General features: G+C 45.0%; 2 pseudogenes; both read right to left on the reverse strand.

Annotated features, from left to right (window-relative positions):
• Nucleotides 1-1,145: 1,145 nt before the first annotated feature.
• LOC144694103 (vomeronasal type-2 receptor 1-like) lies at nt 1,146-35,192 on the reverse strand (annotated as a pseudogene).
• A 10,915-nt stretch (nt 35,193-46,107) lies between these two features.
• Nucleotides 46,108-49,760, reverse strand: LOC144694104 (extracellular calcium-sensing receptor-like; annotated as a pseudogene).
• Nucleotides 49,761-72,089: the final 22,329 nt, after the last annotated feature.

The raw sequence follows: 72,089 nt of genomic DNA on the forward strand, positions 1-72,089 counted from the left end.
CAAGGCTTATCCCATTTCTTTCCCAGTTTTTACAGCACGTCAATTCTCTCGCATGTAAAGCTAATGGAGAAATTCAGAAGTAGCATAAAGTGACTTATAATTAACTACTGATTATTAATTACTTGTTCTTCAGTTGTAACTCCATTGAGGTACACTATTTGGTTAATCATCTGTTGCTAGTCAGTGGCTGTTTCGTAATACTGTTTTGGTTTAGTTTGTTGTAAAAGGTTAAAAGCATCAAAATGGCTTCTTACTCAGTGTTAGCACAAAATGGCGTTTAACCTTGTTAGCTTATTATAATGAATATAACTTAAATTAACCTGAAAGTGGTTGGGTTACACTAAAACCTAGTACCCAGACTTACTTACAAATAGGGAAGCGTTTCCTCGGTACTGCGCTGCGACATCAACCTTCTTTGTTGCGTTCGGCTCTTAAAGCGGTTATTCATTCGCAACCTTCTGACTGAACTGACAGTGCTACTCACTCAGCCACTGCTGATAACCGAATGCTACCTCACTCTGATCACTCCAGAATAATGCTGAACAATTCGAAATTTGAGCTAACAAAGAAGAAATCTTAAGTCTCTCTGAGAATGCAAAAAATTAATACTGATCTACAAAAAAAAGCGTTGATGATTTAAAGACATGTCCTGGTTTTCAATGCTATGCAAACCAATGTTCTGCCTTCCTGGATAGAAATTAAATGGAAGCGAAACAAAATTCTTAAAAGAGGCAGAATTGTTTTTTTCAGTACATTACATTCATTTCTAAAAAAGTAAATCTATTTTTCCATCAAGGCCTCGTGAGTATAGCATAGAAGAAGCAATGCTTTGCCTATTCTGCCTCCATCTGCGATTGTCACCCATCCCTCCTCTATCCAGGTTTCCACACTTCTTCCACTGACGCTATCCCAAGCCATTCCGACTTTGAAAGAACGAGCGACGTATATTTAAAAAGTGATAACTGAGTTTAATACATGCAGCCACAACGTTACATTTGTTCAGAGCAAAATTTCCACATTTTACAAGCACTGTGTAGTTTATTCTAATGTTGAGATTCGTAGCAGTAAAATGACGATAACAGCAGTTACTTCAAGTGAAGAGATTCGCTTCACCGCGATTGCATCACAAAGCTCTGGGGGAATAATTAAAGATCATTGGAAGCCATTTTATCCATCATATGCTTCTTTGTATTCCTTTCTTTTCTCAGCAGGATAATATGACATTTGGGGGCAAAAACACAGAAAAGGAGTCCAAAACTGGATGCCAAAATCGCAAACACTTCCACAGCCACGGTGTATTTACCAGGGGAGCTGATATACGCTGGAATGAAAGTTATCCATACAGCACAGAAGATAATCATGCTAAAGGTGATGTGTTTAGCTTCATTGAAATTGTTTGGAAGTTGTCGAGCTAGAAAAGCAACCACAAAACACACACAAGACAGGAATCCTATATAACCGAGGACACAGTAAAAGGCTATTGGCGAGCCTACATCACATTCAAAAACAATTATTTCCTTAAAATATTCGCCGTTCTTTAGAGGGTAAGGAGGTGATAATCTTAGCCAAAGCGTGCATATTAAACATTGCACCAATGTAAGTACACAAACAGATAGACGCTGTTGAACAGGTCCAAACCACCTCATCATGTTATTCTTCGGAAGGAGTGCATTAAATGCCATCACCACAACAACTGTCTTACTTAAAACGCAAGAAATACAAAGAACAAAAATGATACCAAATGTTGTGTGACGCAATATACAAGACCAGATGGAAGGTTCTCCAATGAATGTAATTGAGCACAGAAAACACAGAATTAATGCAAAAAGAAGCAGAAAACTTAACTCCGAGTTGTTAGCTTTAACAATAGGAGTGTCTCTGTGAACATAAAACAAAGCAAATACACCGATCGTTAGGGAAGCTCCGAGCAATGCCAGTGTCAACAAAATAATCCCCATCAGATGGCCAAAAGAAAGAAACTCAATTTCCTTCAATATGCATTCGTCTCGTTGCCAGTTAGACCGGTATTCCCATGGGCATTTAATGCAATCTGGAGAATCTAAAAGGACACAAAATACACAGGAAAGAGAAAGTGGTAAAAATCCACAGTTCTGTGTTTATACTAAATAATGCAGTGATTAAAAAGTTCAGCAGTAATTATCCCTGCTCCTACTTTGTTAGTAACACAACAAATTGAGCAAGATTTGTTTAGTGTTTGCTTTTCAATGAAAACTTCGAAGCTTTTTTTAAAATGCTCCTTCACGCGTTTTCTTTCTTTTCGAAATCAGAGGAAATCAGTTCTCAACAAGCACAAAGCGAGCACATCCGACTCAATCTTGTTGGTTCGTACCTGTGATGTTGCTAATTTCACCATCAGCGCATCTTATGCAGTCAAAGCAGCAAAGGGGTTGTCCTTTCCTTGTTGCTTTCCTGGTCCCATGGGGGCAGGTTTCGGAGCAAACCGCTCTTGGAACCTTATGATAAAGCAGAGGAAGTCCTTCTTTATTCATTCTGTGATGTTTCAAAGTTCACCCCATTATTTAAGGATATGGATCAGTCATGATCCCACTGAGTGGCACAGCAGGCCTGATGGGCTGAACGGCCTACTCTGGCATGGATATTCTGCAATTAATACTGTGCCGGTCAATACAAACTACATCGGCTGCTGCGACTATGTTGTTCCCTTTACCTGGATTTTCAACAGAAAATATCACCGGTGTCAACGAGAAATCAGAAAATTATAAACTTGTTAGTTTAACATCTGTTGCGGAGAAGTTATTGGAGCCTATAATTAATAACAGAGAAACAGGACACTTGGAGAAATTTGAGCTGCTTAGAGACCCCCATTGTGCATTTGTAGAGGGTAGGTCATCTGTAATAAGCCTAATTGAAACTTTTGAAGAATTAAAGTCAAGGACAGGGAAATTAAATAATCGAAAATAACCTCATGGAATTTTAAACTTTATGACTAGGTAATTGGAATAGAAAGGGGAGGACGGTTTTCAATAAGTATAAAAGCCATTGTTAGACCACATCTGGAATGACGTGTTCGGTCCTGACACTGCACTTTAGAAAGGGGATATTGGACTTAGAAAGGGTGCAGCCCAGACCCAGCAGAAGGTTACCAAAGCTGCGTGATTAAATTATGAGGAGAGACTGCATGAACTGAGATTGAATTCCCTGAAATATAGAAGGTTAAGGCGAGTTTGATTGTAGTTTTGGGGTGCTTTAAAGGAATTGTTAGGGAAACTTTTCTGCTCGTAAACTAGTATAAGACATTAATTCAATTCCCACCTCGGCAGCTGAGGAGATTATATCTAATTACTAAACTTATAAGAAAATCCAGTATCAGAATATTGATCATATAATGACCGGGTTTATGCGGTTCACTTATGCCCTCCAGGGACGGAACACTGCCATCCTCGCCCGGTTTGGCCGCTATGTGTCTCCAGACGCACATCAGTGTGGTTGATTCTGAACTGCCCTCTAAAATTGCTAGCAAGCCACTAACTAAGGGCAATTAGAGTTGGACCATAAATGCCGACTGTTCCAGCGACGCCCGCATCCCGAGATCGAGAGAAAAATTGGGAGGCATAAACGTAAAATCAGAGTCAGACCATTCAGGGGAGAAGGTAGGAACCACTTACTCACGGAAAGGGTGGTATCAGTATGAACCTCTGTCTCACAGAACGCAATAGGTGCTAGCTCAGTTAGTACTTTTAACACTGAGGTCGATACGGTTATCCTAGCCAAGGGTGTTAACAGACATGGATCAGTCATGGCCCCACTGAATGGCACAGCAGGCAAGATGGACCGAATGGCCTACTCTTGCACCGACGTTCTGCAATTAAAACTGTGCTGGTGAATACAAATTATATCGGCTGCTGCGACTATATTGTTCCTCTTACCTGGATTTTCAACAGCAAATATCACCAACGTCACGAGGAATAAGGTTGCCCATTCGTGAAGCAATCACAGTGGAAATGTGAACATATGCCTGAAAGATCTTTACTTTTTCATGACATAAATGGAATTGTCAATTTAACTTTCTTGATCTTAGAACTTCAGAGGATAGCAAAGATACACGACTGGAGATGTGGAATGTCAGTTCACAGCCACTGGAGAAACTATCTGTCTGTGGACTTTGGAACGAGATAACAGCTGGTTCAGTTGCGTCAATGCGCAAGGGGCAAGTTCCACAATACTCGCTGACAAGCCTGGCACACATCTACTACCACTTGCTAACATCCCAGTCTTATCAAAAAACTGACTGAAAGTTGTTGAATATCATTCGAGAAGATTGTAAGGAAGAAAACAAAGTGAATATTTTGCCATAACACTCATTGAGGGCTCCTGACATTTGTGGTTTATTTATAGATTAAAGAAAATTTAAAAAATAATAATGTTCCAAGTCGATAGCGATATGATTGCCAAGCATCGCAATAAATTGAAAAACAACAAAATGAAAGAGGAAAACTTGTGCGATTGAGATTTTTTTCACAAGGTGTAACATGCGTATTTATCTGCCAGCATCTTTATACCTGGAGCAATCTGTGCATTGTAGATGACACTTGGTAATCACAATAATGTCTGACCATGATCGTCGATCTGCAGTTACAATTATTAATGACTTTGCCTATATTTTCCAATGAGTTTTGTCAGCCCAATGGTTGCAATTTTGGTGCACATTCTGACCGATGTTGGCTCTGCTGATCGAGTTTTGAAGTCTCTCTTCCAATTCTATCAGCATCTCGTGTACACAAAATTATATTTATTAACTGATCAAGGGCATCGGTAAGTGAAGTGTTCCTTCCTGACAATGCACTTTCATTGATTGTGTAATTCAAGTGTGTTGCCATATCCCAGAATCCTTCGCAGAATGGTATTAGCTAAACTGCATATAAATTTGCAATTGGTTGCCGATTGCCTAATATAGAGTCAGCGTTACTTTCCTATCTTTACTTTCAATGCGCCAAGCATTTAAGCAATTTGTGATCTTTTCTTCCTGTACTTCGATAGTTATGTGCATTCTTCAACCTCCCTGCTCGTCTTCTAAATTTTACGAAATTAAGCAGATGATTATCCCATTTTATGTACGTTTTGACCAGGGGGTTAGGACTTTTGAAAAAAGAAGTGGAACACTCAGCATAAAGAAGACATAAAACAGTGCATAGAGGAACTCGGTGGAAAGCTCCCTCTGAGAGCCAGTGTGATTATTTATGGGGTCAAGAAAATACAAACTGAAGGAGGAATGCATCCTCTTTGAAAGAAAGAGTAGGTCCCATTAGGGACCAAGGGGGCAATCCATGGGTGGAGCCAGAGGACATCGCTAGAGTGTTGAATTAATACTTCACATCCGTCTTCACGCAAGAGAATGAGGATGAAGGTATGGAACTCGGGGAGAGAGGCTGCAAGGTTCTTGAGCAAATTGTTATAGGGAGTGACAAGGTATTCGAGGTGTTGACAGGCTTAAAAGTAGGCAAATCTTCAGGTCCAGATGATTTGTGTCCCAGACTGCTGAGGGAGGCAAGGGAGAAGATCGTAGGGGCTCTGACCCAAATTTTTAATTCCTCTCTAGCCACGGGGGAGGTGCCAGAGGACTGTAGAACAGCTAATGTGGTTTCGCAGTTTAAGAAGGCCTGGAGAGATAAGCCAGGGAACTACAGGCCAGTGAGTCTTACATCAGTGGTATGAAAACTATTGGAGAAAATTTTGAAGGAGAGAATCTATCTCCACTTGGAGAGGCAAGGTTTGATCAGGGATAGTCAGCATGGCTTTGTCAGAGGGAGGTCATGCCTAACAAATTCGATTGAATTTTTTGAGGAGGTGACCAGGTGTGTAGATGAGGGTAGTGCAGCTGATGCAGTTTATATGGATTTCAGCAAAGCCTTTGACAAGGTCCCACATGGGAGACTTATAAAGAAGGCAAATGCACATGGGATACAGGGTAATTTGATAAGGTGGATTCAAAATTGGCTTAGCTGTAGGAGATAGAGATTGATGACAGAAGGCTGCTTTAGTGACTGGAAGCCAGTGTCCAGTGGCGTACCACAGGGATCTGTGCTGGGTCCCCATATTATTCGTCATTTATATAAATGACATAGGTGACTATGTGGGAGGTAAGTTTGCAGATGACACAAAAGATTGACCGAGTGGTTAACAGTGAGGTTAAGTGTCTTGGGCTACAAGAAGATATAGACAGGATGGTCAAATAGGCAGATAACTGGCAGATGGAATTTAACCCTAAAAAGTGTGAGGTGATGCACTTTGGAAGGAGTAATTTGACAAGGAAGTATTCAATGAACGGCATGGCACTAGGAAGTTCTGAGGAACAAAGGCACCTTGGCATATGTGTCCGTAAATCTCTGAAGGTGGAGGGGCATGTTAGTGGGGTGGTGAAAAAGGCATATGGGACACTTGCCTTTATCAATCGAGGCATAGATTACAAAAGTAGGGAGGTCATGGTGGAGTTGTATAGAACCTTGATGAGGCCACAGCTGGAGTACTATGTGCAGTTCTGGTCGCCACATAATAGGAAGGATGTGATTGCACTGGAGGGGGTGCAGAGGAGATTCACCAGGATGTTGCCTGGGATGAAACATTTAAGTTATGAAGAGTGGTTGGATAGACTTGTGTCGTTTTTGTTGGAGCAGAGAAGACTGAGGGGTGACCTGATCGAGGTGCACAAGATTATGAGGGGCATAGACAGGGTGGATAGGGAACAGCTGTTCCCCTTAGTTGAGGGGTCAGTCACGAGGAGAAACAAGTTCAAGGTGAGGGGCAGGAGGTTTAGGGGGGATGTGAGGAAAAACCTTTTTACCCAGAGGGTGGTGAAGGTCTGGAATGCGCTGCCTGGGAGGGTGGTGGAGGTGGGTTGCCTCACATCCTTTAAAAAGTACCTGGATGAGCACTTGGCACGTCATTACATTCAAGGCTATGGGCCAAGTGCTGGAAAATGGGTTTAGGTAGGTCGGTCAGGTGTTTCTCATGTGTCGGTGCAGACTCGATGGGCCGAAGGGCCTCTTCTGCAGCGTGTGATTCTGTGATTCTGTGAAAACAACTCAGTTTGTCCTGGCCCCATTTCTAGGAAACCCTCCTGGTGATTTCTTCGCACAAAGGTTGTTTGGGAGGCTGAACCACACTTTTAGCTTTCCCGACTCATTCAACTTTCCAAATAGATGTTGATTAGGAGGTTCTTGACTGTTGTGCCATCTCCGAGCTCCTATTTGTTTCCAACCAGCACAGTAGATGCCATTCTTGCTGACCATTTGACTGACTAACAACAGAAAAGTGCTATCAGTTCAAAGAGGAATCACCATTGATATCGTTCTGGGGGGGAATCCAGAATCAACAATATAAATCACAAACCTTAAATTTAGAAACAGAGGTGGACAATAACCTGGACACCTGAGGCCAGGATTTCACTCGAATAATGTAATAAAGTTATTGATGAGGAAATTTAACAATATGACCGACAGCCCCACCTTGATGCATTCGCTGAAACATTATCCTTTTATAGCTTCCTTCAGATTTGATGCAAATTTCACTCTCTAAACAACAATAGTCTGCTAAAATAGTCTAAGCAAACATGCATATTCAAGATAAAAGCAAGAAACTGCGGATACTGGAAATCCAAAGCAAAAACAAAAATACCTGGAAAAACTCAGCGGGTCTGACAGCATCTGCGGAGAAGAACAGTTAACATTTCGAGTCCGTATGACTCTTCAACACAACTAAGGAAAAATAGAAAAGGGGTGAAATATAAGCTGGTTTAAGGGGGGGTGGGACAGGTAGAGCTGGGTAGAGGGCCAGTGATAGGTGGAGATAACCAAAAGATGTCATAGACAAAAGGACAAAGAGGTGTTGAAGGTGAGAAGTTGATATTATCTAAGGAATGTGATAATAAGGGTACAGATAGCCCTAATGGGGGTGGGGTGGGGGGAAGGGATCGAAATAGGCTAAAAGGCAGAGAGAAAAAAATGGATGGAAATATATTTAAAAGTAATGGAAATAGGTGGGAAAAGAAAAATCTATATAAATTATTGAAAAAAAGGGGATCGGAAAGCGGGTGGGGATGGAGGAGAGAGTTCATGATCTAAAATTCTTGAACTCAATATTCAGTCCGGAAGGCTGTAAAGTGCCTAGTCGGAAGATGAGGTGCTGTTCCTCCAGTTTGCGTTGAGCTTCACTGGAACATTGCAGCAGGCCAAGGATGGACATGTGGGTATGAGAGCAGGGTGGAGTGTTGAAATGGCAAGTGACAGGGAGGTCTGAGTAATGCTTGCGGACAGACCTAAGGTGTTCCACAAAGCGGTCACCCAGTCTGTGTTTGGTCTCTCCAGTGTAGAGGAGACCGCATTGGGAGCAGCGAATACATGCTCAAGCATGCGCAGAATTTCAAGACTATTAAATTCAGAAAGGTACGCGGTTGCTATCTTCGATCTTACCTACGCCACTAGGAGCATTGGTGTGTCTTTAGTGTCCCTACCGTAATTTGACCTCCACTCCATACAATTGCTTCTTCCTTTATCACAAATTCTTGGCCTAGAGGAGCTGATCCGTCATAGACCCCGACACCGACAATATCCACGCCGCCAGCCGCAGTCGGCTGCCAGTTTACGATATCATATGTGGCCACTGGATCTCCATTTTCATCAAAGTGGATATTTTCACCGATCTTGGTAGTGAAATTGACCGTTTTCATGTAATGTAGAAGCTTTAAAATGGGATCGAGAATGGAGAAGTTAACAACACTTTGTTTAGAAGAAACTTGAAACATTTCATATCGCCTTTAATTCCGATAAGAATAGAAACCAGTTTATAAATATTCCTATTTTAAATTACCCAACTGTTTAAAATATTGACCGCTTACCTGCCACGGTTGAAAACTTGAGATATTTGCACAATCTTCCTGGGGAAATGGTCCTTTGCCATTTTGACACGACAGCATGTTATGAAGAGCGTGGGCTATTGCGTACGTAGCTTTATATACATTGTAAGTAACCCTGTACTGCGAAACATCAATAAATTCATTGTGCGCTGTCTGCAAAATCTCTCTTCCGGTGCATTCTTTCAACAGGGGAGATGGCTTTTTATCTGTTGTGTTCTCTGTGCTCATCAGTGTACAGCTGAAGGTTGATTCCCAGAACTCCCTCACTAAGGGATTGCCTGGATACAGAGAAGGATTGACGCCCATGAGAAATTCTCTCAGTCCTGGTATATCTACCTGGCGAATTGCAACTCCGATTGTGCCAGAGGCAAAACGCCTGCTTTCTGCCTGAGGTAGGAACTGCGTGGATACCCAAGCCTCGCTTCCTATCCATTGTACACCCGTCACGTTCTGTCGTATAATCTCACTGAATAAAATCTTCATTTCCTCAGGCGCGACGAAGGCCACGACGACTTTGGTGGAAGATTTCTTTATAGCATCTACAATTCTAAGTAACTTGTCCCTGTGGTATGTTCTGTGAATAGACTCGGAGAAAGCAATGCAAACACCTAATTGTTGGACAGCTTCGGTGAAAGCTTGCATCCCAAAGTTACCATAATCGTCACTGTTTTTAATCGTCCCGATCCATGTCCAGCCAAAGCGCTTTACGAGATGAGCTAACGCTCTTGCCTGGAAATAGTCGCTCGGTATCGTTCTGAAAAATGATGGATATTTCCTCCTGTTACTCAGGCAAGCACAGGTGGAAAAGTAGCTGACCTGTGGAGAATTAAAATGGAAGCATGTGAAATGTTCCTATATCGACTATGATCATTCCCGCTTTCTGCAATATCGAGTGCCCAGCATCCATTCTCCGTCTACTTCCAAAAAATCCTGGAAGCATTCAGATCCGGCTACAGCTGTGAGAAGCGCTGGAGTTAGAGAAATCCCTCATGCAGGGTTAAAACTGAAATGATTCCCTCTTCTCCACTGAAAGGCATCGCTGAGTGCGCCCAGCTTTTTCCGCTTTAGATGTCCAGCGTTTGGAGAAAGTTCAAAGGGGATTTACTAGAATGATGTCAGGGATTTGGGGCTTCAGTTATGTGGATAATGCAGATAGCTGGGACATTATTTCCCCAGAGTCGGAGAATTAAGTTGATAGATACACGAATGGGAACATTGAAGGGAACGTGTAGGGGAGCTGGGTTAATGGATTAGCTCCTCCAATAAGCCTTGCACATGCAATAGGGAATGAACAACCTCCTTCTGTGCCGAATGATACTGTGATTCAAGAATCTTCAATATTTTATACATTCTTAATTACATCTGATAATGCAATTTTGGCAGTGTCAATTTAACTAATACAAGGAACACAACCACTTACATTTAAGGTAATGAGTTTTCTATTGAGTTCTTAGCGACTTTAATTAGTAAGATTCCTCGTGTGAGCCGACAATGAACGAGAACCAGATCACGCTAAACTGACGCCTATAGGCTAGAGGGAATTAAAGGGAAAAATAAAGCCCCTGCAAATCTGATGAGTCTTACACAAGGGGCGGGGAAGGGGGTGGGTGGGGGGAGCTAGTGGACGGAGCACCCGGAATCTGATACTGAGAAATGGAGCAAGTTACCTCCGAAGAGAAAGTAATATCTGATCATTTATCGCTTTATGTGAATTTAGAGTAATCTTCATGCCCCCCAATTTATTTTTAAGATGCATTCAGATATGAAAAGAATAACATTGCTGACTCGAATCGTTTAAAATATCTTTAAATGTAAGAAATAGTTTCTTAACATGGGAGTACACAATTTACCGCACAGAGATGGGCCATTCGGCCTAACAGACCTACGCAGCTTCAGTGCTCCATATGACCCTCCTTCCAGGCTACATAGGATTACATAGGTCATACCCCGCACAGAAACAGGCTATTCGGCCCAACCAGTCCATGTCGGCGTTCATACTTCACTCGAGCCTTCTCTCAACTATCCTCATCTAAATCAAGCTTCACAACCGTCTATTCCATTCTTCCCCATATGTTTCTCTATTCCATTCTTCCCCATATGTTTCTCTAGATTCCTCATAAATACGTCTAAACTATTTGCTATAACCACTCCCTTTGGTAGCAAGTTCCCTATTCTCACCACTCTTTGTTAAAGAAGTTTCTTCTGAATTACCTATTGGATTTTTTGGTGACTGTCTTATATCAGTGGGGCCTAGTTATGCCCTTCCCCTCAAGGGGAAACATGTATTCATGCTATCTAAACCCTTCATAGTTTTAAGTACCTCCATTAGATCACTCCTCAGCCTTATTTTCACCTCACCCTATCAATATGTAATACATTCCTTTTTGCCCATGTACTTATCCAGCTTCTCCGGAACTCATCTCTGCTATTCACCTCAAATGTTCCATGTGGTAGTGAATACTATCTACTCACCACTACTTGAGGAAAGAACATTTTACCAGAATTCCTTATTGCAATCATTAGTGAGATCTTAATTTTATGATCACTAGTTTTGAATACAAACACGAGTGGAAACACCTTTGCTACGTCTACCCTACCAGAGCACTTCATAATCTTAAAGGCCTCTATCAGAACAACTGTTAGCCTTCTCTTTTCTAGCCCCAGTTTTTCTTGATAACATTATAAAGCAATAGTAAATTGCATCATTATTGTTAGCGATTAAAATATATTTGTCTGTTTTCATTGCATTTAATCATAACTTAGACACAAAGCTAATTTACTATCAATATTACTGTACCTCATTGCAGTTATTATCAATATTAGTTAGCACTTAAATGTATTTATATCAAGAAATAATATCCATGAACTGTTCATGGAATGATGACCATTAGAGTCTAATAATCCAACAATAAATGGAAATAGTCCATTACTTTGACAGTAACCGTGGTTTCTGTACCTTTAGCTAGGATCATTGATTAATTAATATCTTACCATAGGAATCCTGAATGGGCCGATTAAGGTGGCCATTGCTACAGACTGTGAGGACCCAGAGTCACCGACAATGGCAGAGACAGTAGATGATTTTTTGCAAGCTAAATTGGAAGACGTGTCTTCACCTCTGTTTAGAAAGTCAAAGGTTGATTTCAAAGTTAAAGATGGCATTGTACAAGTATCATAAATCCGGTAACCCAGTGTAACATTAGGGAGCAGCCTTGGGTTCTTGTTGATTTCTTCAATGGCGAAAATCATTGTCAGCACAAAGCGAAAAACTCTGTACCAAAAGCTGTAGAAAAATACATTTAGGTGTGGATAAAATAAATCAAGATTTTTTTTTCAATTTCACATATATATTATAATTAATTTATTTTGAAATAGAGCAGTAACTCTCCAGAATCATCTTAAAGATTGCTCTTAAAGATCACAGGCAATCAAAAAGCCAGCAAGTGAAGAGGCAACTCAGGAGAGCATATCTCACAGTGCTGTGTTAACTCAACGTTAATACAATTACATGGCTCTTCCTTGATGCTTTTCCCTGCCTCATTGATGCTCTGTAACTACAAGCTGAAAAAAAATCTTTTTATTCAGAGCTTCCATCTCACTGAGGAGGCTTTAGGCCAATCCACATCCAACAACCTGCTCTGAAAACTCTGCTCATATTTTGACAAACCGCACTGCAGCAGTTGAGACAATCCACAACATTCCAAAACAATCAACAACATTCTAAATGATGAACCCATAACATTCTAAAACAAATGTTAATTCACCATATCTCTGAAAGGTAGCCCATCCTCTAAAAAGAAATTGAGGATCCAGATGCGGATCCGCATTTTCGTCAAAAACTAATCAACTCTTTCTCGGGCCATACCCAATCTGTGTAGCAGGTTTCGTTGAAATCCGTCCATTAGTTTTTGAGATATATTGTTTACAGACAAACAGACTAACAATCAGGAGTGAAACATTACCTCCGCCCACCTTCACTGGTTCTGGGATAATAAAGGAAACCGTTACTTAGACAGAAGCATTTTAAAAAGACAATGCTCAAGTACAAGTTTCCCCATATATTTTTGGTGATGAACTGCTTTCCACTTACGTTTAAATTGAATTTCCTTGTTGAATCTTATTTTAAGCATGGCTTTACTTCATCAATGCGATGAAATAAGTAAAATAGTGATGGCGCAATTCACTGCCAAAATTATATGATTCACGTGTTCTTCTTGGAGTTTGCTTCCCCATCCCAACTAATAGCGCGTTTCCGGAAACTCCAAGTATGAGCTTTCGTCCCTGAACTTTGTCTGTTCCACCATTCTTTTTGTATATATCTGTAGCCTCCTGGGCTCATTATCTCCCGGAATGTCAATTGCAATGGGCAGGTCTCTCGCAACACAAATGCTCCAGGAGCTAGGCATTCTTTATTATGTCAAATGTATACTTTCTCTCCAGGGACTCTTGATAAAATGAAGTACTGCTCCCATTTCTCGGTGGTGGTGTTATATGTTTTATGACCGCCCACTACTCCATCCCACAGCGACCTCATCCCACTCCGCGCCAGACAAAGGCTTTAGAATATAAATATAGCAGATTATTCGCTAATTATTAACTAATCTTTTGGATACGCAACTTCTGGAACTAAAACAAAAGCAAAATACTGCGGGTGTTGGAAAGCTGAAATAAAATCAGGAAAAGTTGGACACAGTCAGCGAGTGAGACAGCATCAGTGGAAGAGAGAAACAGTTAACTTTTCCAGTTGATGGACTTACATTATATACAGCTGTAATGAAATGTGATCGGTTTTGAAAAGATAACTGTGCGGATTTGACTAACCTCGCTATGCCTCTCGTCTCTAGCTCTCAATCCTTCTTACTGCCTCGCACTCTCTCCTTTTCTCGCTCTCTCTTGCGGTTCTTCTCGTTTATTTTTCTGTTCTATAAATATTACTATGGCACTGGAGAATCGCTTTCTCTTTTCTCCTAAATTCAAAAGTCCTCATTGGGTTTTCTTTACGGACAGGACGACTCCGGCAATTCGACCATTTTCTTGCATTGCCGGAGAGGTAAGACTGTCATGTGTCTCCCAAACAAAATATGCAATTGTCTCAGCGTGTTATGGGCGCGGTCAAGTTTCTGACCTGCTGTACGTGACACCATTGCTGTTGACAAACACAGCCAGAAAACCACTGTTTTTTCCTGAGACAGTAATTCTAATCGATGTCACAAAATCTTCAAAAAGCATCTGCTACAATCGAAAATTAAGGAGCGATATCAAGCGCAGCCTATCTCTCAATGTGAAATATGGCCTCAGCACAAGCACCAAATTCCCCCAGTATGCGGCAGTAACATCGCGGCCTCCAATAGAGCAACTTGAGGGAGGCCTGTTAACGAAACAATAAAACATTTGGAAGCAGTTCATGGGTTTAATGAAATATAGGCATTCCCACAATTTCTAAAATTCACAAGTCTGGGGATAATTTGCCATTTGTTATAACTAAATCGCCTAAATAATCATGTTCACCAATTCACAAGAAGTGCTTTAATGAGGCCAATATACTGTCATTCTATAGGTTCAGATTTTAACTCCGTGCAAGTGCTTTGATTTTAAATGAGTGAAAACCCAGCTATGTTTCAGTTCAACCTCTATAACAAAAACAGAATTACCTGGAAAAACTCATCAGGTCTGGCAGCATCGGTGGAGAAGAAAAGAGTCGACGTTTCGAGTCCTCACGAACCTTCAACAGAACTTCTGGGTCGTGAGGACTCGAAAGGTCGACTCTTTTCTTCTCCACCGATGCTGCCAGACCTGCTGAGTTTTTCCAGGTAATTCTGTTTTTGTTTTGGATTTCCAGCATCCGCAGTAGTTTTTTTGTTTTTACCTCTATAACAGTTGGTCTAGAGAATTACCATTAGCCCATGTTGTATTTGATAGTGCCCATTAATTTCCCGAGCGATGTGCAATATAAATCTCAAAACTAAAAACGCACAGCACCAGCATCAATCATTATTTCGCCGAATAACACGCGCCTTTCACAGTTTAATGACAGAGAGAACGTTGAAAAAACACGGTGTAGTAGTTCAAAAATTACACAAAGAGCTCCTTCATTCTGAACAGACATTTGCAAAATTTGTAATGTAGCGCACAATACAAGCTCTCACTGACTTTTTGCATCTTGCCGGCTCAGGTTTACTTTGAAAGGAAAGATCCAGGCGTTCAACATTGGTGTGCACACTGAACACTCCGCCAATAGCTATGTCACCTTCCTTAGACAGGCCAACCAAATCATCAGTCCCCCACTGTTTGCACGTTGGTTCATTCTTCATCAGCACAGAGGCGAGAAGGGATAACGGCAAGAAGAACGGTAAAATGTAATACATCATTAGCATTCAAGGTAACTCTATTTCAAAGGCAGGCTTGCTGTGTTTATATATTGTCCCATGTATTGACAATCTTCCAACTGCTATAAATAGATTTCTGTCACAACGCTCAAACAAACTCCCAAAAGAAAACAGATAATAACTTCAATTTGCCTGGGGCACAGAAGCAGAGTGTAAAGGAACAAATTACAATGATACCATTTCTCTCGCCATGAACTGACAAGTAAAACTTTTGTCGGTGTTTTTCAATTATAACTTCCCACACTGAACGTGTGTAATATTTGTGTACTGGCCGAGACCTGCAAAATCCTTGCTGTCAAATGAGTAACCTTATTGCAACGGTACTTCTTTAAATTCGGAGTTTCTAGTTAATTTTCACCAAAACTTTAACAGAATACGTAAAGCTGTCCACTTGTAAAAACAAGCCTTGTAATAAAAATATAAATGTCAAGAGTCTAGACTTGTGACTTGTTTATAATTATAGAAAATGAAAGTCTTATTGGGGATTGTTTTCTTCTGATTTGAAAAAGCAGGTTTACATCTGATGGGCTCAAACTTATTCGAGGAATAAACATCCTATTTATTTGAAATATGCCTGTTATAGTTTCAGCATCTGGCATCGAACCTCCTGACAACCAAACTTGCTCATGACAAGCCTTGTTTAAGATGAGGAGAAACTTGTTCACTCAGAGGGTGGTGAACCTGTGAAATTCTCTACCACAGAAGGTTGTGGAGGCCAAGACACTGAATATATTTAAGAAGGAAATAGATAGATTCCTAGATTCTAAAGGCGTCAGGAGGTATGGGGAGAGAGTAGGAGTACGGCGTTGTGATAGAGGAACAGCTATGATCATATTGAATGGCAGAGCAGGCTCGAAGCGCCGATTGACCTACTCCTGCTTCTATTTTCTATGTTTCTAAGATTCAAGTTTTGAAGCAATATTATAACTGCTCATTCCATGAGTCTAGATTTGGTGGTAGCATCTGATTTGGAGCCTGGCTGTGTAGAAATTGTGGAGGGTATAGACTGCTATCACCTTCTTTCTCTATAGAATCTATAGGTTAAGGGAGCGAATGTTTGTGGAAGGGGTGCCAATCAAATGGGCTGCTTTGTCCTGGATGGTGTCATGCTTCTTGAGTGCTGTGGGAGCTGCACTCATCCAGGCAAGTGGGGAGTACTCCATCACACTCCTGACTTGTGCCATGTAGATGGTGGACAGCCTTAGGGGAGTCAGGAGGTGAGTTACTCATTGCACCATTCCTAGCCTCTGACTTGCTCTTGTAGCCACAGTATTTATATAGCTAGTCCAGTTCAGTTTCTAGTCATTGGTAACCTCCAGGGTGTTGATAGTAGGGGATGCAGAGATGGTAATCTATTGAATGTCAATGAGTGATGGTTAGATTCTCTCCTTTTGGAGATGGTCATTGCCTGGCACTTGTGTAGCACAAATGTCACTGGCCACTTGTCAGCCAAACCTGGGTATTGCCCAGGCCTTGCTGCATTTGGACATGAACTGCTTCAATATCTGAGGAGTTGCGAATGGTGCTGAACATTGTGCAATCATCAGCGAACATCCCCACTTCTGACCTTATGATGGAAGGAATGTCATTGATGAAGCAGCTGAAGATGGTTAGGCCAAGGACTCTATCCTGAGGAACTCCTGCAATGATGTTCTGTGACTGAGATGTTGACCTCCAACAACCACAACCATCTTCCTTTGTGCTAGGTATGACTCCAACCAGCGGAGAGTTTTCCCTCCGATTCCCATTGACTCCAGTTTTACCAGATCTCCCTGGTGCCACATTCTGTCAAATACTGCCTTGTTGTCAAGGCCAGTCATTCTCACCTCACCTCACCTCTTGAATTTAGCGCTTTTGCCCACTTTTGAGCTGAGGCTATAATGAGGTCAGGTGTTGAGCGACCCAGCTGGAACTCAAAGTGAGCATCAGTGAATAGGTTATTGCTAAGCAAGTGCCGCTTGATAGCACTGTTGATGACCCCTTCTATTACTTTATTGATGATGGAGAGTAGACTGATGAGGTGGTAATCGGCCAGGTTGGATTTGTCCTGTTTTTTGTGTGCAGGACGTGCCTGAATAATTTTCCACATTGCCGGTTAGATGTCAATGTTGTAGCTGTACTGGAATAGTCTGGCTAGGGGTGCAGCAAGTTCTGGAGCGCAAGCCTTCAGTACTATTGCCGGAATATTGCCAGAGCCCATAGTCTTTGCAGTATCCAGTGCCTTCAGCCAATTCTTGACATCACGTGGAGTGAATCGAATTGGCTGAAAACTGTTATTTGTGATGCTGGGGGCCTCCGGAGGAGACCAAGGTGGATCATCGACGAGGCACTTCTGGCTGAAGATTGTTGCAAATGCTTCAACCTTATCTTTTGCATTAATGTGCTCCCTGAAGCTCGTGACCATCCAGGAGGAAGCAACCCGCTTGATTGACAACCTATCCACTACCTTAAGCATTTAACCCCTCCACCAGCGATGCACAGTGGCAGCAGTGTTTACTATATACAAGATGCACTGCAGAACTCAACAAGTCCCCTTTGACAGCATCTGCCAAACCCACAACTTTTACCACCTAGACGGGTAAGAGCGTCAGGTGTATAGAAACACCACCAGTTGCAAGTTTCCCTCCAGACCACTCACCATCCTGACTTGGAAATATAACACTGTTCCTTCACAGTTGCTGAATTAAAATCCTGGAACTCCCTTCCTAATAGCACCGTGGGTGATTGACCTCCAACAACCACAACCATCTTCCACATACACCACATGAGCTGCAGAGGTTCAAGATGTTGGCTCACCACCACCTCTCAAGGGCAATTTGGGATGGGCAATAAATGCTGGCCTAACCAGCGATGCCCACATCCGATGAAAAAACGAATTTTAACAAAAGATGCAAGGGATCTGTCCACTTATGTTCTTATTATTTTCTCCAGTAATATTAGTTTATTAGGTTTTTAATCTTCTAATCTTCACCCTTCGTTCTCCAGCACTTCTGTTGTTTTTGTGTCATCTACCATGAAGACATTTATTAAGCATTTACTTAATGTCTCTGCTATTTCCTTATTCCCCATTATCTCTCTCTGCATGTAAGGTATGCAAATTCACTTTCCCCAAACTCTTCCTTTTGTGGTACCTAAAAAAGCGTTCTGAAACTGTTCTTCTTTCTCTAGCTAACTCTCACATCTTATTGTCCCTTTTTTATCAAATACTTCATCATAATTTTTTAATCCTTCGTGGAATGTGACTTGTGCTGGCAAGGCTGGCATTTATTACCAATCCATAATTGCCCTTGAGAAGGTGGCAGTGAGCCGTTGTCTTGAATCACTGTAGTCCATCTGGTGTAGGTACAGCCACAATGCTGCTCAGGAGGGAGTTCCAGGATTTTGGCCCATTAACAGTAAAGGATATAGCTCCAAGTCAGGGTGGGGTGTAACCTGCAGGCAAAATTGCAGGTTGTGGTGTTTCCATCCGTCTGTTGCCTTTGTCTTTCTAGGTAGCAGCGTCATGGTTTAGGAAGATGCTATTGAAGGAGTTTTGTTAAGTTGCTGCAGTGCATTTTGTAGAAGGTGCACAATGCTGACACTCTGCTTGTGGTGGAGGGAATACATGTTTAGGGTGGTGTATGGGTTGCTAAGCCAGTGAGTTGTTTTGGTTTGGATGGTGTCGAACTTCTTGAGCGTTTCTGGAGCTTCATTCGTTCATGCATGTGGAGAATATTCCATCACATTTTTGACTTATGTCTTGTAAATATTGGGCAGGATTTGTCGAGCCAGGACATAAGTTATTCGCTGCACAATTCCCAGCCTCTCATCTGCTCTTGTAGCCATACAATTTATATGCCTTGTCCAATTATGTTTCTGGTCAATGGTAGCCCCCGGGATATTGATGCTGGGGGAGTCAGTGATGGTAACATCATTGAGTGTCAAGGGGAGATGGCTATATTCTCTCTCCTTGTTGGAGATGGTCATTGCCTGGCAGTTGTGTGGCACTAATGTTGCTAGCAAATTATCAGCCCAGGCCTGAATGTTGTCCAGGTCTTGTTGTATTTATACACAGAGCCCTTCAGTATCTGAGGGATTCCACATGGTGTTGAACACGGTGCAGCCATCGTCATGCATGCCTACTTTAACCCTTTGTGCTGAAGGGAATGTCATTATCGAAGCAGCTAAAGATGGTTGAGCCCAGGACATTATACTGAGGAACTCCTGCAGTGATGTCCTGGGGCTAAGATGGCTGGTGGTGGTGTTGAATGAGGGGCCAGTACTGTCATGAAACCATAAAGAAATGAGGAATTCCACTTAGTTAGACGGTACTTTTCTATTCCCCCATTAATTAGATGACTCCCTCACCGGCAGCCTATTAATTGGCTGCTGATGGGGAAGGTAGGGGGAAGTCCCGCCGCCAACCCGTGAGTATCAGCGCCAAGCATTTCCTCCCGACGTTAGAAACTCGACACAAACGGTAAAATCCTACTCTGCATTATTAGTCTGTAGGACAAGAGGAGATAACATCAGAGGGATATTGGTGATGGGATATATCATTTAAAATGTGTTGCTTATTTCACAATCGGGTGTCAACATTGCTTGTAATGTCACAATGCAATTATGGCAATTGTTATTAATTTTAATATTTTAACTTTAGTCATTATTCATGTAATTCCATGGTCAATTTTATGAAGTGAAAGGTAATATCCTTTACATCATATTTTAGGGGCACACAAATGTTATCCCCGTGAAAGAAGTTTTGAATAATTCAAGGCAGTTCGAAAAGATTTCATAATACTGAGCAGAAGGAATGAAATATACATTATGCTCATATTCTCAATATTATAGATATTTCTAATAGTTATTATTTAAGTTGGTTTATAGAAACATCCCATGTTTTTAGTGCTGGTGATTAATAAGGGGGCAGCACTGTCACGAAACTGTGAAGAAATTAGGAACGCCATTTAATTAGATGGTACTTTTCTATTCCCCGTTCTGGACCCGATAATGATCCGATATATGTCAGTATCTTAGTATGATAACTCTGCATCAGCTAAAGCACCTGCTGAGGAGTCCAGGTGGTTCATGCCGCTCCCGACTAGCCATTGCTCCCCAGAGCTCATGGAAGAAGTGATAGCATGCAGGCCAGAGTACATCACCTGCACTCATAGGGTATGCTGGAAGTGGCTCTGCACGAAGGGCACCATTCCATCAATGGAGGATGCCGTGCACACATTCACCAGGTATATGGCTGTGCCTATGACGTGGATGGACTTGTCCAACATCTGCCGATGGGTGCTCCAAGGCTCAGAGATCTCTGATGCGTGTTATCACTCGGCCTTATGCCATCAGCTAATGGGAACATATTTTCTTTGTCTACCTTAAACAAACCTGTCATAATCTTGTACACCTCTATCACACCTCCCCTCAATCTCACTTTCTCCAAGAAAAACAAACCCGCAGTCTCCAGTCTAACATTGAAACTAAAACCCTTCATCTCTGGAATCATGCTCTGAACTCTCACAAGGATTCTCACATACCTCCTACAGTGTGGTATCTAAAGCTGGATGCAATACTCTAGTTGAGGCCAAACCAGAGGTTTATAAATGTTCAGCATGTTCGACTTTCCTGCTTTTGTACTCAGTAGCACTCTTTATGGAGTCCAAGATATGATATGCTTTGCTAACCACTCTATCAATATCTACTGACACCTTCAAAGATCTAAGCAAATGCACTCAAGGATGGTCTTCCCTGCACAACCTTTAGAACCGTGTCATTAAGGGGAGAATTTTACATTTCCCTACCGATGGGCTTGCAAGTGGAGAGGGGGGGCATAACATTCCTCGGTTGGCCCTCTCCAGGGCTCCCGCCCACTCCAACTTCTCTGCAATTTTACAGTGGGGCAGGCAAGACCTAGGGGGCGATAGTTTATTGGGGGTAGGTGGGATGCAGATTTCAGGTTGCCATCAGATCAGCCAGTATCTTATTAAGTGACAGAGCAGGCTCAACAAGCTGAATGGCCAACTGCTACTCTTTGTTCATAAGTTTGTATCTGCCCCTGCCCCAGTCGCCCTTAAGTGGCCAGTTAATGATCACTCAAACGCCATTTTAGGAAAATTTACCTGAGGGAAATCAACTTTACAAAAAAAAACTCATAGCCTAGGTGCTTTCTGTGTATCACAAAAAAGGAAGTTTGTTCTGGGAAAAAATAAATTGAACACTAGCAAAATCTATCATCCAAACAATACTGCTATTTGAATTTGGGATAGTTTTAAAATAAAAAAAAACCAGTATAATCTAGTGGGTTACTTCTGAAAAAATAAAATGTTGCTTAAAAGAAAGAACCAACAGGCAAAATATGATCATGCCTGGAATCAGTAAGAATGTTTAATTTTTGTTTTAAAAATATTATGAAAACATTTTATTGGACTGTAAAGTTTCTCCGGGGCTCATGAATGAGATAAAATGGTAACAATTGCATGTGTAAAACAGCATGAGGTAGTGATTGAGGGTAGGAGTAGGGGAAAAAGCACACTACCAAATGGGAATGAGAATCATTCACCTTGGGTATAGTTCAGTGTAATATATCAATATTAAACTTAAAAGAATTTTGGGTTGAGACAATTGAAGGCTAGGGAGAAATAATTCTTCATAATGATTAGCCACAAGATGGATACAGGTGAAGGGAAAGCTGGAAAGTCGTTTAAGTCCATCATAATCTGTTGCTTTAATTATATGTATGTATATGCTAATAGCCAAGAAATTTACAGCACTCCTGCAAAAGGATAAGGAATTAGTGAAATGAGCTTATATTTTAGAATTAGCTAAGGAATTTCCTTAACCGAGGTGATGTGCAGGTGGGGATTACCAATCCAAGTCAATCATAATCAGCTAATTCTAGTAGCATTCGTATATAATTTATGATACGTAATCAAAAAATTTGGGAAATTAACTTGTACTTTACTAATAGCTAGGTTAGCTAAAAGATAGTTGTGAGGAGTCAGTAAGGGAGAACAGTAAGAAAAAGGGATCTTTAAGAAATGGCAATTTTTAGAAATTTGTAGAACCCTATAGAAATAGAACTAGTGAATTAGTTGACACAGCAATACTTGTTTCTCTCTGGAAAAAAACATAAACAATTCTAAGGTGTCAGGGACCAAGATACGGTAGAGATAAAGTTCACAAAGATTGCGCTCCCTGCATTTTTGTCACTAGACTCTACAAGCATTCTTGACCGATAGCAGAGAACCTTCTGGTAGCCTCCATACCCCTATACCAGGTAAATGGCATCCAACATGAGGTAAATAAAAAGATGACCTCAAAAAAAGTGATAGACAGGGAGAGTGTTGACTACACTGACATCTTGGGTACCTGCCCTGTATTCATTGATCAGAAGAGTTTCAACGGATGATTGGCATGGGGTAATCTACCAGCTCCGAGAAATAAAATATATGAATGAATGCTCGGAGATGGGAAGCAGTCCTGATCAGGTGGCAGTCCTCATCAGGCTGCTGCCTTCTTCAGCTGGAAGGTGGAGGAAGACTGGGGGAAGAATTCCCTAACTCTTCAACTGGAAAGCAGGAAGCTGCTATCACAAGCTACTGAAACCAATACATTCTGTGCTAACTCTTCATCTTCTGGAATCAGTGAAATGCTCTCAACTGCCATGTGTTGCATATTTTCCTGTCTATTTGCTAAGGCGTCATATCTAAACTGATGTTTCTTTTTAACTACCTTAAAATTACTTACTCGTCGACCTATCTTAGGTATTTTTTTATTCTTTCGTAGGATGTGGGCATCGCTGGCTAGACCAATATTTATTGCCCATTCCGGCTTGTCCTTGGGAAGGTGATTTTTTTTTTCCTTTAAATATCCATTTAATTTTCCAAATAGAGTCTTGATTTTACTTTCACAGTGTAATGATGGCATTTATATCACAGAACATGTGTATGGATTGGTTGTGCTGCACATGCTGCTCTCACCTTACATATTTGCTGATGATATTCAGGTGAATTTCAATGAATTGAGTGACTGTCAGATTGACATGATGTCTGGTCTGAGTTTCCTGTCTGCAAACCCTCTCCCTGGGTGTCTGGCCGGGGAAGTGGGACACCAAGTGGTATGCTTATGGCAGTGGCACTAGGAAGAGAAGCCCATGGTGAGCCTTCTTCTTGACCTTCTGTAGTCCAGGTGGTGTAGGCATACTCATAGTCCTGGTGGTGTTGGGAGGGAATTCCCAGGATTTTGACCCAGCAACAATAAACGAACGTATACAGTTCCACGTCAGAATGGTGTGTGGCTTGGAGGGGAACTTCCAGGTGGTGGTGTTCCCCTGCATCTGCTGTCATTGGTATTCTAAGTGGTAGAGGTCATGGGTTTGAAAGATGCTGTCGAAGGAGTCTTGGTCAGTTGCTGCAGTACATATTGTAGCTGGAACACACTGCTGCCACTGTGCCTCAGTAGTGGAAGGAGTCAATATTGAAGGCGGTGCATAGGGTGCCAATCAAGCGGGCTGCTTTGGCCTGCATAGTGTTGAGTTTCTTGAATGTTGGAGCTGCATTCATCCAGGCCAGTGGAGAGTATTCCATCACACTCCTGGCTTGTACCTTGTAGATAGTGGACAGGCTTTTGGGAGTCAGGAGGTGAGGTACTTCCCGTAAATTTCCCAGCATCTGACTTGCTCTTGTAGCCACAGTATTTATATGGCTGGTCCAGTTCCGTTTCTGTTCAATGGTGACTGGGGGAGGGGAGGTAGTGGGAGGGGGTAGATCTGTGGCTCCTGAACCCAAAATCTTATACAATCTTATTGCATTTGCCCTGGTTTTCACTAAAAGAATTCATTTGACATTCACACACCCTCTATTTAATTTCATTATATTCTCTATCTCTCTTGTCGTCCAGAATTCCTGGCTTTGGTTCCACTGCCTTTCACCATTGTTGGAATATATCCAGCCTGTGCGTGAAGCATCTCTCCCTTGAAGATCGCTCAGTTTCATTACATTTTATCATGTCAGTCTTTAGTTCCATTTTATCCTGGCTGGATCCCTTCTCATCCCATTGAAGTTAGTCCCCTTCCATTTTCAAAGTTCTACTATAGATTGGTCCTTGCTATTCTCCATTACTGGACTAACATCATGATATTATGATAACCCTTACACAAATGTTGCTGCACTTGCACCTTGTCCACTTGGTCCACCATATTCCTGAGCACCAGCTGAAGTAATGTCTCCTTGCTAGTTGGGCCATGAACATACTAGTCAACGACGTTTGCCTGAACACGTTTCAGAATTCCTCCCACTCCTTTACCCTTTATTCTAAGAGTATCCCAACTGATATCTGGGTAACCAAATTCCCCAGTATCACCCCTCTCTAGCTTTTGCATATCTCTGAGATAGCCCTACAGATTTGTTCCTCTTTCTCTCTCTCACTTACACACATACACACACACACACAAAACTATTTGGCAGTCTATAGAATACCCAGTAGCATGATCATGCTCTTTTTACTTCTCAGCTCTAACCAGATGGATTCTGTCATTGTCCCCTCAAGGACATCCTCACTTTCCAATAATGCAATGGCTTCCCTAATCAGTACTGTCACCCTACCCTTGTTTATTTATTACCAGCCTTTCCTAAACAGTTGGAATCCTATAACGTTAAGCACCCAGTTATCATCATTTATAATGCATGTTTCCATTATTGCCACTACATTATATTCCCACACGTGCTTGCAGCTCACCAACCTTATTTACCACACTTTGTACATTTACATAAATACATTCTAAACATTTCTTTTTACTGATCCTAGTCCTTCTTAGTCCACTCTTAACGTATGTGGTCAGACTTCAATCCCTACTAATATCCAACACTCTTGTTTTACGCACCTTATTCTTCTTTTCTACTTATATGTGTTGGTGCCCAACCCCCTGCCAATTTTGTTCCACCCTTTCTTAACCTCATTGGTGCACATCCCCATGAGAATGTCCTCAGTCCTGTTGAGGTGCAATTCATTGCTTTTCAATAGGTTCTTCCTGCCTCTGAACTGGTCTAAATTCTCCTGGAATCTGAAGCTCCCCTCCTATACCATACTCAAGCCATGCATTGATGCTGCCTATCTTCATATTTGTACTCTCGCTGGTGTGAGGCACTGGGATTGTTACCTTTTACATCCTCCCTAGCTCCTGAAAATCTGACCATTGCACCTCAATACTTGTGCTCTTTATTTTGGGGGCATTGACGTGTACCATAACATTTGGCCCACTCGCCTCCCCTCTGCAGAATGCTCTGCATCCTCTCTGTGATGTCTATGTATTTGATTACATTCCTGGCTTGTCCGTTTTAGATGATTTTGAGAGTCACTAGGTGAGTTACTCACCACAGAATCCCCATACTCTGATCTAAATTGTAGCTATTGTATTCATATGGCTGGTGCAGTTAATTTTCTGGTCAATGGTAATATGCAGGATGTTGATGGTGGGGGAAATTCAGTGATGATAATACCATTGAACGTCAAGGAGAGATGGTTAGGTTCTAGTCTTGCTGGAGATGGCCACTGCCTGGCACTCCTGTGGTACGAACGTCACTTGTCACTAATCAGCCCAAGCCTGATTGTCATACATGTCTTGTTACATACAGATATGGATTGCTTCAGGGTTTGAGGAGTTGTGTACGGCACAAGCATCATGTGATCATCAGCGAGCAACTCCACTTCTGACCTTATTTAAAGGGAAGATCATTGATGAAGCAAGTGAAGATGCTTAGGCTTAGGACACTAAACTGCAGAACACCTGCAGCGATGCCCTGGGACTGAGATGATTGGCCTTCAACAACCACAACCATCTTCATTTGTGGTAGGTATGATTCCAATCATTGAAGCGTTTTCCCCCCCAATTCCCAATGACTTTGCTTTTGCCTGGGCTCCTTCATGCCAGTCTCGGTCAAATGCTGCCTTAATGTCAAGGACAGCATATCTCACCTCCCCTCTGGAATTCAGATCTTTCATCCATATTTGGACCAAGCCTGTAAAGAGGTCTGGAGCCAATTGGCAATGGTGGAATACAAACTGAGCAGGTTATTGGTGACTAGATGTCACTTGATTGAACTGTAATTGACAATTTCCATTACTTTGTTGATGATTGCGAGTAGACTGATGGGGGATGGTAATTGACTGGATTGGATGGTCCTGTTTTTTCCTGGACTGGACCATCGCTTTGTCTCGTATCATGCTGCTTTCCTGTCCAACTAAAATTAGGTCCTGGATAAAATTGAGTTAAAGGGCGACTACCAGCAGAAGGGAGAATGGGACAGCAAGCAGGGGCAGCTATGTTCCCATGGGGATGAAGAATATGTAGGTAACGTCATCAACTTGAATGTGAACAATATCACCAAATCTCTTCAGTAAAGAGCCACGTTCCTTTGTGTAACAACAACTGCACTAAAAACTACCCCAACAGTCAAAATAAGTGATGCCAGAGATCAATAACTTTAAAATGGGATACTTGGTGTGTGGCATCTCTTTAGTTGAACAATAAAGTGATGGATATAAGCCTATAATTCAATTATTGAAATTCTATAGCTTTTAATCAAGTAAAAGTGGATAAGGAGGAGGTCTGGATGAATAGTAGGTGTGGAAGACTTTTGGGAGAATTCAGGGAATTCAAGAGAAAATCAGAGAGTGCTTTGAAAAGATAAATGTATATGTGATGAAAATAATAAATGTTGAACATGTTGAAGCTTGCAATAGGCTTTTGTTTTGATAGGTTAAAACTGTGCCACCAATAGTGGAGGGGCTAGAGAGGGTCAGTCATACAAAGTGAGGAGGGAGGAGGCCCTGAGCTATATAGGATACTTCAGAGCTATGCAGGGAAAGGGCCTAGACAATTTTAAATTAGAATGAAGATTTTGCAATCAGTGTATTAGGAACTCAATGCATTAGGACACCCATATTCATAATTTTGTTACTGCTAGACTTGAATATTCTAACGCAGTCCTGGCTGGCCTCCCAAATTCTGAACTCTGTAGACTTGAGATCATCTAAAGCTCTGCTGTCTGCCTCCATACTCACCCCAGGTCCCATGCACCTATCAACCTTGTACTCACTGGCCTATATTACCTCCCAGTCAAGCAACAACTCCTTATCTCTGTAATCAACACGTGTCCCACAGCCCTCCCAGCTGTCTGCACCCATGTACCTTCATTCAAAAGTTGGTGCCTTTAAGTTATTACATGTTCACGGCTGTAAAAAACAAAAAATTAACACTGAAGAGTCATATGGACTTGAAACGTTAACTCTGTTTCTCTCTCCACAGATGCTGCCAGACTTGCTGAGTTTTCCAAGCATTTTCTGTTTTTATTTCCAATTTCCAGCATCCACAGTATTTGGCTTTTATATTAAAAAAATTAAACAGGGCTGCACACTTAAACAACTCACCCACTCAGCCCAAAAGAAAATTAGAGGGAACGTTGATCTGCCCTCAGCTAATTCTGACCTCCTGGGCATCCCCGATTTTAATTGTTGCACCACTACTGGCTGTGTCTTCAGCTGCCTAGGTCTTACACTCTGAAATTCCTTCCCTAGCCTTTCCACCTCGCTTACCCTATTTCCTCATTCTATAGGTTGCTTTACTCCAACACTTTGGTGAAGCTTTTGACATTTGCCCTAATATTGGCCCATGAAGCTCCCTATCTAACGTTGCTTTATAATGCTCTTATCAAGCACCTTGGGAGGTTTTATTACATTAAAGTTGCCAAGTAAATATAAATTGTTGGTGTTGTGATGAATTTATATAAGACACTGGTTAGACCTCAGCTGGAGTATTGTGTACAGTTCTGGGCGCCACACTGTAGGAAGAATGTAAATGTATTGGAGAGAGTGCAGAAGAGGTTTATGAGAATGGTTCCAGGGGTGAGACACTTCAGATATGAGGAAAGATTGGAGCAGTTGGGATTGCTCTCCTTGGAGAGGGCAAGGCTGAGAGGAGACTTGATAGAAGTTTTCAAAATCATGAGGGGTCTGGACAGAGTAGATAGGGAGAAATTGCTCCAGCTCATAACCGGACCAAGAACCAGAGGGCACAGTTTTAAAGTGTTTTGCAAAAGAAGCAAATGCAAAGGTGAGAAAAAACATTTTCACACAGCGAGTAGATTTTGGAATGCACTGCTTGGAAGTGTGGTGGAGGCAGCTTCAATTGAGGCATTGAAGAGGGTATTGGATCACAGAATCACACAGTGCAGAAGAGGCTCTTCGGCCCATCGGGTCTGCACCGACACGTGAGAACCACCTGACCTACCTACCTAATCCCATTTACCAGCACTCAGCCCGTAGCTTTGAATGTTATGACGTGCCAAGTGCTCATCCAGGTACTTTTTAAAGGATGTGCGGCAACCCGCCTCCACCACCCTCCCAAGCATTGCATTCCAGACCATCACCACCCTCTGGGTAAAAAAGTTTTTCCTAACATTCCCCCCTAAACCTCTTGCTCTAAATTGAAACAACGTGCAGCGTTACGAGGAAAAGGCGGGGGACTAGCACTAAGTTAAAATTCTCAGGGAGCCGGTGCAGACACGATAGGCTGACTGGCCTCCTTCTACACCGTAACAATTCTGTGATTCAATGACTGTAGAAACTGGGAAGAGAATGGCGCTCATCAAAACTGGGGTGGTAAATGAGAACACACAACTATGTAGCACGAGAGGTGGAATTTAGGGCCTGCGGCCTCCTGTGCAGAGAAAAACTTGGGATGCCACAGGAAATGTTTTTTTTCTCTCATTTTGTTAATTATTTTGTCTGTACCACGTTTGCTGTTATCATATATTCACAATCGTCAAGGCACTTCCTTACTGTCAGTCTATTTATTTGATTCACAGTATCGCACCTCAAACAAAGTGTCACAGAATCCTCATTTTCGCTTATGACATTGATAATCTATTTCCAGTTTAACCCATCAAACATTTCTTTGTGTTCATTTCTTGTCTCAGAAGGATAATATAACATTTAGGCGCAAATATGCAGACCATCAAACCAAAACTAGATGACAGAATGGCAAATATTTCTAGCGCAACAGTATATTTCCCAGGAGAACTTATATACGCTGGAATGAAAGTTATCCAAACGGCACAAAAGATCAGCATGCTAAAAGTTATGTGTTTAGTTGAAATTATCAGGGAGTTTTCGAGCTAGAAAAGCAGCCACGAAGCACAGGAATCCGATGTAACCCAATGCACAGTAAAAGGCTATTGCAGACCCTACATTGCATTCAAAGACTATTATCTCATTAAAATAGTCACCGTTTTTCTCAGGGTACGGTGGCGATAGAGTTAGCCAGGCAGCACATATTAAACTTTGTACAAGTATAAGAATTAGAACAGTTACACGCTGCTGCGTGGGGTCCAAACCACTTCATGAGATTGTTGTTAGGAAGGGTTGCATTAAATGCCATCACCATAACGATTGTTTTGCCCAGAACGCAAGAAATACAAAGAACAAAAGTAATACTAAATGCTATATGACGTAATATACAGGACCAGGCTGAAGGTTCTCCAATAAATGTAACTGAACACATAAAACAGAGTGTTAACGCGAAAAGCAGCAAAAAGCTTAACTCTGAGTTGTTCGCTTTAACAATGGGTGTGTGTCTGTGAAGCTAGAACGTAACAAAGTCACTTATGCTAACGCAGGCTCCAAACAATGCGAGCGTGACCAAAATAATTCCCAGGATTTCTTCGAAGGAAAGAAATTGAATTTCCTTTAGTATACATTGGTCTCGTTGAAGGTTAGACCGGTATTCCAACGGACAGCTCATGCATTCTGTTGAATCTAAAAAAAATTGAAATCGAAAGTAAGATGTTTCAAAGCAATGTATATTCATAAACGAATTATAGATTTAAATTGTTTGTGAAAGGCGCTTTCCTACTTGTTCTTACCAGTCACGTTACTTATTTCACCATCTGCACACCATATGCAGTCAAAACAGCAAATGGGTTGACCTTTTCTTGCTACCTTCCTTGTCCCAATAGGACAGGGATCGGAGCAAACGGCTTTCGGAACCTTGTGATAGAGAAGGAAAATGCAATAGTGTGGTCATCTTGCGTTTCGCTTTTATTCCTTTAATATTCGCTGCCTTAAAGGGCGATTATGTCGACACTCTTTGGGGGAGGTGAGTGTGATCAGGGAATCCTGAATGCATATTTTCCCCCCATGTTCCTCCCTTTTCCTTTCCGAGTGATGTTGATTCATTCTTAGGCGCCACCTCCTGGCTCTTCCTTCTCTTATTTCTTCTGGTAGTTATTCCCCGAATGTGACCCCGTATAGCAACTGGCGGCAACCCATTTCACTTCAAGATCCAAGTACCAAACGAGACCACTGGCTAGCGTGAGTCACTGAAAGAGGACCAGTTGCTCGAACCTTGCTTGATTTTTCTCCCCAAAGCTCAACCCCCTTGTACTCTGGGTTAATTGATATTATTGACTCTCAGAATCATGCAGTGCAAAAGGAAAAATGGTATAGAAAGTATAAAGAAGGGCAATATAGATTACTTCTTGCAAGCTTAAAATCAACGCAGGAACAGGGAGACCTGGGGCAAAGGTGAGCAAAACTTTGGCGTTTTCTATGCTACGAACAAAAGAAATAGGAGCAGGAGTAGGCCATTCGGCCCCTCAAGCCTGCCCCGCCATTCAATGAATAAGATCATGGCTGATCTGCCCTAGGCCTCAACTCCCTTTTCGTGCCAGGCCATTAGAAAACCGCATCGGTTCTTTGGCTTGGCTTGGCTTTCTACACAGAGGCAGGGTACAGACGCGAGGAAGTTATAAATCACAGCTTAAGCCTCAGATGGTGAATTGTTTCTTATCTTTAAGGAGGATATGAAGCCCTTGGAAATGACGCAGAAAGATTTACAGGAAAGATGCGATTTCAGTTACAGGCAGAGACTAGAGAAGACAAGATTGTTCTACTTAGAGCAAAGGAGGTCAAAGGGCGATTAAATAGAGCTGTTCAAAGGCATGAAGTGTTTGCTAGACTAAATAAGGAGACACTCTTTTCTGTGACAGAAAGGCGCAGAGTAAAGGTGATTTACAAAAGAGCAAGAAAGAGGAGTATTTCACGCAGTGAGTTGTTATGGTCTGCAATTCACTGCCTGAAATGGTGACGAAGCAGACTCAAAAATAAGTTTCAATGGGGAATTGAATAAATACTTGAAGGGAAACAACCACAGGAGTGAGTGGAAAGCAGTGATAATAATGGGATAATGGGATAGATCTTTCAAAGCGCGGAAACAGACAGCATTTTATAAAGAAGCTCATTGGGCCCTCTTGCACTTTTCCGCTCGGAGAAAGAGTTATCTAATCAATAACACTGTCCTACTTGTCGTCGTAGCCCTGCATATTTTATCTCCTCAAATATTTATTCAATTCCATTTTGAAACTTATTACTGAATCTGCTCCCAAAACCTTTCAGGCTGCATTCCAAACCATAACTCGCTACCTTAAAGAACTATCCTCACCTCCGTTCCGATTCATTTGTTAATTATCTTAAATCTGTGCCCTCTAAATACCAACCCTCCTGACAGTGGAGAGATTTTCTCCCTATTCACTGCATCAACACATCCCAATTTCGGCAGAGCCGGTTCCGTTGGATTATCGCAAAACATGGAGAGAGCACTATTACCCGTCCATATTTTAATGTTGAACTAGGTCTTGGCTATTGTGTCTCATGCACTACTCGATTACCTGATATGTGTGTTTGAAATTAACATCAGGCATGATCTTGCCGGTTTCTCGCGATAACTGGTTTTATCAACAATTACTAGAAATACAGGGTATAGCGGAAAGGCTAAAACTGGACCAATATCGGCAAATGCCAACGTTATTTTCTGGAGCAAAGGTATTTTTGGCAATTATTAACTACGTGTGAAACTTTGTTCAGTTTACGAGTTTTTGGACTTTTAAAAGTTCGACTTCTTCCTAAACCTGAAAAGAAACCCGGATAAGCAACCGTGTCACAATCCCATATACTGTCCTGAATGGAGGAGTATCCTTACCGTGACCTGAGAGCCACTCCATATTATTTCACCTTCGCTTATGACAAATTCTTGCCCTGGCAATGCAGATCCATCATAGTGCCCAACAGTTACAATCTTCGGGCCACCGAATGCGTTTGGCTGCCAATTGACAATGTCATAGGTTGGGACAGGGTCGCCATTTTCATCAAAATATACCGTTTCGCCAATCTTAGTTGTGAATTTTACTGTTTTCAGGTAATGCAGTAGCTTTAAAAAGGAAATAGAACGGTTAGAACGTTTTATCCCGAAAATTCTTTCAAATAGGCAATGTGGAAAATTACGCTCATGTTAGTATCAAAGTCAGATTTCACTTTCAGAAAGGTATTTTTTATCAAAAGTGGTCTCTCCTCATAGGTCAAAAGCGTGAACTATTCTTTACCTGCCAGGGTTGGAAGTTTGAAATATCTGCACAGCTGTTATTATAAAATGGTCCTTTACCAGGTTCGCAAGAGAGCATATTATGGAGCGCATGGGCTATAGCATAAGTGGCTTTATATACATTGTAAGTAACTCTGTACTGGGTCACATCTGTAAATATATTATGTGCGGTTTTCAAATCCTCTTCTGCAGTGCACACCTGGATCACCGATTCAGGTTTAGTTCCAGCTGTTTTCCATGTTCTCTAGCGTACAGTTAGTTGAATGTTCTTTCCCAAAAGTCCTTCACCAAAAGGTTCCCTGGGTATACAGCGGGGTGAACTTGCATGAGGAATTCTTTCAGCCCTGGTAAATTGACTTTACGAATTGCAATTCCAATTGCGCCAGAGAGGAATTGTTTTCCTTTTTTTCTGGTGGGAGAGGTGACGTTGTAATCCAGGCTTCGCTTCCCCGACCCTCTGCACTCCGGTGATATTTTGCCGCGCTATTTCTCGGAGCAAAATGGCCATATCCGATTGGGACAGAAAGGCCACAATGACGGCTGTGGCAGATGTCTTTATGGTATTTATAGTTTTGAGCAACTTTCCTTTAGAGTATGTTTTATGGAAGGATTCGGAGAAAGCGATGCAAACGCCCAGCCGTCGCACGATTTCCGTGAAAGCTTGCATTCCGAAATTACCATAACCATCGTCACTTTTAATCGTCCCAATCCACGTCCATCCAAAATGATTTACGAGTTGGGCTAACGCTCTCACCTGAAAAGTAATCACTCGGTATTATTCTGAAAAACGACGGATATTCGAGTTTACCGCTGAGGCACACGCAGGTAGAGACGTAGCTAACCTACAGGAAAGGAAAAATAGATTATATAGAAAATAGAAAATAAAAAATAGAAAAAGCAGATTATTCTTCATCAAAATGGAAAGTAACCCCCGAATTTATACAGTACTTTTTAGGGCCCCAGGGCGTCACAAAGCAATTTACAGCCAGCCCAAGTATTTTTGAAGTGTAGCCACGATTGGAATATAGGAAAGGCCGCAGTCAAATCGCGCGCAGCAATTTCCCCCAGTTAGCGATGAACTAAATGACCAGTCCATCCGTTTAAAGTGCCGCTTGAGGGATGAACGTTGGTCAGATACCTGGGAATTCCCCTGTTCTTCTTACCACTTTTATAATGGGATATGTGTGTCCACATCAGAGGGGCCTCGGTTTAAAGACTTATCCGAAGAACAGGGGTAGCCACAACCTCCCGGCTCAGAGGCGCGAGTGTTAACCACTGTGCTGGAGGTGACGCGCTAATAATTCATGTTATATTGGACTGTTAATTCCGCTGGAGAGTCAAAATGTTGCAGTATTCTAAGACGATGGGAGTTTACAACGGTAGGCAATTGGTTTCCATCAAAATCCTCAGAATCCCTCAAGTGTATTCTGTTTTTGTGCCATTTGCCGACATTCTTTGGTATAGGTCATTCATGATTCTTGGCAGCTCTCCTCCTCCCGTCTCCTTCAGAATAAATTAATAGTCTCTGAAGTTTGTGGGGAACTGTGGCACACGGTAATAAAGATACCCCACTCATCCTATATTACCTTATTACTTTAACTGGCAAATCAGAGCAATAAAGGTTTTACTGATGAGCTGGAACTTTCTCTCAAGGTGAGTAAGTTAATTATAAGTCATTATAACCATTGGTGAGCTCAAATGGAATTGTTCGATAATTAGCATTAAATTCCAAAGGAAATCGAACAAGTGAAAGGATCTTCGTGGTTATATATGAGGAAAAACAATTTTGGGCTGTTTAACATCGATAAAGGAAATCTGAAACGTATCTCATAGTATTAGACATCCCAAGCCTTAACGTCGAAATTGCAGTTATCAAAAAAACAGAATAATGTTATAAATCAGTGGTCCTAAATAGGTTAATTTTGCAAATTTGAACTCCAGAATTGTAAAATAATGAAGATTCAGCAATAACCATAAGAATGATCTTATCAGTTTTATAACTTGAAGTATAGATTTGAAATCCTGTTAGTCTACAAATGTATTTATTAAAATTGAGAAGCTATGAAATACACTTCGTATTTTTGACAAGAGTCATAATTATTAGTTTCATTTTCTGTATTTGTGAGCGAAGCGTTGCACCTCGTAAATTTGTTTTAAAAATAATGTTGATTTCTTGTTTTGCAAATTAATATTCTATTGCTAGTTCTTAATTTTGATGATATAGTCCGTTATATATTTTACCATTGGGATTCTGAAAGTACTGATTAAGTTCGCGATGGCTAAAGACTGAGAGGATCCTGAATCTCCAACAATGGCCGAAACGTCAGGTTTTGCTTTTGCAGGTAACACTGGATGCTGCTTTTCCCAGTCTGTTTAAAAAGTCAAAGGCTGCTTTTATAGATATTGGAGGATTACCACAGGAATCGTATATTCGGTAACCCAGGGTCACATTTGGAAGCAGCTGAGGGTCTTGGTTTATTTCCTCTATAGCAAAAATCATCGCCATTACAAAGCGGAAGAGCCTGTATCGAAAACTGCGAAGAGGGCAACGTAGTTTTAGTTTCTGAAACAAACACATTCATTATTGAAAATACATGCCCGTAAATGCACCATAAATATCTGTAATATATTATGACCAAAATATACTCTATATACAAACTTTCAAAATTGACACCATAGCATGCTGATTTAGAGAAAAATGAAAAAGGCGATTTGTGTTGGACAGTATTTTAAGCAACATCGGTCAAAGCATCCTTCAGACATCCTCCCATTTGCGAACCCAAGTCATTATCTTGTCCAGTGGTTTTGCTGAATTTGAACAGAAATAAGTGAAAGCAACGCCAAAATAAATGGATAAAAGCAAAATACTGCGGATGCTGCAAATCTGAAACAAAAGCAGAAAATGCTGGAAAATCTCAGCAGGTCTAACAGGATATGTGGAGAAAAGCTCTGAAGAAGCGTCATAAGGACTCAAAACGTTAACTCTTTTTTCTCCACAGATGCTGTTAGACCTGCTGAGTTTTTCCAGCATTTTTTGTTTTTGTTCCAAACTAAATACAGCCCAACTGAATGGAAAATTCGACGCTGGGCCTTTCAAGTTCAGCTTCAAACGCTTTAAAAGTCTCGGATTCTCCGTGACGTTGAACAGTACATTGGCCCATATGGTCGAAAACAATTTAGTTCTCCGCCAATGCCGCTCACAATTTGCATTTTTGTCTTTAACCAACGGCAAGAAAAACACGAGTAAAATCTAAACACATCACGATTCGTGCTGCTGCTCTTACCTGACTTTTAATACAATTAAAATAGCCTGTAGAATTTATGACGGTTGGGTTTAATAAATTACAGGCGGTTTATTGTTAAGATGCGTAATCGTAAAATAATCGTGGAGAATTTGATTTTTCGGAAGTATTTTAAACATCGCAAGTAAACGCGTAAAGGTACTTACAGTTTTTGGCTTGGAATTGACTTAAGGTATTACAGAGGTATTAAGGTATTAAATCGGAGTTGCCTCATCACTGGAAGAACTCATTTTAAATTTCCATCTAGGTAGATTTTGCTTCACCTTATGTACCGCGACAGCGTTAATCTGGTCAGTTGAAACTGCCTTCAAGCAGCAGGCTACCGCTTCTGAAGAATGTTTATGTCGCAAAGTGTCTACTAATAAATCAGCAATAACCTGAAATGCATGCAAAGTACCTACAACTCCATAAACAAATAATTTGTACATTTTCATTAACAGAACAATTGGCGTGATTAAGTGGTGTCGCTTATCAGATAGCGCACCAAGAGCTCAACACTCCCACTTAGCTTGAAATACTCTTGCATTTAATCGCTTTTGACTGAATTTCAAAGGAAAGATCCTGAGACTCAACGTTAGCGTGTACGCTGAAAATTCCACCGAGGAGAATGTCGCCGTCCTTCGATAAACCGAGCAAATCATCCGTCCCCCATCGTTGACATGTTGAATTATTCATCAAATGCACGGGACCAAGAAGCAACAATAAAAGCCAACCTAGAGAAAGGCGAAACATTGTTAGCTGCGGTATCTCACAGTATCACGAATCGGCTTTACATGTGGCCGAATTCACTGGAAACTGCGCAAACGTAGCCCCAGCCTGTAGTTCCAATAAGTCCCCAAAGAAAGCCACTGACCACTTTGCGTTATCAGATGAGGAAATGGGAAATTATACACACAGACGCGCGCACACAAATTCAGCTGGGGTTGCTCTGTAAGTAATCAGTGGTAATTGCTAAAATACAATAAGGAAACTAATTCAACCGTGTTGAGTACGAGATGGAAATTCAAGTACTGACAGTCGATGTATTCTTCAGGAAAACTCGATCAAGGTTGAGCTGCTACACTAACGGTGGAAAATAAATTATACCAGAAATACCCGTTTTCTACCGCGTGAATTATACACAAGTTTAATTTGCAAACCAGGCCTTCAATTTCCTCTGTATTTGCGCCCAGAGACAGGCGTGGTCGAGAAGCAAATCCATTATTGGACGGAATTTCGGGAATGCGTTATGAGCGCAGCAACACGCCCAAATCAGGATCTCTAACAGCCTTGTTGCTCCTTCCACACAAACGCAACCCCGTCCATAAAACGGTCGTGGCCTCAAGTTACAAATCCTGATATATGAGTTTCACTTGCTTTACCTCTGTAACATCATCCTTCATTCTCTCTAGACTTGACTATTCCAATGCGATCCTAAATGGCTTCAGACATTGTTCCCTTAATAAACTTGATGTCATCCAAAAACTCTGCTGCCTGTGTCCTTACAGCAACATGTGTTCACCATTACCTCTGTGCTTACTGATCTACACAGGCTCTGTATTAAGCTCAGTCTCAATTTTAAAATTCTCATCCTTGTGTTCAAGTCATACCATGGCCTCACCTCTCTATTTTCCTGTATCCTCCTCCAGCACCTCTACCTTCCAAGAAATCTGTGCTCTTCTGATCCTGACATCTTGAGCATCGCTCATTTTAATTGCATCACCATTGGTGGCCACGCCTTCAGCTACCTGAAATGTTTGCAAATGCCCTCCTTAAATGCCTCTTTCGTTTGACTTCATTTAAATTGCTTCCTAACATCTACCTTGTTGAGCAAGCTTTTTGGCATCTGCTCTAATATCACCTTAAGTGGCTCAGCATCAAGTTTTCCTTATAATTCTCCACTGAAACACCTTGAGATGTTTTATTACATAAGGAGTTATGTAAATAGAGGTTGCTGTTATTGCTGTTGGATGAATCAGTAACAAGATGGAAGACAGGTTTTTTAATGTTCTTTCTTGGGATGTGAGCTTCTCTAGCAAAGCCAGAATTTATTGTACATCCTTAATTGCCCTTGAGGAGGTTGAGGTGGGCAATCTTCTTTAACCATCGCAGCCTGTGTTGTGTAGATACACCCACAGTGAAGGAACTGCAAAGTAGTTCCAGATCAGAGATAGTGAGTGATTTGGAGGCAGGGATTGTAGGTGGCAATGTTCCCATGCATCTGCTGCCCTTGTTCTTCTAGGTGGCAGAGTTGGTGGGTTAGGGAGATGCTGTTGAAGGGCCCTTGTTGAAATGCTGTGGTGCATCGTGCTGCACATTGTTGCTATTGTTGATGCATGGTAGAGGGAGTACATTTTTAATATGGTCAATTGAGTGCCAGTCAAGTGGGCTGCTTTGTCAGGGTTGGTGTCGAGTGTCTTGAGTGTTGTTAGAGCTGCACTCATCCAGGCAAGTGGAGAGTATTCCATCCCACTCACCCGACTTGCGACTTGTAGATGGTAGACAGGCTTTGGGGAGTTGGAAGGTGTGTTAATTGACACAGGTCTCCCAGCCCTTGACCTTCCATGTAGCCACACCATTTATATGGCTGGTCCAGCTAAGTTTCTGGTCAATGGTAACCCACGGGGGATTCAGTGATAGTACTACAATGGAATGTCAAGCGGAGATTGCTATATTTGCACCTGTTGGAGATGATCGTTGTCCGTCATTGGTGTAGTGCAAAAATTACTTGCCACTTTCATCCCAAGCCCATGCCTTCCCGTATTTATTTCTTATTCTGTCATGGGATGTGAGTGCCACTGGTTGCCCATCCCTGTTTGCCCTTGAACTGACGGCAGTTAAAGGTCAATCTCGCAAGTAGGCCAAACCAGGTAAGGATGGCAGATTTCCTTCTCTAAAGAGCATTAGTGAACCAAATGGGTTTTTACAATCACTATTACTAAGGCTTGTGTGTTAGTCCAGATTTTTATTCATTCAATTTAAATTCCACCAGTTGCCATAGTGGGATTTGAACCCATGCCCCCAGAGTAACTAAGGTGATATTTCTGGATTGTTAATCCAATGACATTACCGCTACACAACCATTTCCCCGAAGGGCTAGATAAGATTTGCTTCAATAGCTGAGGAATTGTGAAAAATGTACTGAACATTGTGCAATCATCACTAATTATCCCCGCATTATCTGGCATTATGTGGAGGGAAGGTGATTGATGTAACAAGCCCGGATGATTGGGCTTAGGGTGCCTGCAGCAATGTTGTGGGACTGAGAATTGTGGCCTACAACATATTCCTTTGGCTTGAGATCACTCTAGCTATGGAGAGTTTGCCTCTGATTCTCATTGACTTCATTTTTTTCCAAGGCCCTTGATGCCAAATTCAGTCAAGTGCTGCCTTGATATCAAGGGCAGCCACTCTCACCTCATCCCTAGAATTGGTCCATGTTTGGACAGGGTAGTAATCGAGTCTGAAACCGAATAGCCCTGATGAAATCCAACTGGCATCAGTAAGCTGATTGTTGCTGAATAAGTACCACTTGATAGCACTTCTGCAACACTGTCCACCACTTTGCCGATGATTGAGAGCAACTGACGAAATGGTTATTGGCCTGACTGGACTTTTTTTTGTGGACAGGACATACAAAGACAATGTTCCACAATGCGAGTAGGTGTTGTAGCTGTACTGAAACAATTTTGCTAAGGGCGCACTGCAGCACAAGACTTAAGTACTGAAGTAGGATGATGCTATTGTGTATCCAATGCCTTCAACTCTGTCTTGATGTCACCTTTGGCTGAAGATGGCTGCAAATGATTCAGCCTTGTCTTTTACAGTGCTGTGCTGGGCTCCTCCATTATTTAGGTCGGGAATGCTTTTGGAACTGCAATGGGTAATCTTGGCTAGGAACATTTGTCATGAAATTACTTTGGCTTGAAGCTGCATCGCCAAATTCTGGGTTTATGTAAAGGAATTGGTTTGAAATTCCTGACATCAATTTCTTAGTAACTGATTTATTTAAATAGATTAATGACTCTACTAAAATATTATTGGTAGCCTTTCAGATGGGCGTGCTAGCTAGTCTTGGCAATTGCAATGTGAGTTATGATGAAACAAAAAAATTTACTTTAAGTTTAAATCTGAGTCGCACGAACATACGAATCGTGGTTTGGGAACCGGAGTTCCCTTTGGGGCTCGGAACCTCCGCGCATGCGCTGGCCGAGGAAGGGCCGTACATGCGCACTTCGTCCATTTTAATGTCTTCAGGCCCGGAACCGGCGCTGCACACATGCGCAGAAGAAAAAGAAGAAGAAAAATGAAATGGCGCGAAACGGCAGGTCAAATGACACGAAGAGGAGCGTCATTGCTGAGCAGGTGTCCCAGGGGAGCAGGACAAGGGGAGAAGGTCCCTAACAAAGAAGAAGATCCCAAACAAGGAAGTGAGGCAAAAACAGGCCCCAGAAGAAGACCCAATGTAAGGCACAAGGACGGAGATCAGAAATAGATCCTGTTAAACCAAGTTGAGACAAAGGAGCAGAGCAGTAGCCTCCGAATTAAAGAGAGAGAACTGTGGGGAGCAGACTTTAAGCAAAGTAGACTCGAGAGAAGCCCTGAAGATCCGAGAGGCCTGTCAAAGGTTGGTGAGTCGGTGCTGCAGGCGTAAGGGCAAAGGTACCCTTTGGAGCAGTGGAGTTCTGCTTGGCATAGCCAAAAGTTGGAAATTGTGCTTGGAAGGTGAAGCTTGAGTGTACATAGAGATCCAGGAGAGAAGAATCTAAAAGGCGAGATTGAAACCCTGGAGTTGAATCTTGGTTGAAGTTGTCCAAGTGAAAGTAACGTTTGAAGAAAGTTCCAAAGTGAGTTCTTCAAATGTGGAGATTGGAAACCCTCATGAGAAGGACAGAGTTTCAGTGAGACCAGTTGGCTCAGAGTGTAACAAGCATTTGGGTGGGTTGTTGAGAAATCGGTAGAATCTGCTTTGGTTGCATCTGTCATTTACTTTGGAGTGTGGTGTGTCTGACCACAGTTCCCTTGCTAATTCACATGTACTGCATGCTTACCTTGAATATCACAGTATAAGATAGATATGGTATATTGTTTTATCTTTCTGAATTTGTATGTGTCTGTAAACAGATGGCTGGAGTGAAAAAATAGTGATTATTTGAATCATTTTCTTGTGTTTGTATTGAGATCTTTCCAACCTTCTGTCTGGTGTAGTGTAGTTAATTTTTCTTCTTTAATAAGCATTTTATTTTTTGTGTTAAAAGTTCATCAGCAGACTCTGTGAATTTGTTCAATAACTTACCTCCATGGTTTCTAAAATAAAAAATAAAAATTAGGATCTATCAAGCCAGGCTTCACTCTGGGTTCTGATTTCTTCTGGGATCATAACAGAGTTGTTTTAGCAGAAGCTTTAGTCGGTCAAACAAATGGAGGATAAATTAACCTAATGTGAACCCCTGTTCAAACAAGTTTAATATAAATTGGCACACTGCTTTCCAAGGCCTCTCACTATAATGTAATCATCTTGCTCAAATGCATTAGCATTTCATTTTTGAAGTTGTACTTCATTTTCAAATAAATTATCCAAAGATTTCGGTCTCTGTGCATAACTTACAATAGGTCCCCTTTTCTCTTCCTTGTTCCAATGAGAAGGATTTTTTTTTTCCAAATATTTCCTCATAATTGTAAGGTTTCTGCCCCTACATATCTTGAGTATATATTTGCTGTCCCCTTTCCCATTACTCTAATATTTTTCCCATAATGAAGTGTCAAAACTGCAAACAATGTTCCAATTTTGGCATATCTAATCTGTTATACAAATCCATAGGAACAGGAATGTGGCATTCAGCTTATCAAGCCTATTCCACCATTCTACTAGATCATGCCTGACGCGTACTCTATTTAGCTGACGTTTGCCTGCACGAAATTTACCAGACATTATCCATATCCCTTGATATCTAAACCTACAAATACCTATCCAACTCTGTCAAAATTTCCAACTAGCCCAGCAACCACAGTCTTTTTGCAGAAAGTTACAAATTTCCACTACCGTCTATTTTACAAAGTGCTTCCTGATTTTTCTCTTAAAGCATCTGGTAAGGTTTTGACCCCGGAGTTACAGATCATCCAAAAGGGGTGGAGCTCATAAGTGATTTTAAAGTAGCTTATTAAGAAGTTTGAGTATGATTCATAAACTAAATACACAGGATAAACATAACACCCATGACAGATGAGAACAGTTTACCAGTCACAGAGGACAAACAGATGGATGGACGCAATGTGAGTGTTGCTCTCTATAGCTGGTAGTGGCAGCTTTCTGCTCCCTAGCCAAAGTGTTAGGAAACTCTTCCTCAGTCGTCCTCCATCAGAAGAAGGCTAAACACTGCCCTCCCAAGCACTTGTTTATAGGTATATGAGAGATTTAAAACATTATAGTATTCTTGCAGCAGTTAATAAAGTACAATTGAGAATTATGCTAGCCCTTATTCCCTTTTGGGTAAAAAGCATGGTCTGCTCCTCGTAGTTTCTACTTGTGTACGTAAATAGATCTCTCTGGTGTCCCTTCTGACCTTTCTACACTGTGAATGACCCAAACCCTCTAGGGTATGCTTCAAATGCCAGTACTGCAAAGAGATCTATCATAGGCAAAGCAAGTGCTGTATTAAAACCTAAGCCTTCCTTACCTGTTTTTTTTAGCATTATATTAAGCTTTTACTGTATTTGTTTTCTGTTTTCAGGTTGATGGTCGATAGATAAAACCTAGATTTTAAAATATTGTCCCTAATTCTAACTAATGGGAAATAAATCTAAAGCAACCTTAAAATTAAATTGTAATCAAAGTTTGATACTGATAAATAATGAAAGTAAATTATAATTGATTACATTTCCAACAACTTACAAAGGTTTATGCATTGTCACAGACATGGAAAGGTACAAGGCGAGAGGCGGCTCCAAGTCTCAATGTTCATTCTTCCCTTTCCTGGTAATAATACGGCCACTTCACACTGCACCCTCCGAAAGTCAGCAGGTCGTCCAAAGCTGAGATTTTTTTTTTGAGGAACAGCAGCCTTGGAGAGAAGCCTAGAAACAATAAACTGCTGCAATGCTTAATCCCCCAATATACCCTTGTGAACCCAGGTCAAGAGAATGCAGACTAATATCTGAAATCTGTCGACATAATTTGATCGTTTATGTCCTTGTATCATTCTTGTGAAGCTGCACTACAAATCCTTCAAAAGCAGCTTATCTTTCCGAAGATTCAATGCCTAATACTGAATGCGGTACCCCAGGCGGTGTATGATTGAGGATCTTTATGCCTAAAGCAACAATTCATCTTTTTTTGTACTCCTTCCCCTTGAGTTAAAAGCATTGTATTCAAGACAAATTCAATTAGCCTCTCTGTTTATTATTTGTACTTTTGTATTGTGTTATCGATCAAGTATTTGCCTTCATACTCATTATCCCTCAGTGTAAAGACCAAGCCTCCTCTGAAAAGGCAGCCAAAAGGGAAACGTTTACAAACGAGGCAATTGTGTGGGGAAGGGGCGAGTGCAGAGAAGCAGATTAATTCTGGGGGGTACACGGGAAGCATTATCGCTCCTCTGGTCCACAAAAATCTTTTTATTCAAACGTTCTTGCGGGCGTTTCGTAAACAGCTTTCGCTAACCGTTATGCGAATATAACATCAGGTTCTCACAATTGGTTTAGATCCCGATTTAAACGCTGAAGAAACAACGCAGCCTGTTTTGTGTGTGTGTGAGAGAGAGAGAGTAACCCACTAATTTAAAAAGTCGAAAATCGAATGCAAATGCTGGGATCACCAATAGGATTTTTAAAAATTTGCTAAATGACCTGATTTTCAGCTCTCAATCTGTTAACAACTGCTCAAAGAACAACACGGATTGAATACAATTTAGGGAACATTTCAGTCCATTTGCCAGGCATTAACAAGATGATGATGATGGCGCCTGACATGAGGTCGGCAGCCTTATTGCTACATTAACAGCGGCGTTGGGGCCACATACAGCTGGATGTCCACAGCAACCACCTGCTTCAGGCAATATGTCTCTTTATATAAACATCCTGGTAGTAAAAAGGACCTTGTTTTCCGCTTTAAGTTATCACCAGACGGAGCCTGCGACACACTATGCCCGGCTAGCTGCTAGGCGTATGAACCGTACAAATTCAGCAAGGTTAAGTGTCAAATATGTGTCGAAGCCTCACCGGAGTATTTCTTAAATGCTGAGAGATTGGGAAGTGTTCAAATCCAAAGGACAGCTCGGTGTCCTTGCTCATAAATCACTGAAAACGAACATACAGGTTCAACAAGCAATTAAGGCAAATGGTATGTTAGCCTTTATTGCAAGCGGATGTGAGTACCGGAGTAAGGAAGTCTTGTTGCAGTAGTATAGAACCTTGGTGAGACCGCACATGGAGTATTGTGTACAGATATACTTGCCATTGAGAGAGTGCAACAAAGACACACCAGACTGATTCCTGGGATGGCAGGATTGTTTTACAAGGAGAGATTGAGGAAACTGGGTCTGTATTCTCTAGAGTTTGGAAGAATGAGAGATGATCTTTCATTCAAGTGTACATAATTCTTACAGGGCCCCACAAGGGAGATGCAGGAAGGATGTTTCCGCTGGCTCGGGGGTCTAGATCCAGGGAACACAGTCTCAGAATGAGAGGTTGGCCATTTAGAGCTGAGATGAGGAGGTATTTTTTTCACTCAGAATGTGGTGAGTCTTTGGAATTCTTTACCCCAGAGGACGTTCAATCATTGAGTATATTGAAGAAAGAGACTGATAGGTTTCGGAATGTTAAAGATATCAAGAGTTATGGGGATAGTGCGGGAGATTGGAGTTGCATGATCTAATTGAATGGCGGAGCAGGCTCCAAGGTCTGAATAGCCTATTCCTGTTCCTATGTCTCTATATTTGTTTTGACCCTGGAGGGCTGTTGCCGCACGGGAACCCCCTCCGACACGAACACGGCCCCTCCCCACCCCGCCAGGTAGCAGTCCACCCAGCCTGATTTTGAACCCTCAAATCAACCAGCTTCACCGGGCGCCTGTTTGGCATCCTAAAGCTTGGCTGCCCGTCCTCATGTGGCCTTGGCCTCAAATTCGCGGAGGCCTCAGTGCCATCTGAACAGGCGGTCACCAACTGCCGTTAACGCTTGGAGCGAAGCATCGAACTTCAACGGGGACGTAAAACGGCCAATAGATTTTCAACCAATCGGTTCTTAAGGGCAATTAGGGATGAGCAACAATTGTTGGCCTTGCCTACGACGTTTACATCCCAGGAACGAATATAAAAAATATCCCAAGATAAAAGCAAAATACTGCGGATGCTGGAAATCTGAAACAAAAACAAAAATGCAATTTTTGTTTTTGTTTTATAAAAAATATCCTCCCCAGACGTTCTTACTGTCCCTGTGCCAGGGACGATTTTAAAGGCTGTATAGTCTCCATTGCTTTATGAAATATGCTCAGGCCCCAAAAATCATAGCAGGCTATTCTCCATAAGGTAAAAGAATGTAAAGCAGGGTATAGGAATCCACTGTGTTCATGATCCTGGTTCAGGCTTATTTTTCCCAGCGCGGTTTTGCACTGGTATTATTACGCTCGTTCCCTGTCTTTTTCTAATATTTATGTAGATTCGTTTAACATTGCGGCATTGTCTCTAATTTAGTAACCATCACCTCAGAGTGAACTAATACCTCAATATAAAGTATTCCCATTACAGGAACCGTTGTGCACTCTGATTAGGTTAAATACTTTAGGAATTGGTTTGCAATTTAGTTTCTACCAGAATCTTATTTTCGGGCTGGACCACAGCAAGTCCATCAGCCTGGAGTTCAAACAGTCTGTATACAAGGCTTCGTTCAGCCACACAAACTAATCCGTAATTGATCCATTTTAATGAAAATTTTAATGAAACTCAGGAACAATGCAAATTTGGTAAAATTACGAAAGCTTATTCAGTTTTGTTAACATTTTAACGCGAAACGCGTTAAAATGTTAACAAAACTGAATAAGCTTTCGTAATTTTACCAAATTTGCATTGTTCCTGAGTGACAAACGTCTTGCATTATGAGTGTAAGCAATAGATAAGAACACGGGAATTCTAATTTGCATCAGGAAGATAACGAAAAATGGTCAAACAAAACTGGACATTTATAAATTCTCAAAGTTTTTTTGGAAGGCATTTTACCCATTACATGTTTCCTAGTATTCTTTTCTCGTTTCAGCAAGATAATATAACATTTAGGAGCGAAAATGCAGACCAGCAAGGCGAAGCTGGATGCCAAAATAGCAAACACTTCTACAGCTACCGTGTACTTCCCAGGAGAGTTTACATACGCTGCAAAGAAAGTTATCCAAACGGCGCAGAAGATCAGCATGCTAAAAGTTATGTCTTTGACTTCATTGAAATGATCAGGAAGTTGTCGAGCTAGGAAGGCTGCCACAAAGCACACACACACACACGACAGAAATCCAATGTAAAAAACAAAAAGCTAAAAGCTACTGCGGATGCTGGAAATCCAAAACAAAACAAAAACAGAATTACCTGGAAAAACTCAGCAAGTCTGGCAGCATCGGCGGAGAAGAAATCAGTCAACGTTTCGAGCCTCCATGGCCCTTCGGCAGAACTGAAGCATAGTTTCAACAAGGGAGAAATATAAATTGGTTTAAGGTGGGGGGGGGCGGGGAAGAGACACATTGAGGGTGTGGTGTGAGCAGATAATAATCAAAAGATGTCACAGACAAAAGGGTCAAAGAGGTGTTGAAGGTGGTGGTCTTTGTCTGAGAAAAGTGCTAATTAAGAATGGAAAACAGGATATTCAAAGTACAGCTCTAGTGGGGGTGGGGTGGAAAGACTAAAGGTTTTAGTTTTAGATTTAAAAATAATGGAAATAGGTGGGGAAAGAAGAATCTATATAAATTATTGAAAAAAAAGCGGGTGGGGGGGGAAAGAAACGGGGTGGGGATGGGGGGAGGGGGATTTTAAGATCTAAAGTTGTTGAATTCAATATTCAGCCCAGAAGGCTGTAAAGTGCCTAGTCGGAAGATGAGGTGCTGTTCCTCCAGTTTGCGTTGGGCTTCACTGGAACAATGCAGCAAGCCAAGGACAGACATGTTGGCAAGAGAACAGGGTGGAGTGTTAAAATGGCAAGCGACAGGGAGGTTTGGGTCTTTCTTGCGGACAGACCGCAGGTGTTCCGCAAAACGGTCGCCCAGTTTGCGTTTGGTCTCTCCAATGTAGAGGAGACCGCATTGGGAGCAACGAATGCAGTAGACTAAGTTAGGGGAAATGCAAGTGAAATGCTGCTTCACTTGAAAGGAGTGTTTGGGCCCTTGGACGGTGAGGAGAGAGGAAGTGAAGGGGCAGGTGTTGCATCTTCTGCGTGGGCATGGGGAGGTGCCATAAGTGGGGGTTGAGGAGTAGGGGGTGATGGAGGAGTGGACCAGGGTGTCCCGGAGGGAACGATCCCTACGGAATGCCGTCAAGGGGGGTGAAGGGAAGATGTGTTTGGTGGTGGCATCATGCTGGAGTTGGCGGAAATGGCGGAGGATGATCCTTTGAATGCGGAGGCTGGTGGGGTGATAAGTGAGGACAAGGGGGACCCTATCATGTTTCTGGGAAGGAGGAGAAGGCGTGAGGGAGGATGCGCGGGATATGGGCCGGACACGGTTGAGGGCCCTGTCAACGACCGTGGATGGAAAACCTCGGTTAAGGAAGAAGGAGGACATGTCAGAGGAGCTGTTTTTGAAGGTAGCGTCATCAGAACAGATGCGACGGAGGCGAAGGAACTGAGAGAATGGGATGGAGTCTTTACAGGAAGCGGGGTGTGAGGAGCTGTAGTCGAGGTAGCTGTGGGAGTCGGTAGGCTTGTAATGGATATTGGTGGACAGTCTATCATCAGAAATTGAGACAGAGAGGTCAAGGAAGGGAAGAGAAGTGTCAGAGATGGACCATGTGAAGATGATGGAGGGGTGGAGATTGGAAGCAAAATTAATAAATTTTTCCAGGTCCCGACGAGAGCATGAAGCAGCACCGAAGTAATCATCGATGTACCGGAGAAAGAGTTGTGGGAGGGGGCCGGAGTAGGACTGGAACAAGGAATGTTCCACATACCCCATAAAGAGACAGGCATAGCTGGGGCCCATGCGGGTACCCATAGCCACACCTTTTATTTGGAGGAAGTGAGAGGAGTTAAAGGAGAAATTGTTCAGTGTGAGAACAAGTTCAGCCAGACGGAGGAGAGTAGTGGTGGATGGGGATTGTTGGGGCCTCTGTTCAAGGAAGAAGCTAAGGGCCCTCAGACCATCCTGGTGGGGGATGGAGGTGTAGAGGGATTGGACATCCATGGTGAAGAGGAAGCGGTTGGGGCCAGGGAACTGGAAATTGTTGATGTGACGTAAGGTGTCAGAGGAATCACGGATGTAGGTGGGAAGGGACTGGACAAGGGGAGAGAGAAGGGAGTCAAGATAACGAGAAATGAGTTCCGTGGGGCAGGAACAGGCTGACACGATCCAATGTAACCCAGGACACAATAGAAGGCGACTGAAGACCCGACATTGCATTCAAAGACTATTATCTCATTAAAATAATCACCGTTTCTCAGAGGATAAGGTGGCGATGTGGTGAGCCAGATCATGCAAATTAAGCATTGCAACAGAGTTAGAGTTAAAGCAGTCAGCCGCTGCTGTGCTGGTCCAAACCACTTCATTATGTTGTTGCTGGGAACGGTTGCCTTAAATGCCAGGACAACGATAATCGTTTTACTCAATACGCAAGACACGCAAAGAACAAATGTAATGTAAATACCAAATGCTGTGTGTCGTAACATGCAGGACCAGACTGAGGGTTCGCCAATAAACGTAATGGAACAGAGGAAACAGAGCATTGATGCAAAAATAAGAAGGAAGCTTAACTCTGAGTTGTTAGCTTTAACAATTGGAGTATCTCTGAGTATAAAATGTAACAAATACGATTAACGTGATGCAGCATCCAAGTAATGCCAGTGTCACCAGAATATTCCCCATAGTCTCATGAAAGGATAAAAATTCAATCTCCTTTACTGTGCACCGGTCTCGCTGTTGATTGGACTTGTAATCTGTTGGACGTGGAATGCATTCGGTTGCATCTGAAAAGAAATGCATCGACATTGTAAAGAAAAGTATTTAGAAATCAAATGCACGCTAAATTCTTATCAACAAATGAAGAAGTCTGAGACCTAATTTACCTGTAGTGTTACTAATTTCTCCCTGCGAACATTGTACGCAATCAAAGCAGCATTTGGGTTGCCCTATCCTTGCAGCTTTCCTTGTTCCAGAAGTGCAACTTTCAGAGCAAATTGCTTTCGGAACCTTCGAATCAAAAGCAAAAATTCACCACTTCAGTGATATTGGAGCTTGCAATTGGCAATGTTTTTAAGGGTCTCAATGATCTATTTTGCAAAACCTGCTGGTATTTTATTTTTAGGAAACATGGGCAGAGGCGTGGGACGTTTCAAGTTGTTCAAGGACTTTAGAGAGAAAAGGGTGACGGCGTGGCAATTCACAAGAACAGAGGGTAGATCACAAGAACGAGGGGGGTGGGGTAGTTCCCAAGAACAGGGGGTAGTTCACAAGAACAGGGGGTAGATCACAAGAACCGTTGGTTCACAAGAACCCGATCAAGGCTGGGATTGTTTATTTCTGGGGGGGAAAGTAATGATTGCAGTTTCCATAGAGAAACATAAAGTACCCAAGAAGATGGACCATTTCCGAACTCATCCACCATGGCGGAAAGCAAGGTCAGCGACTTCGAGGTAATCGGTAAGGGAGCTAAAGATGCGTCTTGTGGAAGAGATAAAGGGGTGAATCTGGTGTAGAACATGTGTTCCTTCGAAATAAAAACAGAATTACCTGGAAAAACTCAGCAAGTCTGGCAGCATCGATGGAGAAGAAATCAGTCAACGTTTCGAGCCCTCATGGCCCTTCAGCAGAACTGAAGCATAGTTTCAACAAGGGAGAAATATAAATTGGTTTAAGGTGGGTGGGGGGGAAGAGACACATTGAGGGTGTGGTGTGAGCAGATAATCAAAAGATGTCACAGACAAAAGGGTCAAAGAGGTGTTGAAGGTGGTGGTCTTTGTCTGAGAAAAGTGCTAATTAAGAATGCAAGACAGGATATTCAAAGTACAGCTCTAGTGGGGGTGGGGTGGAAAGACTAAAGGTTTTAGTTTTAGATTTAAAAATAATGGAATAGGTGGGGAAAGAAGAATCTATATAAATTATTGAAAAAAAAGGCGGGTGGGGGGGGGAAAAGAAACGGGGTGGGGATGGGGGGAGGGGGAGTTTAAGATCTAAAGTTGTTGAATTCAATATTCAGCCCAGAAGGCTGTAAAGTGCCTAGTCGGAAGATGAGGTGCTGTTCCTCCAGTTTGCGTTGGGTTTCACTGGAACAATGCAGCAAGCCAAGGACAGACATGTGGGCAAGAGAACAGGGTGGAGTGTTAAAATGGCAAGCGACAGGGAGGTTTGGGTCTTTCTTGCGGACAGACCGCAGGTGTTCCGCAAAACGGTCGCCCAGTTTGCGTTTGGTCTCTCCAATGTAGAGGAGACCGCATTGGGAGCAACGAATGCAGTAGACTAAGTTAGGGGAAATGCAAGTGAAATGCTGCTTCACTTGAAAGGAGTGTTTGGGCCCTTGGACGGTGAGGAGAGAGGAAGTGAAGGGGCAGGTGTTGCATCTTCTGCGTGGGCATGGGGAGGTGCCATAAGTGGGGGTTGAGGAGTAGGGGGTGATGGAGGAGTGGACCAGGGTGTCCCGGAGGGAACGATCCCTACGGAATGCCGTCAAGGGGGGTGAAGGGAAGATGTGTTTGGTGGTGGCATCATGCTGGAGTTGGCGGAAATGGCGGAGGATGATCCTTTGAATGCGGAGGCTGGTGGGGTGATAAGTGAGGACAAGGGGGACCCTATCATGTTTCTGGGAAGGAGGAGAAGGCGTGAGGGAGGATGCGCGGGATATGGGCCGGACACGGTTGAGGGCCCTGTCAACGACCGTGGATGGAAAACCTCGGTTAAGGAAGAAGGAGGACATGTCAGAGGAGCTGTTTTTGAAGGTAGCGTCATCAGAACAGATGCGACGGAGGCGAAGGAACTGAGAGAATGGGATGGAGTCTTTACAGGAAGCGGGGTGTGAGGAGCTGTAGTCGAGGTAGCTGTGGGAGTCGGTAGGCTTGTAATGGATATTGGTGGACAGTCTTCGCCTCCGTCGCATCTGTTCTGATGACGCTACCTTCAAAAACAGTTCCTCTGACATGTCCTCCTTCTTCCTTAACCGAGGTTTTCCACCCATGGTGGTTTACAGGGCCCTCAACCGTGTCCGGCCCATCTCCCGCCCATCCGCCCTCATGCCTTCTCCTCCCTCCCAGAAACATGATAGGGTCCCCCTTGTCCTCACTTATCACCCCACCAGCCTCAGCATTCAAAGGATCATCCTCCGCCATTTCCACCAACTCCAGCATGATGCCACCACCAAACACATTTTCCCTTCACTCCCCCTGGCAGCATTCCGTAGGGATCGTTCCCTCCAGGACACCCTGGTCCACTCCTCCATCACCCCCTACTCCTCAACCCCCACTTATGGCACCTCCCCATGCCCACGCAGAAGATGCAACACCTGCCCCTTCACTTCCTCTCTCCTCACCGTCCAAGGGCCCAAACACTCCTTTCAAGTGAAGCAGCATTTCACTTGCATTTCCCCTAACTTAGTCTACTGCATTCGTTGCTCCCAATGCGGTCTCCTCTACATTGGAGAGACCAAACGCAAACAGGGCGACCGCTTTGCAGAACACCTGCGGTCTGTCCGCAAGAAAGACCCAAACCTCCCTGTCGCTTGCCATTTTAACACTCCACCCTGTTCTCTTGCCCACATGTCTGTCCTTGGCTTGCTGCATTGTTCCAGTGAAGCCCAGCGCAAACTGGAGGAACAGCAGCTCATCTTCTGACTAGGCACTTTACAGCCTTCCGGGCTGAATATTGAATTCAACAACTTTAGATCTTAAACTCCCTCCCCCCATCCCCACCCCGTTTCTTCCCCCTCCCTTTTGTTTTTTTCAATAATTTATATAGATTTTTCTTTTCCCACCTATTTCCATTATTTTTAAATCTACAACTAATACCTTGTCAGTCTTTCCACCCCACCCCCACTAGAGCTGTACCTTGAGTATCCTGCCATCCATTCTTAATTAGCACTTTTCTTAGATAATATCACCACCTTCAACACCTCTTTGATCCTTTTGTCTGTGACATCTTTTGATTATCTGCTCCTATCACTGCTTGCTTGTCCCTACAACCACCCCACCCTCAACTTCTCTCCCCCCGCCCCCCACCTTAAACCAGCTTATATTTCACCCCTCTCCTAACTACACTCAGTTCTGTTGAAGGGTCATGTGGACTCGAAACGTCGACTCTTTTCTTCTCCACCGATGCTGCCAAACCTGCTGAGTTTTTCCAGGTAATTCTGTTATTATTTAACAAATGTTGTCCAATCGCAGAATCATATCTAGTATTGGACATTGTGTTTTGAGTTTTGCAAGCATGGGTACGGTCTGTACCTTGCCTGTTACGACCAATCAGGGTCAAGCTGCCTGTCAGTCACCATCACTGGTGCATTCTCCATGACGATGTCTCTACCAGAGTCCAACCAATCGGCACTCTCTTCACATACAGTATAAATTGTCGTTTCCTCTTATATTGGTAATCTTGCAAAGTGTTCTGATGAATGCAAGATGAAAAACTTTGACATGTCTCTTCTTTCAGCAATACTGAAGTTATCTACTACCAAACGACTACAATTTGCTTTGTCTCCGCTTTGCTTTTCTTACTTTAGGAAGGCCAAGGACATGTTGAAGATACACAAAGGGATTTGATAAGATAATACTAAGGATGAGAGACTTTAATTGAGGAGAGATTTTTCAAAAGATGATTTTCTTTATTCATTAGAACAATAAAAGCTAAAGACTATGTAGAATAATGAGAGGTTTTAAAGTAAATCTGGAAAACCTAAATGCAGATGGTTATTAGGTATTGGAGTGCTCTACTAGAATAATGATGGGAGCAGTATCCATAATAGCTATTAAACATGGAGTGGATCAGTATTTGGAAGGGGAAAAGTATAAGGCAGACAATCAGACAAAATAACTCTGTCAAAGAGAGTTGCAATGAGCCAAAGGCCTCTTTCTGTGATGTATAGTTATATAATTCAGTTCTGTGGATTCAATTGAATAGTTCTGTTAATTTCCTAGATGTTTGTTCATTTTTTAAAATTAAAATTTCTAGCCGAGGATGTCAATAAGCATAAATTTCTTTTACGATCAAAATTTTTTCAGTTTACTCCAATTTTTAGATTTGCTTTGGTTTTGTTTTGATCGACTTCTTATTGTCAGCTCGTTGAAAGTGCATGACATTCAGTGCTGCCAACGTTGATTGTGAGTTGATGTCCCTGGGACCAGAGATTTCAACTTAGTTGTGATTTGATGCTCCCAAAACTATAGATAGATCAGGAATTAATGCTGCAAAGCCATAGCTAGATTGGGCCTTTAGGTTACTAAAACCACAGATAAAATTGGGACTGGATGCTACTGAAACTGTAGACTGTGATGTAACTTTTTAGTCTGTGGGTTGGTAGCATCACAATTTTATCCTACTCAAGACTATCAAGTTCTAGCAATACAGTAAGGTACAAATTGTGATTTTTTTTTCCTGCTAAAATCAATGGGCTATAGATTGTAATTTATTGCAGAAAATGGCTTGTCACTCATTTTTACTACCTCAAGGCTCTCTTCTGCAAAAGTGCATTACCTGGAAAGCAAACAGGCAGAGCAACTAAAGATTTTCCATTGTATAGCTATTGGAAGGACTAACATCCTAGACATTTCCCCTTAGCCCTTCAAATTTTCTCCCTTCAGGTAATTATCCAATTCCGTTTTGAAAGCCACGAATAAATCTCCACCACACTCTCAGCCAGTGTGTTCACTCCATAAAAATGTTTTCCTCAGCTTGCAATTGTTTTGTTTTGTCATTTACCTTAAATCGGTGCCCCTGGTTCACGATCCTTCTGCCAATGAGAATTTCTCCTGATCTGCTCTGTCTGGGCTCATGATTTTGAAAACCTCTACCAAATCTCCTCTCAACCTTATCTTCTCCAAGAATAACAACGTCAGCTTCTCCAATTTATCCAAGTATCTAAAGTCCCTCATCCCTGCAACCATTCTCATAAATTTTTTCTGCACCCTAATGCCTTCACAGCCTTCCAAAAGTGTGATGCCTAGAATTGAATGCTCTTCTTCTCCTTCTGCTTAGGCAGGTCCTTGGGATGACTTGCTTCCATTGCAGTTCAAAGGGTCCCCCAAGATGTCTGATAAGTCCAATGCATGATATGATGACTCTGCTACATGCTGAGCTGGCTCATTGGAGTTAAGTAGGAAATTGAAAAGCAGGACTTCAAAAGGTAATAATCCCCAGATTACTCCCAGTGCCACGCAGTAGTGAGTATAGGAACAGAAGGATAGAACAGATGAATGTGTGGCTGGAGAGATGGTGCAGGACAGAGGGCTTTGGATCCCTGGGGCATTGGGACCATTTCTGGGGAAGGTGGGACCTGTACAAGTTGAACGGGTTACATCTGAACAGGGACAGGACCAACATCCTCGCAGGGAGGTTTGCTAATGCTGTTGGGGGGGATTTAAACTAAATTGGCAGGGGATGGGATCCTGAAAAGTAGTTCAGAGGGGAGAGAAGCTGAGATGGAAATAGAAGTTAAAACACTAGTAAGTGAGTCTGGAAGGCAGAGGAAACATAGGCTAGATAAGAAAGAAGTGAGTTTAGCAAGGCTAAGTGGAATATATTTTAATGCAAGGAGCCTGAGGAAGAAGACAGACGAGCTGAGGGCACAGATAGGCATGTGGGAGTATGACATCATAGCTATGGCCAAGACTTGGCTAAAATGGCAGGATTGGCAGCTCAACATTCCTGGTTATGGGGTATTCAGAAGAGATAGAGAGTGGGATAGAAAAGAAGGGGGGTTGCAATATTGATCATGGAATCAATTATAGCAGTGATGAGGGATGATATCTTGGAAGGGTCACCAAATGAAGCCATGTGGGTAGAATTAAAAAACACAAAAGGGGCAAACACGCTGTTGGGTGTGTACTATAGGCCCCCAAACAGTCAGGGAGAGATAGAGGATCAAATATGTCATCAAATTTCAGAAAAGTGTAAGAATAATAGGACAGTAAAATTAGGGGATTTTAGCTACCCAAGTATTAACTGGCAGAGTTTTAGTGTGCAAGGTAGGAGCCCAACAAGGGAGGGGGCAGTTCTGGACCTAATGTTCGGAAATGAACCCAGGCAGGTGGAAGGCATATCAGTAGGGGAGCATTTTGGAGATAGTGACCATAACTCAGTTAGATTTATGATAGTTATGGCAAAGGGTAAGGTTGGGCCGGGAATAAAAGCTGGGGAAAGGCTAATTTTACTAAGATGATATACAATGTGGCCCAAGTGAACTGGGAGCAGCTATTTGCTGATAAAACTGTGTCAGAGCAGTGGGAGGCATTCAAGGAGGAAATAGCGAGAGTACAGGGCAAATATGTTCCCGTAAAGACAAAGGGGGGACCAAGTCCGGAGAACCCTGGATGTCAAGGGATATAATCCTAACCTCTATGAAAAAAAAGAGAAGCCTATGGCATATACCGAGGGCACAATATGGCAGAGTCCTTAGAGGAGTGTAAAACGTAGAGGGGAACTTAAAAAGGAAATTTGGAAAGCTACAAGAGTACATGAGAAAGCAGTGGCAGATAGAATGAAGGAAAACCCAAAGGAGTTTTTTAAAAATATAAAGAGCAAGAGAATAACTAGGGAAAGAATAGGGTCAATTCGGGACCATAGAGGTAATGTGTGTGTGGACCCGGAAGACGTGAGTGCAGTCCTCAATGAATACTTTGATTCAGTCTTCACAATGGAAAAGGATGATGCAGGTATAGATGTCAGGGTGGAGGACTGTGAAATATTACAGGAAATTAACATAGAAAGAGAGGAGGTACTGGCGGGTTTACCGGCCTTAAAAGTGGATAAATCCTCAAGCCAGATGAGATGTATCCCAGGCTGCTGAGGGAGGCAAGGGAAGAGATATCAGGGGCCCTGGCAGTAATTTTCAAATCATCTTTGGCCACAGGTAAGGTGCCAGAGGACTGGAGGACTGCTAACGTTGTCCCATTATTAAAAAAGGGAGGAAGGGATAGACCAGGAAATTACAGGCCAGTCAGTCTAACCTCAAATGGTGGGGAAGTTACTAGAAAGAATTCTGAGGGACTGAATATATCTGCATTTGGAGAGACACAGATCAATCAGGGATAGTCAGCATGGATTTGTTATGGGAAGGTCATGTTTGACAAAATTGATCGAATTTTTTGAGAAGGTAACCAGGAGTGTTGATGAAGGCAATGAATTTGATGTGTTCTACATGGACATCAGCAAGGCTTTTGATAAGGTTGCTCATGGCAAACTGGTCAATAAAGTAACAGCCCATGGGATCCAAGGCAAAGTGGCACGTTGGATCCAAAATTGGCTGAGAGGCAGGAAGCAGAGGGCAATGGTAGAGGGATGTTTCTGTGACTGGATGTCTGTTTCCAGTGGGGTTCCACAGGACTTGATCCAACTGAGGGTGCTGGTGAGAAGTGACTGAAGCATTCTGGGAGAAGTCACCACAGCCACCGTGACTCAGGAGGGAATCCAGGAGAAGGACTTTTGCACTGAACAGGAGGAAGAACATCCAACAGAGGGCGCTGGTGAGAACTGACTGAAGCATTCTGGGAGAAGTCAACGCAGCCACCGTGACTCAGGAGGGAATCGAGGAGAAGGACTCTTGCACTCAACAGGAGGAAGAGCATCCAACAGAGGGCGCTGGTGAGAAGTGACTGAAGCATTCTGGGAGAAGGCACCGCAGCCACTGTGACTCAGGAGGGAATTGAGGAGAAGGACTCTTGCACTCAACAGGAGGAGGAGCATCCAACAGAGGGCACTGGTGAGAAGTGACTGAAGCATTCTGGGAGAGGTGTCAGCTGTGGCTCAGTTCATAGCACCCTCGCCTTTGAACCAGAGGGTTGTGGGTTCATGTCCCACTCCCGGAAACCAAGAACTGTGATTGTACTCGAAAGAGTTGCAATCTGTGACTGTTGATAACTCGAAAGAGTTTCCCCTGATTCTGGGAGAAGGCACCGCAGCCACTGTGACTCAGGAGGGAATTGAGGAGAAGGACTCTTGCACTCAACAGGAGGAGGAGCATCCAACAGAGGGCACGGGTGAGAAGTGACTGAAGCATTCTGGGAGAAGTCGGCTCCTGAGGGTGTTCGAGGAGAAGAGAGACCTGCCGGAGATGAAGATCCTGACGGCGGAGCCGCACTTTTCTCTGCCGTTGCAACGGGAACGTGAGGTGATGGTGCATGTGTACAACCCCTTCGTCCCTGTCGCCAACGTGGTCACCTTCCTCACCAGGTACTTCGATAAGGTGGGGAGCGGCACCGAGATTCGAGACGAGTTGGGGATCTGGACAGGCAAACGCCTGTTTAAGGTCACGCTAAAGACCGATGGTAAGGGAGCCATTTTCCACCCTCCTTCCAGTTTCGCTATCGGGGGAAACCGGGGCTACCTGGTCTACGCTGGGCAACCCAAGCATTGTCGCTCATGCGGCAAGGCTGGTCATGTGGCGGCCAACTGCAGCGCCTCCCTCTGCAAGATCTGCAAACAGGAAGGGCACCAGACAAAAGACTGCAAACAGGCCAAGTGCTGCAACCTGTGTGGCGAGGCAAGTCACCTCTACAGGACCTGCCCCAAACGCTGCCGTACTTACGCACAGGCAGCCAAAGCCGACCACGGGGAAGCAGAAGAAATGTTCCGTGTCACTCCAACCACCAAGGCCCCCAGGGAGCTCAACGGGACAAAGGAGGACACAGAGAGAGACAAGGTGGAGAAAGAGATTGAGGCAACAGAGAGCCAATCAACAGCACTACCCCCTGAACCTTCCAGTCCTCAGGACAGCGAATCAATGGAGGAGGAGGCAGCAGTGGAAAAGCAGCAGGGGGAGTGGCGGACGGTGAAGAACAAGAAAAGTAAGAGGGAGCGAAGAAGAAGCAAAGGCGTTTCCCAGAGAAGCGGCAAGAGGCGTCTCCCATCCGACACGGATGACAAGGGCAGGAGCTCTTCGGATGATGAAGTGCCAGAGCGGCACCGACAGAAGAGGCGGCAAAGCTCCAGGGCGTTGGAGGACGAGACACCCGAGCTCCAGAAAATTGGAGACAACAAGGAGACCAACGCACCCCAACTTTGCCTGCAACCTGAGGAGGCCAGTGCACCACAGCCCCTGGAATCTGGGAGCAGTGAGGCAATCATCGCACCCCAGCTCCAGGAAGCCGGGAACAGCAACCCCCCAGAGGGGGTGAGTTTTGGAGAAGCTTCTCCAGCAAAGGTCATCTCAAAATCCGCTCACTACGTGAACCTCCAGATGCCACTGGAGCAGAACACGGCCAAGGAGATCTACCTCAGCCCATCCAAAGTGAAGGAATTTGAGGTCACTACGGGTATGAAGGAGCAGACTAAAGGTCTGGGACTCTCAGAGACAGTGGGTTTGGTAGGAGAATAAATGCTTTAATATGGGTTTAAAGATTGTATCCATAAATGTGCGTAGCATTAAATCTACTACGCGATGTGTTGCGACCTTGGACTACCTAGCCAAGGTCAAAGCTGACCTGTTGTTTCTGCAGGAGTGTGCGATACCGCACCTCAGCTCCTACAGGCAATGGTCACGATGGTGGTCCCACGGGCCATCGATCTGGTCGGGCGGAAACGACTCTCGTTCCTCCGGCCTGGGTATTCTGCTGCGGGGAGGCAACTTCACCGTCTCCGAGGTCAAGGAGGTGGTGGGCGGGCGACTCCTGGTAGCAGACGTAATGTACAAGAACGCTCCACTCCGGTTAATTAACGTGTACGGCCCGGCACAAGGGGCTGAGCGGCTGGAGGTTTTTCAGCAGCTCCCACTGCTGCTGGCGACCTCCAGGCCGGTCATTCTGGGCGGGGACTTCAACTGCATCATCGATGCGGCTGGACGATCCGGCAGGGCCGGAAGCAGATTGGACGCTACGTCCAGATCCCTGATGGAAACAGTTAAGGATGCCAAGCTGCACGACGTCTTCAGCAACCCTGCAGACGGAGCGCAGCGTAGATACACCTGGTCGCGGCCAGACGGGTCCATTCGTTCCAGGATAGACTTCCTGTTTGTGTCCCGTGCATTCACAGTCAGATCCACCGAGGTCAAGCCGGTGTTCTTCTCTGACCACTGCCTCCTACTGGCGGACTGCCACTTGGAGGAAGACCTGAGGGTGGGCAGGGGGGCATGGAAGCTAAATGTGCAACTGCTGACCCCAGAGAACATTGAGGAGCTCAAGAGGGATTACAAAGGTTGGAGAACCGTGAAACCCCTCTTTGAGTCCCTGACACACTGGTGGGAAGTGATCAAGGGAAGCATCAAGAGGTTTTTCATCCTCAAAGGCACCCAGAAAGCTAGAAAGGAACAGAGGGAAATGTCCCGACTCCAGGAAAAGATGCAGAATCTGCTCCGGCTGCAGTCGATGGGGGTGGATGTCAAGGAGGAGCTCCAAGAGGTGAAGGGCCAGCAAGCCTCGCACTTTGCCTCGGAGGCCTCCAAGATCATCTTCCGTTCCAGAGTCCGCTCCGTGGAGCAGGATGAGACGTGCTCACGTTTCTTCTTCCAAAAGGTACACAGAGAGCGCTCTGTGATCAGCAGCCTGAAGGAAGAAGACGGCTCAGTAAAGTCATCACGGTCCGACATTCTGAGGATCAGCAAATCCTTTTATGCCGGACTGTATGACGTGAAGCCCACGGACAGCACGGCCTCCCAGTCCTTCCTGTCCTCTATCACGGAGGTCCTAGACCACAGTACGCGGGAGAGCCTAGACAAACCGCTAACTCCTGACGAACTGACTAAGGCCCTCGAGTCCTTCGAGAAGAGTAAAACCCCCGGAAGCGACGGCCTGCCGGCGGAGTTGTATTCGGCTCTGTGGGACTTGATCGGCCCAGACCTGCTAGAAGTGTACGAGAGTATGCTCCTGGCCGGCAGCATGTCAGAATCCATGAGGAAAGGCATCATCACCCTCATCTACAAGCACAAGGGGGAAAGGGAGGAAATTAGAAATTGGCGACCCATTTCACTGTTGAATATGGACTATAAGATTCTGTCCAAGGTCATCGCCAACCGGGTCAAATCCGCTCTGGAATTGGTGATTCACCCTGACCAGACCTGCTCTGTGCCAGGCAGGAAGATCTCTGACAGCCTGGCGCTGCTCAGGGATACGATTGCCTATGTACAGGACAGGGGTGTGGATACCTGCCTCATCAGCTTGGATCAGGAGAAGGCCTTTGACAGAATATCGCACACCTACATGGGGGATGTGCTCTCCAAAATGGGGTTTGGGGAGGGAATTCGAAATTGGATCCAACTGCTCTACACTAACATCAGTAGCGCAGTCTCAATCAATGGGTGGGAAACAGATAGCTTTCCGATTAAATCTGGAGTCAGGCAGGGCTGCCCTCTCTCGCCTGTCCTTTTTGTGTGCTGCATAGAACCCTTTGCCGAGTCCATCAGGAAGGATCCGGGCATAAGAGGAGTGACGATCCCAGGCAGTGGAGGCACTCAGGTAAAAGCCTCCCTGTACATGGACGACGTCGCCGTCTTCTGCTCGGATCCGCTGTCGGTGCGCAGACTGATGCACGTCTGCGACCAGTTCGAACTGGCCTCGGGAGCCAAGGTAAATCGTGGGAAGAGCGAGGCCATGTTCTTTGGGAACTGGGCTGACCGATCCTTTGTCCCCTTCACTGTCAGGGCTGACGGCCTGAAGGTGCTGGGGATATGGTTCGGAGGGACCGGGGCATGCGTTAGAAACTGGAAGGAGCGAGTGGCTATGGTGAAAAGGAAACTGGGCATGTGGGAGCGACGCTCCCTCTCCATTGCGGGTAAGAACCTGGTCATCAGGTGTGAGGTACTCTCGCTGTTGCTGTACGTGGCGCAGGTCTGGCCCATTCCACACTCCTGCGCGATGGCGATCACTCGAGCCATCTTCCGCTTTATCTGGAGGTCGAAAATGGATCATGTCTGCAGGGACGCGATGTACAAGCCTCTAGATAAAGGGGGAAAAAACGTGCCCAACATCGCCCTCATACTGATGGCCACCTTTGTGTGCGGCTGCATCAAGCGGTGCGTAGACCCTCAGTACGCAAACACCAAGTGTCACTACGTGCTGAGGTTCTACCTGTCCCCGGTGTTGCGAAGGATGGGTCTGGCCACGCTGCCGCGGAACGCTCCAAGTAGTTGGACCGTGCCGTACCACCTGTCCCTGGTGGAAAAATTTATGCAGAAAAACACCTTTGACCACAAGTCCATCAGGCAGTGGTCAGCACGTAACGTCCTAGAGGCCCTGAGGGATAAGGAGAGGGTGGACCCTGTGGGATGGTTCCCCGAGCAGACTGTCAAAGTCATTTGGCAGAATGCCTCATCGCCAGAACTTTCCAACAAGCACCAAGACGTAGCTTGGCTGGTGGTGAGAAAGGCCCTCCCCGTCAGATCCTTCCTACACGCCAGGAGTCTCACCCCCTCTGCACGATGCCCTCGAGGTGGCTGTGGTGGGGAAGAGACCGTTGTTCACCTCCTTGTGGATTGTGCCTTTGCAAAGAAAGTCTGGAGAGAGATGCAGTGGTTGCTGTCGAGGTTCATCCCGAGCAGTTCTGTGACACAGGACTCTGTGCTCTACGGGCTGTTCCCAGGGACACACACCGAGACAAACATCAACTGCAGCTGGAGGATCATCAACTCGGTGAAAGACGCGCTTTGGTCTGCCCGAAACTTGTTGGTCTTCCAGCACAAAGATTTGTCCCCGACCGATTGTTGCGGACTGGCACAATCCAAAGTCCAGGACTACGTGCTGAGGGACGCACTAAAGCTTGGGGCAGCTGCCGCAAAGGCGCAATGGGGAAGGGTCGCTGTCTAAGACCTTTCTACCACAGCGCACCGAGAGACTGGGAACTGTTTAGAGCCCCTCGGGCTGTACAGATCAAAATGAAAGGCTGTAAATGACTGTAATATTGTTTGTACTGATGCACCTGGTGATACATTTTGTAAAAGTTTAACCTGGATTGTACCCTTGTAATGTTGTTTTTGAAATGGTTTTGAATGTGATTGAAGATTTTTATGAATAAAGTATATTTTTACAAAAAAAAAAAAAAAAAATTCTGGGAGAAGTCGGCTCCTGAGGGTGTTCGAGGAGAAGAGAGACCTGCCGGAGATGAAGATCCTGACGGCGGAGCCGCACTTTTCTCTGCCGTTGCAACGGGAACGTGAGGTGATGGTGCATGTGTACAACCCCTTCGTCCCTGTCGCCGACGTGGTCACCTTCCTCACCCGGTACTTCGATAAGGTGGGGAGCGGCACCGAGATTCGAGACGACTTGGGGATCTGGACAGGCAAACGCCTGTTTAAGGTCACGCTAAAGACCGATGGTAAGGGAGCCATTTTCCACCCTCCTTCCAGTTTCGCAATCGGGGGAAACCGTGGCTACCTGGTCTACGCTGGGCAACCCAAGCATTGTCGCTCATGCGGCAAGGCTGGTCATGTGGCGGCCAACTGCAGCGCCTCCCTCTGCAAGATCTGCAAACAGGAAGGGCACCAGACAAAAGACTGCAAACAGGCCAAGTGCTGCAACCTGTGTGGCGAGGCAAGTCACCTCTACAGGACCTGCCCCAAACGCTGCCGTACTTACGCACAGGCAGCCAAAGCCGACCAGGGGGAAGCAGAAGAAAGGTTCCGTGTCACTCCAACCACCAAGGCCCCCAGGGAGCTCAACGGGACAAAGGAGGACACAGAGAGAGACAAGGTGGAGAAAGAGATTGAGGCAACAGAGAGCCAATCAACAGCACTACCCCCTGAACCTTCCAGCCCTCAGGACAGCGAATCAATGGAGGAGGAGGCAGCAGTGGAAAAGCAGCAGGGGGAGTGGCGGACGGTGAAGAACAAGAAAAGTAAGAGGGAGCGAAGAAGAAGCAAAGGCGTTTCCCAGAGAAGCGGCAAGAGGCGTCTCCCATCCGACACGGATGACAAGGGCAGCAGCTCTTCGGATGATGAAGTGCCAGAGCGGCACCGACAGAAGAGGCGGCAAAGCTCCAGGGCGTTGGAGGACGAGACACCCGAGCTCCAGAAAATTGGAGACAACAAGGAGCCCAGCGCACCCCAACTTTGCCTGCAACCTGAGGAGGCCAGTGCACCACAGCCCCTGGAATCTGGGAGCAGTGAGGCAATCATCGCACCCCAGCTCCAGGAAGCCGGGAACAGCAACCCCCCAGAGGGGGTGAGTTTTGGAGAAGCTTCTCCAGCAAAGGTCATCTCAAAATCCGCTCACTACGTGAACCTCCAGATGCCACTGGAGCAGAACACGGCCAAGGAGATCTACCTCAGCCCATCCAAAGTGAAGGAATTTGAGGTCACTACGGGTATGAAGGAGCAGACTAAAGGTCTGGGACTCTCAGAGACAGTGGGTTTGGTAGGAGAATAAATGCTTTAATATGGGTTTAAAGATTGTATCCATAAATGTGCGTAGCATTAAATCTACTACGCGATGTGTTGCGACCTTGGACTACCTAGCCAAGGTCAAAGCTGACCTGTTGTTTCTGCAGGAGTGTGCGATACCGCACCTCAGCTCCTACAGGCAATGGTCACGATGGTGGTCCCACGGGCCATCGATCTGGTCGGGCGGAAACGACTCTCGTTCCTCCGGCCTGGGTATTCTGCTGCGGGGAGGCAACTTCACCGTCTCCGAGGTCAAGGAGGTGGTGAGCGGGCGACTCCTGGTAGCAGACGTAATGTACAAGAACGCTCCACTCCGGTTAATTAACGTGTACGGCCCGGCACAAGGGGCTGAGCGGCTGGAGGTTTTTCAGCAGCTCCCACTGCTGCTGGCGACCTCCAGGCCGGTCATTCTGGGCGGGGACTTCAACTGCATCATCGATGCGGCTGGACGATCCGGCAGGGCCGGAAGCAGATTGGACGCTACGTCCAGATCCCTGATGGAAACAGTTAAGGATGCCAAGCTGCACGACGTCTTCAGCAACCCTGCAGACGGAGCGCAGCGTAGATACACCTGGTCGCGGCCAGACGGGTCCATTCGTTCCAGGATAGACTTCCTGTTTGTGTCCCGTGCATTCACAGTCAGATCCACCGAGGTCAAGCCGGTGTTCTTCTCTGACCACTGCCTCCTACTGGCGGACTGCCACTTGGAGGAAGACCTGAGGGTGGGCAGGGGGGCATGGAAGCTAAATGTGCAACTGCTGACCCCAGAGAACATTGAGGAGCTCAAGAGGGATTACAAAGGTTGGAGAACCGTGAAACCCCTCTTTGAGTCCCTGACACACTGGTGGGAAGTGATCAAGGGAAGCATCAAGAGGTTTTTCATCCGCAAAGGCACCCAGAAAGCTAGAAAGGAACAGAGGGAAATGTCCCGACTCCAGGAAAAGATGCAGAATCTGCTCCGGCTGCAGTCGATGGGGGTGGATGTCAAGGAGGAGCTCCAAGAGGTGAAGGGCCAGCAAGCCTCGCACTTTGCCTCGGAGGCCTCCAAGATCATCTTCCGTTCCAGAGTCCGCTCCGTGGAGCAGGATGAGACGTGCTCACGTTTCTTCTTCCAAAAGGTACACAGAGAGCGCTCTGTGATCAGCAGCCTGAAGGAAGAAGACGGCTCAGTAAAGTCATCACGGTCCGACATTCTGAGGATCAGCAAATCCTTTTATGCCGGTCTGTATGACGTGAAGCCCACGGACAGCACGGCCTCCCAGTCCTTCCTGTCCTCTATCACGGAGGTCTTAGACCACAGTACGCGGGAGAGCCTAGACAAACCGCTAACTCCTGACGAACTGACTAAGGCCCTCGAGTCCTTCGAGAAGAGTAAAACCCCCGGAAGCGACGGCCTGCCGGCGGAGTTGTATTCGGCTCTGTGGGACTTGATCGGCCCAGACCTGCTAGAAGTGTACGAGAGTATGCTCCTGGCCGGCAGCATGTCAGAATCCATGAGGAAAGGCATCATCACCCTCATCTACAAGCACAAGGGGGAAAGGGAGGAAATTAGAAATTGGCGACCCATTTCACTGTTGAATGCGGACTATAAGATTCTGTCCAAGGTCATCGCCAACCGGGTCAAATCCGCTCTGGAATTGGTGATTCACCCTGACCAGACCTGCTCTGTGCCAGGCAGGAAGATCTCTGACAGCCTGGCGCTGCTCAGGGATACGATTGCCTATGTACAGGACAGGGGTGTGGATACCTGCCTCATCAGCTTGGATCAGGAGAAGGCCTTTGACAGAATATCGCACACCTACATGGGGGATGTGCTCTCCAAAATGGGGTTTGGGGAGGGAATTCGAAATTGGATCCAACTGCTCTACACTAACATCAGTAGCGCAGTCTCAATCAATGGGTGGGAAACAGATAGCTTTCCGATTAAATCTGGAGTCAGGCAGGGCTGTCCTCTCTCGCCTGTCCTTTTCGTGTGCTGCATAGAACCCTTTGCCGAGTCCATCAGGAAGGATCCGGGCATAAGAGGAGTGACGATCCCAGGCAGTGGAGGCACTCAGGTAAAAGCCTCCCTGTACATGGACGACGTCGCCGTCTTCTGCTCGGATCCGCTGTCGGTGCGCAGACTGATGCACGTCTGCGACCAGTTCGAACTGGCCTCGGGAGCCAAGGTAAATCGTGGGAAGAGCGAGGCCATGTTCTTTGGGAACTGGGCTGACCGATCCTTTGTCCCCTTCACTGTCAGGGCTGACGGCCTGAAGGTGCTGGGGATATGGTTCGGAGGGACCGGGGCATGCGTTAGAAACTGGAAGGAGCGAGTGGCTATGGTGAAAAGGAAACTGGGCATGTGGGAGCGACGCTCCCTCTCCATTGCGGGTAAGAACCTGGTCATCAGGTGTGAGGTACTCTCGCTGTTGCTGTACGTGGCGCAGGTCTGGCCCATTCCACACTCCTGCGCGATGGCGATCACTCGAGCCATCTTCCGCTTTATCTGGAGGTCGAAAATGGATCGTGTCTGCAGGGACGCGATGTACAAGCCTCTAGATAAAGGGGGAAAAAACGTGCCCAACATCGCCCTCATACTGATGGCCACCTTTGTGTGTGGCTGCATCAAGCGGTGCGTAGACCCTCAGTACGCAAACACCAAGTGTCACTACGTGCTGAGGTTCTACCTGTCCCCGGTGTTGCGAAGGATGGGTCTGGCCACGCTGCCGCGGAACGCTCCAAGTAGTTGGACCGTGCCGTACCACCTGTCCCTGGTGGAAAAATTTATGCAGAAAAACACCTTTGACCACAAGTCCATCAGGCAGTGGTCAGCACGTAACGTCCTAGAGGCCCTAAGGGATAAGGAGAGGGTGGACCCTGTGGGATGGTTCCCCGAGCAGACTGTCAAAGTCATTTGGCAGAATGCCTCATCGCCAGAACTTTCCAACAAGCACCAAGACGTAGCTTGGCTGGTGGTGAGAAAGGCCCTCCCCGTCAGATCCTTCCTACACGCCAGGAGTCTCACCCCCTCTGCACGATGCCCTCGAGGTGGCTGTGGTGGGGAAGAGACCGTTGTTCACCTCCTTGTGGATTGTGCCTTTGCAAAGAAAGTCTGGAGAGAGATGCAGTGGTTGCTGTCGAGGTTCATCCCGAGCAGTTCTGTGACACAGGACTCTGTGCTCTACGGGCTGTTCCCAGGGACACACACCGAGACAAACATCGACTGCAGCTGGAGGATCATCAACTCGGTGAAAGACGCGCTTTGGTCTGCCCGAAACTTGTTGGTCTTCCAGCACAAAGAGTTGTCCCCGACCGATTGTTGCGGACTGGCACAATCCAAAGTCCAGGACTACGTGCTGAGGGACGCACTAAAGCTTGGGGCAGCTGCCGCAAAGGCGCAATGGGGAAGGGTCGCTGTCTAAGACCTTTCTACCACAGCGCACCGAGAGACTGGGAACTGTTTAGAGCCCCTCGGGCTGTACAGATCAAAATGAAAGGCTGTAAATGATTGTAATATTGTTTGTACTGATGCACCTGGTGATACATTTTGTAAAAGTTTAACCTGGATTGTACCCTTGTAATGTTGTTTTTGAAATGGTTTTGAATGTGATTGAAGATTTTTTATGAATAAAGTATATTTTTACAAAAAAAAAAAAAAAAAAATTCTGGGAGAAGTCAGCTTCTCGGCCTTTTGGCTAAGATCAAGTGTTGCAGGGGCGACACCATGGTCCTGCCAAGGCAAGGTCGGGATGGAAGGGCGATAACCAATCGCAATCCGAATCCATACCGTGGGTTACCTATCACCGTCCGAGTCACGGTGAACCACAGCGACGAAGGAGGATCACCTATGGATCGGGGCTTCTTCACCAGGAGGATCCTGTTGAAGGCGTGCGGCTTCCAAGCTACGGAGATCTTCACCCTGCATGACTCCCGCAAAGGTGGTTATTTTGACGTCACGTTCAAGCGAGTGGCAGACTGCGTCCGGCTCCTGAGGGTGTTCGAGGAGAAGAGGGACCTGCCGGAGATGAAGATCCTGACGGCGGAGCCGCACTTCTCTCTGCCGTTGCAACGGGAACGTGAGGTGATGGTGCATGTGTACAACCCCTTCGTCCCTGTCACCGACGTGGTCACCTTCCTCACCAGGTACTTCGATAAGGTGGGGAGCGGCACCGAGATTCGAGACGACTTGGGGATCTGGACAGGCAAACGCCTGTTTAAGGTCACGCTAAAGACCGATGGTAAGGGAGCCATTTTCCACCCTCCCTCCAGTTTCGCTATCGGGGGAAACCGTGGCTACCTGGTCTACGCTGGGCAACCCAAGCATTGTCGCTCATGCGGCAAGGCTGGTCATGTGGCGGCCAACTGCAGCGCCTCCCTCTGCAAGATCTGCAAACAGGAAGGGCACCAGACAAAAGACTGCAAACAGGCCAAGTGCTGCAACCTGTGTGGCGAGGCAAGTCACCTCTACAGGACCTGCCCCAAACGCTGCCGTACTTACGCACAGGCAGCCAAAGCCGACCAGGGGGAAGCAGAAGAAAGGTTCCGTGTCACTCCAACCACCAAGGCCCCCAGGGAGCTCAACGGGACAAAGGAGGACACAGAGAGAGACAAGGTGGAGAAAGAGATTGAGGCAACAGAGAGCCAATCAACAGCACTACCCCCTGAACCTTCCAGTCCTCAGGACAGCGAATCAATGGAGGAGGAGGCAGCAGTGGAAAAGCAGCAGGGGGAGTGGCGGACGGTAAAGAACAAGAAAAGTAAGAGGGAGCGAAGAAGAAGCAAAGGCGTTTCCCAGAGAAGCGGCAAGAGGCGTCTCCCATCCGACACGGATGACAAGGGCAGCAGCTCTTCGGATGATGAAGTGCCAGAGCGGCACCGACAGAAGAGGCGGCAAAGCTCCAGGGCGTTGGAGGACGAGACACCCGAGCTCCAGAAAATTGGAGACAACAAGGAGACCAGCGCACCCCAACTTTGCCTGCAACCTGAGGAGGCCAGTGCACCACAGCCCCTGGAATCTGGGAGCAGTGAGGCAATCATCGCACCCCAGCCCAAGGAAGCCGGGAACAGCAACCCCCCAGAGGGGGTGAGTTTTGGAGAAGCTTCTCCAGCAAAGGTCATCTCAAAACCCGCTCACTACGTGAACCTCCAGATGCCACTGGAGCAGAACACGGCCAAGGAGATCTACCTCAGCCCATCCAAAGTGAAGGAATTTGAGCTCACTACGGGTATGAAGGAGCAGACTAAAGGTCTGGGACTCTCAGAGACAGTGGGTTTGGTAGGAGAATAAATGCTTTAATATGGGTTTAAAGATTGTATCCATAAATGTGCGTAGCATTAAATCTACTACGCGATGTGTTGCGACCTTGGACTACCTAGCCAAGGTCAAAGCTGACCTGTTGTTTCTGCAGGAGTGTGCGATACCGCACCTCAGCTCCTACAGGCAATGGTCACGATGGTGGTCCCACGGGCCATCGATCTGGTCGGGCGGAAACGACTCTCGTTCCTCCGGCCTGGGTATTCTGCTGCGGGGAGGCAACTTCACCGTCTCCGAGGTCAAGGAGGTGGTGAGCGGGCGACTCCTGGTAGCAGACGTAATGTACAAGAACGCTCCACTCCGGTTAATTAACGTGTACGGCCCGGCACAAGGGGCTGAGCGGCTGGAGGTTTTTCAGCAGCTCCCACTGCTGCTGGCGACCTCCAGGCCGGTCATTCTGGGCGGGGACTTCAACTGCATCATCGATGCGGCTGGACGATCCGGCAGGGCCGGAAGCAGATTGGACGCTACGTCCAGATCCCTGATGGAAACAGTTAAGGATGCCAAGCTGCACGACGTCTTCAGCAACCCTGCAGACGGAGCGCAGCGTAGATACACCTGGTCGCGGCCAGACGGGTCCATTCGTTCCAGGATAGACTTCCTGTTTGTGTCCCGTGCATTCACAGTCAGATCCACCGAGGTCAAGCCGGTGTTCTTCTCTGACCACTGCCTCCTACTGGCGGACTGCCACTTGGAGGAAGACCTGAGGGTGGGCAGGGGGGCATGGAAGCTAAATGTGCAACTGCTGACCCCAGAGAACATTGAGGAGCTCAAGAGGGATTACAAAGGTTGGAGAACCGTGAAACCCCTCTTTGAGTCCCTGACACACTGGTGGGAAGTGATCAAGGGAAGCATCAAGAGGTTTTTCATCCGCAAAGGCACCCAGAAAGCTAGAAAGGAACAGAGGGAAATGTCCCGACTCCAGGAAAAGATGCAGAATCTGCTCCGGCTGCAGTCGATGGGGGTGGATGTCAAGGAGGAGCTCCAAGAGGTGAAGGGCCAGCAAGCCTCGCACTTTGCCTCGGAGGCCTCCAAGATCATCTTCCGTTCCAGAGTCCGCTCCGTGGAGCAGGATGAGACGTGCTCACGTTTCTTCTTCCAAAAGGTACACAGAGAGCGCTCTGTGATCAGCAGCCTGAAGGAAGAAGACGGCTCAGTAAAGTCATCACGGTCCGACATTCTGAGGATCAGCAAATCCTTTTATGCCGGTCTGTATGACGTGAAGCCCACGGACAGCACGGCCTCCCAGTCCTTCCTGTCCTCTATCACGGAGGTCTTAGACCACAGTACGCGGGAGAGCCTAGACAAACCGCTAACTCCTGACGAACTGACTAAGGCCCTCGAGTCCTTCGAGAAGAGTAAAACCCCCGGAAGCGACGGCCTGCCGGCGGAGTTGTATTCGGCTCTGTGGGACTTGATCGGCCCAGACCTGCTAGAAGTGTACGAGAGTATGCTCCTGGCCGGCAGCATGTCAGAATCCATGAGGAAAGGCATCATCACCCTCATCTACAAGCACAAGGGGGAAAGGGAGGAAATTAGAAATTGGCGACCCATTTCACTGTTGAATGCGGACTATAAGATTCTGTCCAAGGTCATCGCCAACCGGGTCAAATCCGCTCTGGAATTGGTGATTCACCCTGACCAGACCTGCTCTGTGCCAGGCAGGAAGATCTCTGACAGCCTGGCGCTGCTCAGGGATACGATTGCCTATGTACAGGACAGGGGTGTGGATACCTGCCTCATCAGCTTGGATCAGGAGAAGGCCTTTGACAGAATATCGCACACCTACATGGGGGATGTGCTCTCCAAAATGGGGTTTGGGGAGGGAATTCGAAATTGGATCCAACTGCTCTACACTAACATCAGTAGCGCAGTCTCAATCAATGGGTGGGAAACAGATAGCTTTCCGATTAAATCTGGAGTCAGGCAGGGCTGTCCTCTCTCGCCTGTCCTTTTCGTGTGCTGCATAGAACCCTTTGCCGAGTCCATCAGGAAGGATCCGGGCATAAGAGGAGTGACGATCCCAGGCAGTGGAGGCACTCAGGTAAAAGCCTCCCTGTACATGGACGACGTCGCCGTCTTCTGCTCGGATCCGCTGTCGGTGCGCAGACTGATGCACGTCTGCGACCAGTTCGAACTGGCCTCGGGAGCCAAGGTAAATCGTGGGAAGAGCGAGGCCATGTTCTTTGGGAACTGGGCTGACCGATCCTTTGTCCCCTTCACTGTCAGGGCTGACGGCCTGAAGGTGCTGGGGATATGGTTCGGAGGGACCGGGGCATGCGTTAGAAACTGGAAGGAGCGAGTGGCTATGGTGAAAAGGAAACTGGGCATGTGGGAGCGACGCTCCCTCTCCATTGCGGGTAAGAACCTGGTCATCAGGTGTGAGGTACTCTCGCTGTTGCTGTACGTGGCGCAGGTCTGGCCCATTCCACACTCCTGCGCGATGGCGATCACTCGAGCCATCTTCCGCTTTATCTGGAGGTCGAAAATGGATCGTGTCTGCAGGGACGCGATGTACAAGCCTCTAGATAAAGGGGGAAAAAACGTGCCCAACATCGCCCTCATACTGATGGCCACCTTTGTGTGTGGCTGCATCAAGCGGTGCGTAGACCCTCAGTACGCAAACACCAAGTGTCACTACGTGCTGAGGTTCTACCTGTCCCCGGTGTTGCGAAGGATGGGTCTGGCCACGCTGCCGCGGAACGCTCCAAGTAGTTGGACCGTGCCGTACCACCTGTCCCTGGTGGAAAAATTTATGCAGAAAAACACCTTTGACCACAAGTCCATCAGGCAGTGGTCAGCACGTAACGTCCTAGAGGCCCTGAGGGATAAGGAGAGGGTGGACCCTGTGGGATGGTTCCCCGAGCAGACTGTCAAAGTCATTTGGCAGAATGCCTCATCGCCAGAACTTTCCAACAAGCACCAAGACGTAGCTTGGCTGGTGGTGAGAAAGGCCCTCCCCGTCAGATCCTTCCTACACGCCAGGAGTCTCACCCCCTCTGCACGATGCCCTCGAGGTGGCTGTGGTGGGGAAGAGACCGTTGTTCACCTCCTTGTGGATTGTGCCTTTGCAAAGAAAGTCTGGAGAGAGATGCAGTGGTTGCTGTCGAGGTTCATCCCGAGCAGTTCTGTGACAC

The sequence above is a fragment of the Cetorhinus maximus genome, chromosome 19 (assembly GCF_964194155.1).
Source record: "Cetorhinus maximus chromosome 19, sCetMax3.hap1.1, whole genome shotgun sequence".
Classification (NCBI taxonomy): Eukaryota; Metazoa; Chordata; class Chondrichthyes; order Lamniformes; family Cetorhinidae; genus Cetorhinus; species Cetorhinus maximus.